Here is a 60,948-nt window from a genome sequence, read left to right as displayed (position 1 = left end):
TTATATCATAGTGAGACTAACTCTCCCCTCTCCCCTCTTCCTGCGGGGTTTTTTCTCATTCACAAAACTCAAGACTCGAGACTTTGCTTAAGAGAAACCAAACATGTGTCATTTGAACCAACCATACATTGGTTGTTGGCATGATTTTGCTAAGTCTTTTTTTGGTCAATTTTTTGCAAGGTCCTTTTGTTTTTGTCAATTTTTTGCTAGGTCTCTGTATTTACTTTCTTTGCTTTGGGCCTAAGTCCCTTTTACTTCCTATCAATATATTCGGCTTTTAAAAAAATTGCGTTAAACAACCATCAGTATACATGCTTTTATATTTCAAATAGACTTTCACCACTACCACCAACATCCATTAAAGTATATTTATATTATTGCTTAATCTTTTTAATTTGAAAGCAATAATATTGCTAAATATAAAATAATTGTAACTTTGAATTTTTTATTTTATTTTTTCAAATTATTCATCACAAAAACAATCATCATGATAATTTTTAAATTTTACTTTCATTTTTTTAATTAAATGATATTAGATAAATGTATAAATTTGGATAATAATTTAATCATCAGATATTATTGTATTTCAAAATAATAAAATATTAACTTCTATACAAATTTTCAATAATAACTATTTGAAATGAAAAAGTTATTTTCTTGAGTTTAAAGAAGAACCAGTCTTTCAAAAAAAAAAAGAACCAGAGAATTTTAATTTAAATAAATGGATGACTTAGATAGAGTACCATTTATCCTGTGATTACTGTTCTCCAATAGAAAAACTTCCATCAAATTTTACTTTTAATAATATTTTTTCTGGAAATTTTTTATGTGTTATGGCTGTAGTACAGCACTAACAGTATGGATAGCACAACACTTACGTTTTGACCATAAAATAATAAGAGTGAAAATGGGATAAACTCAAGCGCTAATTGAGTAGCATTTAACAAAAGATAAACTCATTCGGAAGATGCAAGAATCAATCTCAACCAATTATATCAATAGTTGAAATGTAAGAATTGTTTGTCAGAATACAAAGGAGTGGGTGGTTATTGATTATAGCAAAACATTGTTGAAAAAATTGTAATGAACTCCAGGCCTGGCCAAGCGGTAAAATTGCATTCTACATATGGTCATGAGCAAAGCAGAAGAGAAGGGAAACAAACCATAACACTAAATAAGAAAACTAATCTAAATTACAAGCTATGAAAATCTTGGAACGCAAAAATTGAAGCATATATTTTATGGAATTACAACTCAGCAATTTACAAGCATCGCTACAAAGCAATGTTGAAGCTGGAAATTAATTTAAATATGTATGAATGGCCAAACTAGAAAAAGAAAATTGATAAATAAAAGGAAAAATTGATAATGGTGGGGTCTGAATGCTTCACAGACCTTATAAATAGAGGAGAAGACAGAAAATGAAGAACGGCAACGTTTTATAATAATATTACATTACAGAGAAGTTCAAGCATACCTTTAAGTTTAAGGCATTCTTGTCATTTATCTCTGCAAATCCTCCTAAGTTAGTTCTCTTTTTCTGTCTTCATCTTTGCTTCCCCATTCTCAGTAACAACATTTTCAGGGATCATAGATGCTGAAGTTGTGGCCACGGGTGGAACAACAGCTTTAGGAACCCCATTGCTAGTGGCTCCCTGCTGATGCACTATCTCAGTACTGGTATTTCCAATGCCATTGCTGCTCGGGTCATTCTGATTTTCTAGTTCACTTCTAGCCAATGACGAACACTTTGTTTCTGAATTTGGGAAAAGAAATTAGCCAAATTAACAACTAGGTAGTGCAAAAATATGAGACATAATAATTCATACAAACACATTTTCTACAGGGGACTTATGGCACTTCAAATAACATATGCAGAGATTTGACACTTATGCAGAGATTAGACAATTCACCTACATGTGTGATTGTATGACTTTTGCTGGCACTTAAATAACATGATTTGAAATTCTGTTGGCACTTCAACTTTCAGCTTATGAACTTTGACAGTTAAATCCCTTAATTATTACAAAGTCTCAATAGCTAAGCTACTATGTTCATGTGAAATAGTTTTGGTGTACACTGTTAATGTTAAGCACGAATGCTTGGGAGAGGAATCAATTGAACACAAATAGATTGGCAGTTGAAAAATCCATGCCTTGGGATGGTAGCAAAGAATAAACTAATAGAAGCAGTTATTAAAAAAAAAATTCAAGGTTAAGGGGTTTAATTGCCAAAGAGGAAAGCTGACACCAAACCCCCAAGAATAGTAAGGATTTTATGAATGTTTCCAAAAGTAAAATTAAAATTAAAGGAGAGGAAGATTTTGACTTGCCATTTATTTCTCCCATGGTGATAACCCTATTGAGAAAATCTCTAAACCTTGTTAATACAATCCTTTCTTGCTCAGCATAGACCTCTGTCATTCCTTGTCCATAAGGAAACTGTGAAGATGTGTTGCAAGCATGGGTAGCTGGCCCAACGGGGGAGGAAGCTGTCATGAACATTGTATCTTGCTCATCACACATCAAGGCTAAAGTCCCAGGAGACATTGGTCTCCCTTTCGGGACATCAGCACCATCTGAACTGGAATTATCTGGACTGATTTTCTCTGTTTGGTTCGCACTCGAACAATCATCAGCCATGGCCTTCTGAACATCACCTTCCTTCTGACTAGGTAATTGCTCTTGAGTTGAAAAAGCAAGAGAAGTTTCCATCTGATCTTCTGTATGCTTTTCCATTGCATTTTTCTGGTCTGATCATATTCATAACAATATTTGATAAGAAAAAAGTAATCAACTAAAACCATTAACAAGGCTAATATGACTTGGGGTCTGATAAGAAGGATCAAGTGAACATAAAACATGTGATAAGAAGGTTGTAGACAAAAAAACTAAAGCAAAAATACAGACAGTCCCACGGTCCATGGCTATAGCAGTGTTTCACAAATTGTTCCTATTGATCATTATGCATAATGACAGAAATTTACATAAAAAAAATGTGACTTTTCAAGCAGTTTGGGTCCCCAACATCTTCAATTCGTGGATTTTGTATCCAAACTCATCTCACAGTTGTCCCAATGGACAAAATATAGTTTGTTTTATTTAGTTATTAAAGGGGATTAATCACATATATATATATATATATATATATATATATATAGAGAGAGAGAGAGAGAGAGAGAAGCTGGACAACCAGTAAAATATCAGGGTATGGATTTGTTATATTATGGTATTAGAATTTTTGGCTGAAATAATTATTCACTACAGAAAATAGTCACCCTGACCCCCAAACTATACAACGAGTCCTTATGCAATCTTCATCCTCTTTTTTAGGAAGGAATGTAACAGAAAAGTTTTGTACTCTTCTATTTGGTTACCCCTTTTAGTGGAACAAATGTGTACCTTAACCTCATATCTTGTTTTGTTCTATTTTTAAAATGCACAAAACGTATAATAGAACTTAATGTCCACTTGCTTCTCATTCCAATATGTCTGTCCTAAAATTACATGATCAAAGAAACCCCTTATATGTTTTCATCCCTAGAAGGGGCCAATCAGAGTAGATATGCTTTTTTAGAACACTGAATTTCAAGCTACGAAGTATGAACATCAAAATACAGATGCTGAGAAACTGAACAATATCCACAAAGTGATAAAAAAAATTAATACAACAGTTAGGGACCAAAATAATAGAAGGAAGGCTTAATTGCAACTTTGGTCCCTGACGTTTACAAAAGCCACAATTTTGGTCCCTCACCTAATTTAATTACATAAATCGTCCCTCACCTAACACTCCGTGAGCAACGTTAGTCATTTTGTCAATTTGCTAACGGAAGGAGGCTGAGGTGGATTAATAATCTGACGTGGACAACACTGGGGAGTGAGAGAGAGTCACATGGGGACCCTTGTACAATCCACAGCCATAAAACACCCTTCCATGACTGTATGGTGTCCCTGATGCTACAAGGAGAGCTTCAACTCCGCAATCACAAAGAATCTTCAGTGGCTTGGACTTGTGGAATCGCCTTCCAGATCCAGAACAGGCAGATGAACCTTCGCTAAATCCCCCCATAACCGTCGAACCCAAGGACCTGCAGCAGTTGGAGAAGCTTCTTCGTCTTTCACGCGAGTTGCAGTAGTTGGAGAAGGACCCTTACCCTTACACGCGAGCTGCATCTGTTTTATAGGAGAAAAAGGAAAGAAGGTGACCGTTGGAGGTCACGTGCTCCCCATGTGACTCTCTCTCACTCCCCAGTGTCGTCCACGTCAGATTATTAATCCACCTCAGCCTCCTTCCATTAGCAAATTGACAAAATGACTAACGTTGCTCACAGAGTGTTAGGTGAGGGACGATTTATGTAATTAAATTAGGTGAGGGACCAAAATCGTGGCTTTTGTAAACGTCAGGGACCAAAGTTGCAATTAAGCCTAGAAGGAAAGAGTGGTCTTAGTGTATACAAGTAAAAACAAAAAAAGATACTAACTTACTAAGTGAATGGGTTAGGACTTAGGAGTATACTGGCTAGAGAAATATAAATAGTCTGTCATTTTAGGAGTGTAGATTTTTTAGACATTTGTTTTTTAAATTCTGGGGGACCCCTCAGTTAGTTCAAAGGGGAGTTCCCTTTGTTAGAAGAAAGTTGAACCTTCTTGTGAATAATACAGAGAGAAATTATTCTCTGATTTAATGCCCCTGTTAGTTCTTTACTGTTCTCTTCACAAAGAAACTCAACAAGAACCTCTTAAAACTGTTATATATTTGAATTACCTTTTTTGTGTGTGTGTGTGCGGAGGGGAAGGGCTTGAAAAAATATCTTTACCAACAAGGCATAATACCGACATCTAATGGTTATTTAAACCAATTTACCCCAATATATTAGGAATAATAATCATTTCACGTGTTTGCACTGTTATCAAATATCCGCCATGGCGGTTTTTTGGCTTTCCACCGTTATTTGTCATGTATGGCGGGATTTTAGCTTTCCGCCATAACTCGCCATCCGCAATTAACAACACTGCATGTTTGTTTCTGGTTCATGGTGAGTAGTTTTGAGTTTTTTTATTTGGAATGGTCCCTTCTCTTTCTTGCAATGAACATATACTTTACGACTTTTCTTCTTAATTTTAATATTATTTATAATTTTATTTATATATCACACACACACACAGCCTTTATTAGAGAAGTTTTATCCCCATACCATATTATTTTGCATGTGATCCACATTTCCATATCTGCATAATAGATACTTGCTCGATTGAAATACCTCCTTAGGACAACATAGCAGGTAAGTGCAAAAAATATAATTTCTTTGAAAAGTATCTTGTTATTATCATTTAGCAATCTATTTAGGGATGTACAAAAAGCATTCTGATCCTTAGTATGAATATAAGCTCTATGGTTTTCATCTTTCTCATGCACTAGGGTCTAGAACTGCATTAAATAGAGTTTTATCTAATGCAGCTTTAAGAAATAATTTTAACACAGCTCAAATTGAAAGGCACGTGATTGGTTTATTTATAATTTACACTCTTTAAATAGAACTAGTGGGCCCGTTAAGGAAACAGGAAAAGTATGTGAAAGTGAAAGTAAGAAATAGAGGTAAAGACTCTCCAGGTTAATACCAGTTGCTCATACAAGGAACAATGGGGGAAAAAACATAGTGGACCTTCAGAGACCAATAGCACAATTGGTGATTGGTGGTGGATGATGTCAACATACCTGCAAGTGTTTTTGCAGCTTGTCCGGATACTAGCACCAGAACTGAACAAAGCTCCTTGAGGTGCTGTGGTTGTATAATGTCTGCTAAGAGAGACCTTCAAAAATAATCAAGTAAGCAACTAAGTGTAGTAAATTTACTTTCATTTCACATATATAACTAATATTACCTGTACGTAAATTTTGAAGGACCTAGTGCTGCAGTTCCCGCACGAGCACCTGGGGCAGGTGACAAGGATGGGGAGGGTGCTGGACCTTTGACATGGTTTACCTAATGAACATTCAAAATATATTTCATGATGAGTGTAAATGAGTAATAAAAGTTGCACATGAATCATAGTAGCGTTGACTATAAACTTCAGCTAGCTAATATGAATGACTTAAGTCACCATGGTATCAAATTAGAAGTTTTTGCTTCAGACTCATTCAATCATTTTTCCTTTGAATTTAAAATTAGAAAGTTGAAACAACTAGAGGGAGCCGAGTTCAATGTAGTGAAGACTTAATTCAAGTTTAAATGCATCTTCTAAACAGAATATTAGCTATGTCAACCCCTAACAAAAACATACTTCTGTGACTACAAATTGCCGTGCCGCGAGGACTAACTGTCCTCTACTTCTCTGATTCAATCAAATACTTAAGTTTGAATAAACAACAACTTGTGCTATGAGCAAGTTTTACCTGCTGCCCCAACTTTCCGATTGACGGATCCTTGACCGTAGGCCAAAAGAAGAGTTCCTGACCTTTTCTTTTCTTAGATACTGGTGGAGATGAAAAGCCAGAGGCACCAATAGCTCCAGTTATGGCAGCATTTGCCGCTTGCTGAATATATGTCACATTGTTATTTTGATCTCCATGAAATAAAGCCTGTCTCTCTTCACTTCCCTCAAAATTCTTGCAGTCCATGCATTTACAATTTTCAGAGCAAAGAACATTGGCTTGGAAGCATTCACAGTACTTCTTGAGGCACCCAGATTTTTTACAGTGGCACCCCTTGTTATGTTTTACTAATATTAAACCTTCCCCAGCTTCCTCCTACATTTATATTCAATATTTCAGATAATGAACAAATAAAGCAATGTTTTGTTAAGTATACAATACAAACAAAAGAATGTTCAGAACATTTTCCGATATATGGAATATTACCAGTCCAGAAACCTTTATTTATCATTTATGTAGAGAATATATGAAAGCACTTGACAGGTAGTTATATGATTATGATAAGCTTCTTCCATTTCAAAAATTATACTGTACGAATACTCCAACTTCTTGAAAAGATATAAATTGTTGTATAGGCATGTGATTGAAACGATATTACTTATCTGAGTTACTTCTAATTAGATTTTAGCATTATTTATCGACTCTTTAACCTTAAGTTGCTAAATAAAAGCAAATATAAATAAGGAAACTAGAAACAATATGAATTGGTTACATTTCATAAACAAGAAAATTATTTTAGGACATTAAAAAAAAGGAACAATTGACCAAAATAATGACCAAACAAAAATATAATCAACATATTGAAGGGAATGGGCCCACAGAACTCTCTGTAAGGATAGACAAAATCCACAAAACCTATTTCTAGAAAATTGTTTTCTTCCGTAGTAAGCAAAAGGCCTTTTTCCACGATTATAGAATGATGTGCCTAATTCAGGAAGTATTTCATGGGGAAAAACATTACATAGAGAAAGTGATCTCCAATCATATACAGAAAATATCCCTTTACTTTTGCATAATATCCCACAATGAACAGGAAATAAACAGATAATAGAACCTATGTCTTGCATCATCAGCACCGAATTCACGATGAAACCTTAAATGCTCCAACAAAAAGATAGTTAAAACTTCTTTTGAATAGTCGGCACATTGAGGAATATCCAGAAAGGCTTTTAGGGAATCGGAATCGCTCCGATTCTATGTCTCATCAATATAAGCACTATATTTAAACTGATTTCGTCATAGACAAAATAGAACATGATGCAAAATACTATCTGTTACAAAAAATTTAAACCAACCGCCACCTACCTTGCTATCACGTGTTCCATGAGGGCTGCTTGCAATTTTGGGCCTAAATGCATTTGGATTACGCTCCAAAGTAGCTTCAACAGCTTCCCGTCTAGCAGCTTCATTTTCAACATTGTTGAAACAATTTACACAGTTGCAACCCTCACAATATATTCCCGATGCAAAACATTCACAATATCTGCTCAAAACATTTTGAAAGTCAGCTTTAGATAGCTAGGTATAGCAGCCAATAAGTAACAATGGTGAAATGACCTCTGATGAAGTAAAATAGTCACTGAAAACAGTAAATTTTTTGTCCTCTTAAAGGAATATATAGTTATGCACCACAACAATTCAAATAGCCCAACTTTGGATATGGGAACCACAACCAATGACTCCAAAACTACCCATCCATATAATAATTAGGAAATTGATGGCGGTGAATTTGAAAAGAGTGCCATTCAATGTTCCCAACTATTTCCAATTTTCTTAAATCTTCAGGACTATTTAGTGTTATTGAATCAGAAAGTTAACCCCACCCCACCCCCCAAAAAAAGAACTTGGATGGTCCCAAAGCAGGACACTGAGTCCCACAGCTGACTGCTCAAATTCACTCAGGTAGTTTACCCTATTTGCTGAGTTGCTAGGTTTAAGCTTTATATCTGCTTTCAAACACACTAAACAGATTGCAACATCCTATACGCATTGAAATTTTATAAATCATCTATGAATTAAGAGAAACAATCAAAAGACAATGACAAAAGAAGAATGAAACAAACAACTTCACAAGAGGAGAGAAATAGTAAAATCGGCAAAGCCCAGGCATTAACTCTCAGTGTAGCCATAAACAAAGAAGAAGAGAATATATAAAGGATGAGTCATTAATGAAAATTCCTTTTTTATTAGTATGAAAAACAAAGAAAATTAATTATAACAATAGAAGCAAGTTACCAATGTACTTTCAAAGAGAAACAAAACTACATACTTGAAGAACAACTTTATATTTCAGAGTTGTGAATCTGAGAGCACGTGCACACACATTTCTCATGTTCATAGAAAAAATCCACGTAGAGAGAAAGAGAGATATTTTCTTACAGTTTTAAGCATTTAGAGTGTTTACAATTGCACTGCTTTTGCTTCTTTGGAGTAGCTTCTTTTATTTCAAAGTTAGGTCTTGGTTTTGATTTCGGAGATTCTGGTTTCCTGGAAAAGTAAAATGTTAGTTAGTAGAAGACCAAAACATGTAGCTTGAGCATTTACATGAAGACATTTGCAAAATGAAACAACCAAAGTGGATAACATCATATGAAACTACTCACAAATATACCCATCAGTTCAAGCTTGTAAGATTCTAAAGTTGACTAGTTTGACAACCATGAAGGCGTGAACACTCACCATACTCACACATCATAGGTAAGAATAAATTTAGAATACTTATATCTAATAATTGTATCCAACCATTGAAAGCTAAAATCTAAAGGAAATTACTATAAACAACTTAATAAATGATGTTTGCAATTCTAAAGTTCCTACCGAATGTAAGCAATCAAAACAGCCATCGTACTCTAACATGGAGGAGTTATTATAGCAGACCCGTACAAGTCAATCAGTAGAATATTAAACAGAGTGCAAGCAAAAAGGAAACAGAAAAAGGAATGAAGATGGGCATGGAAAATTCGTTAATAGAGCGCTATAGCGTAGCGCCCTTGGGGTTCACCGCTACTCTACTATTCACCGCTATTGTCCACTATTTGCTTCTATAGCGCCGCAATAGCGCTCAAAAAAGCGTTTTTTGGGCTTGCCGCTATACTATACTATCCGCCATTAACAACCGAAAAACCCCTACTCGCTAATTGCAAAACCAGAACATTGCAAATGCATTGGAAGCTCACACAGGGAAAGAACAATCATCCACACAAAACTATAAATTCCAATTAAAGAAACACCGCCCAGCTTTAAAAAGTGAACTTTATACATGAACATCCAATCCCTGAATTCAAGAAAACCCTTTTCTTCAAAGAAAAATTCAAAATTTTCCCATGAAACACAAGAACAAGATTTTTTTCCTTTTCACAACACACAAGGCACCAAGACAGGAAGCAGAGAAGTGAAATCAATTTCAAACAGAGGCACAGTTTCAACAACTCACCCAACTCTCACCGAAGCGAGAGGTGCCTGCGGCGGCGGAGGAGGAGGAGACGGCAACACAGTCACCGGCTGCGGCGCCACACTCTGCAGCTGCTGCACCACCTGCGGCTGCGATTGCGATTGCTCCGACAAGGCGGTGAAATCCAGCTGCCTCGCAAGCTTCTTCGCCGGAGCATCCAACGCCGCCACCACCCCTCCCGCCGCCGCCTCCTCCGATGACGACGGCACATTCGCCGGAGCGCAATCACCCCCCTCACCTTCCCCCATGAGAAACAACTCCAAAACCCGAAATTCCAAATTCCAAATTCCACCCCAAAACAACCACCAATTACAATCGTTCCCTCGAGAAAACAGAAATTCGCCAACAATTTCAGCCAACCAGCTCGAATTCACCGAGCCTGAGAGAGTTTTGACACCCTGCCGTGGATTTCCGCAGCTCGGAATGCAAACCACCAGTTTCCGAAATTCAAACGGGTCTTCTTCGAGTTCGATCCAAACGCGCCACGCAATGGGGTGAAGTTCTAGAGAGAGAAATCGATTTCAGGGTTTCTAGAGAGAGAAAGCGAAAGACGAAAACAGCGATTTGCAGAGGGAAGAGGGTCGAGGATGAAGGAGGAGGAAGAAGAAGAAGGCATCACACGCAGACACAACACACTCCCTCTCTCTTCGAAGCTTTTGAAAATTCAATTTTATGTTGTAAATAATCAACGGCCAGATCTTGTTACCTATTCCATCGGACGGTTAATGAGCACCCTATCTATCGGACGGTCTGAATTCATAGAAACGTCCCTCATCTTCCGTTGGATTGAAGATAACAATTTTCATTTAATTCCACTTTCGTCCCCTGGTTTTTAGTGCGGGGACAATTTTGATTCCTTTACTATTTTCTAAAAAAAATTAATCCTCCTATTTATTCATGGAATAAATAAGATCCCATCTTGTTTTCTAATCTTTTTTTATTTATTTTGGTTACAAAGCAAAATATCTTGTTTTCTAATCTAAATATCTAATTAATTAATAATAAAATTTGATGAGATATGGTGTTGAAATAATGATAAAAAGTTGAATTGTGTTTTGTGAACTTTTAGCAAGAACTTTATTACTTTTCACATTTATAAGAATAATGGAGTGCTCAAAATGAATATGCCTTAAAGAAAATTTTGAAAGAGAGTAAGCTTATGAGGTTCAACACCAATGTGTAACCCTTAGAATTTTAGCAGCGGATAAAAGTCTTAAGTTTAAAATCATGTGTTTAGTGATAAATTAGTATAATTAGAAACTCACACAAGATTTATATACTTATTATCCCAAACTTTGGGTTACCTCCTTTCCGCTTACTCCATAAGGGTATTTACACGATCTTTGCAAAGTTATAAATATTGACTTTGTCTCTTCAGGATAAACAACCGACTCTAGCCTCTCCGAGCTAATTCTTGAGTGACTCCAAATACAACTTCTACAAGTTATATACCAACTCAAACTTTCTACTCAAATAATGAGAATTCTTCTTAAAACTTTAATTTAATTATGAGTAAAGATTTCCTATACAGATATGAACCTAAGAGAAAAACGCAAATGAAATAACTGAGAGAGCTCTGAAAGACTATACAATGTATTTGCATAAATAATAAATTAGTTTCTTAACTCTTAAATCTTCATTCTTTTATTTAAAGTTTTGGTAAGTCTTCTAGAAGTTTGAATTTCCTTCTATTCATCTCAAAACATATTCGTTAGAGGAAAAACTATGTAGAATGAATAATTATATATTCACACCTAAAAAATGAAGTGTGGAGAGGTGGAGGAAGAGAGAGATAGGAAGAAAGAAGAGAGAAAGGGAAGATGTGATGGGTGATTTAATTGATAGAGAAAAGAGAAATAGATAAAAATAAAAGTGGAAAAGAAGTAGAGAGATGTATATATATCATAACTCATAGAAGAAGAAATTTGACTAAATAGTGTATGACATGACAGTTTTATGAAAGAGATTGTCATGAACTTACTTTCTTGTAATATGATTCTTCAATGAATGAAACACATCTTCTAATTAACCAGCATCATATTCTAAATCAGGCTTCAAACTGAAATTTTAAATAACTAATTACAAGTCCATTTTTTATTTTTTAGAAGTTCATGAACTGAAGTTATTATTTTTTATCAAAAAATGTATAATGGCCATTTATTACGAAATTTAATATAGAACATTCAATTAATAAAACATTTAATCTTTTTGGTTAATTAATGTTTTTTTTCAATTAAGCAAAAAAAAATTGAGTAAATTTTGAGAGTTGGAATTTATTCTGAAAAATAAAAACTTATACATAAATGCTATAGGAGTAATTTTATGAGCAAAAATAAAATCATCCATCTCAATTCAGATGTTCTTTTGAGTTTTGAGTGATTTTCAAACCCACTCACTCATTATTTAATAATTTACTACATTTTTGGTTGACTTCTTAAAATTTATTGAACATGAGATTTTGTTTGTACTTCTTTTTTCCTTAGCTTTTTATGTTTGTCTCTTTACTAGCTTTGTAGTTTTTGTTTTGAGCTTTGACCCCTTTTTTAAAATAATTAGAAAAACACAAACTTCAACATTGAAATTTATTCTCACTGTTCTCACTCCACAAATGGTGCAAATTTAAACCATTCATGACCAATTCCTAACCATCCGTCTGTTTAAATTTGTTGGTTTTACCGTTAAAATCTCGTTTACATACTCAAACCAAAAACGACCTTTATACTTTAGGAAGTTTGCAATACATCATGCAACACATAACATAATGCATATAGTTAGGTACATTCACTCTCTCTGATGTAAGTAGTAAGAGATAGCAAGCATATACAGAGTACTGTCTAATTCACAAGAAGCTAGAGAGACCATTTTTTCAACACCCCAATCAAATCTCTGAACAATGAAGGACTCCGTCGCCGCCGGGGAATACAATAGCTCCGCCAACGGCACCCACCATTATGTCCGGAGGGTCATGCTAATGATCATTGTTTTCCTTATTGGGTATGCTGTGTTGGTGATGTTTCTCTACAACTCTTCTTCTCCCCATGAATTCCCAACCAATATCTCACGCTACAGGGTGACTCTCTTTTCTTCTTCTCCTTCTCTCTATATAAATGTATCTTATAAAAATGATTATTTAATAATTTTACATGAGAATATAAAGATAAATCATAACCGTTAGATCTAATCATTAATGATAACAATTAAAGAGAATTGATTTTAATGTCATCTCTTTCATTTTCTCGTCACTCAATTTTGCCGCATTTCTAAGTGCGGAGATCAATTACATACCGCACTTATAAATGTGGTACATAAGTTTTACATTCAGCACATTAAACGTGCTCAAGGGGATGAGGGTGACATTAAAATCAAACCCCAACATTAAAATATTAATACATGTGATTTTTTCACATGATATTTTTAACTGGTTATGTGATTATTACATAGCTATTAAATTGTTTTGATCTTTCATGATTAAAAACAAACAGTGATCATTTCATTGCATGTTTATAAGTTTGTTTTATGTCCCCATTAGTACTTGGAAGTACTTTTTGCTCACTTTTAATTTTCCCTTTTTGGATGTTTTCTAACCACTAATTGTTCATCATACAACTCTAAAATTATTTGATATATTCCATTAACACTTGAGGTCTTTATCTATTTAAGCTAACACTTGATGTCTTTACAATACTCTAGAAAAGCTGACACTTGATGCAACTTTTGTGTTTTCCATGCCATGTCATTCCCTCATATGTTTGATGAATTTCTTGTTTGAAATTTGTGCTTAATGCTGACTCATCTTCAAGTATGAGAACTATACTGTAAAGAAAGAGACAAAGCTAGAGAAGGTTCTCAGAAAGGCATCCATGGAGCAGAAGACAGTGATAGTCACATCTTTAAATGATGCATGGGCACAGCCTGGTTCCATTTTTGATCTCTTTCTTGAGAGTTTTCACGTAGGAGGGAACCAGACATTGAAGTTTTTAAAGCACTTGGTGGTAATAACATGGGACCAAAATTCACATACTCGTTGCAAGTCTGTGCACAAACATTGTTATCAGATTGAAACTAACAATATCACCAGTGAAGCATTTTTCATGACACCACACTATCTACACATGGTGTGGAGAAAAATTGAGTTTCTTGGTGAGATCCTTCAAATGGGGTACAACTTTATTTTCACGGTAGGTATATCACTATTTAATTAAAAATGATTTATAGACATACGCATAATGCAGACATCGATCCAACATACACCTAAATTGTGAGAAATGAATAGAAGAGAGAAAAACAATTGATGTGACATATAATAGAAGAAAGAGATCTAGATAAATAAAAAAATGAGGTGTATATTGGATGTCTACATTATTTGTATGTTGTATGTCTGAGTACTATCACTGTAATCTTTTTACCTTGCGCACACACAACCAGAAATTGAGACAAATAATAAGGTTTGGATTCAAAATTAATAAACAAATTTAATCTTGTGTTTTGCAGGATAGTGATATAATGTGGCTTAGAGATCCCTTTAGATATTTTTATAAAGATGCAGATTTCCAAATTTCTTGTGATTCTTTCAATGGAAACTCCTCTGACATGGAGAACTTGCCAAATTCTGGTTTTAGCTATGTAAAATCTAATGAAAGAACTATTTGGTTCTACAATTTCTGGTACAACTCTAGTGAAGAAGGTTTGAAAACTCAAGATGTTCTCAACAAGATCAAACTGGATCCCCTTGTTTCAGAGAAGAAGTTGACGATTAGGTTCCTCAGCACACGTTTTTTTGGAGGGTTTTGTGAGCCTAGCAAGGATTTTAGGAAGGTCTCAACAATGCATGCCAATTGTTGTATTGGTTTACAAAACAAAGTCAATGATCTCAGGCTTTTGCTTGAGGATTGGAGGAAGTATATGGCATTACCTAAACATGAGAAAAAAATAGCACATCCTTCCTGGAGCGTACCACGAAGTTGCCTGCCATAGGTAATTAATGTAAATAACTTTTGTTAATATTGGATCTTAAAGATTTATTCATTCAATAAATACATTATTAAGAAGGTCTTAATAATCTCACAAATTTGATATGGTCAGGCCTTGACGATACATACAACAGATGCTATGAAGGAGTCACGCATATCTGGCATTCTGGCATCAGTAAGTGCTATAATTTAAATCTATAATTTATTGCCCATGAATGATTCAAATGGAAGCCATAGTTGTTACTGATACAAATAATTTGGGTGGCAGCTTAGTACATTGCAACATAGAAGGATGGACTTTGATGAGTTCTGTGCAGCTGCGCTTAGTGTTCATCAACTTGAAGTACTTGCTGCACACTGGGAGCAACGTTGCGCCATGGTTGTCTAGATTCTAGAAGAACAAATTTGAAACAAAACATTCAAAATTGAGTATTAGGTTCTTAGTTTTCATTTTTTTTAAAAGACGTATATTGTGTAGTTTATCCTAATTGATGAATAAAACGAATTTGACAAAATATAAAAATAATAATAGTGAATTGAGTTGAATCTTATTAACAACCCAATATTCAAACCAACAGGTATTGCTCTTATTCCTAAGTATCCTTCACATGAGGCAATTCTATACGAGCCGTGTACATCCACATTCTTGTGAGACTAGCTCTTCCAACAGAGTTTTTTCCATACTCAAGACTCAAACCCGAAATTTTCCTTAAGGGGAATCAATCATGTACTTGAACTAACCGCCCCTTCATCAAAGTATAGCATTTGATTATGTGCCTCATGATCTTTCAAAATAATCTATACAGGTTCAATAACAATCACTTTCGAAGAATAAAGTTATTTTGAAATCTTCTTCAAAGCTTAACTTAGCTAAAATCTACATAGTAACTGAAAAACCAATGATGCTTCCTTACTTGGATGTGAAACAAGGAGTCACGAGTGTACATCAAATGTCTTATTAGGATAAGTTTTATTAGTGCAAACTGCAAACCGCACACTCAAATTCTACAGATAAAGTTTTTTGGTTTTGGTCCCTACTTTTACAGATAACTTTGGTTTCGGTCCTCGTGTTATGATATCTCGTTGTCTAGGGGTGACTCAGCTAACAAATGGCCACGCCATCATTGCCACGTGTCCAAAGTAAACATGACATATTTTGCTTCCAAATCAAATCAGTGACTAGCTCTTGTTATAAAAAAGAAATTTTATTGATAGGGAGAAACCCCTAATTATAAAGGTTCACTGCCGCAGGAAGGGTAGCGGAGCAGCAGGGAATAATTGAGTCAGTTTCTGGTATGAGTTAGTTAAGTTGAGACAGTTACTTATGAGTAAGTTAATTTTATGGTTTAGCCAGTTATTTCTGTTAATGTAACTTGTGTTAGTTATGTTTTAGGAAACTAAATGTGGGCAGTTATAAATAGGATGTGTCAGATTGATTAATTATCAGGAAATCCTGAAGTAAATTGGTAGGGAGAGAACTGGCTCTCGAACATCCAGGATTTGAATGTGACTACTAAGAGGAAACTCTTCTGTTTCTATTTCAAGAATTTCCAATCTCTTCCTATACTTATTATTTACTCTATGAAGGGTGTCGTTACTCGATTTCTAATCTTTTTTTATTGGAAGTGCTAGCTATCAGATCTGACTTGGAAGCAACATATGTCATAAGATTACTCTAGGCTGTGTCAATGGTGATGTGGCCCTCTATTAGTCACATCATCAGTTAACAGTGAGATATTATAAAAAAAAAGGACTGAAACCAAAGTTATTTGTAAAAGTGGCGACCAAAATCATAAAAAATATGGTAGTGACCAATATTAAATTTAAGAGTAAAATGAAGGACTAAACTTATTTAATCCATAAGGATATAATTGAGGAACACCATTCCTCCATCTTAAATTAAATGGAAGGGAAATTCTCTATAGGATAACTGGGAACACATTGAAAGGAAAATGAGAATTACATACCAAGTCCTCACTGTACTCACAAAGCCTTGGCCAAAAACTCTCATAGAGAAAAATATCCTTATGATTATACTCAACACTACCTAGGAACATCTGGAACCCCATGATCCAACTCTTTGCCATATCCAGCAAATCTGTATGAGTGTTACAATTTCAAATCATATGTATTGTCCATTAACCAAATAAGCTGAATTAAGATATGATAAAAGAAACAGAAACCTTCTAATCACCTGATTTTGATTCTTCTTATTTTGAACATAAGCTTTAATGCATTTACAGCCAACAAGAGAAATTTCAAAGAAACCCCCCTTATAATCACTCATATGGCACTCTTTAAGTACCTGCATGAAAAATGGGAGGAGTAATCAAAACCAAGCTATTTTAGAATCTGAGAGTAGAAAATAAAGTTTATGAACAACAAATGGTGAATGGAGTCCATGAGATTAGGGGCTGTTTTAACAATCAGAGCATCAAAGGTTACATTCCATATAAGCCCAAAATCCAAAAGTGTCAAACTCAAATCTTTAATCAATCAATTGTTCCAATTGGTCATGAGGGAATAAAAATTACACCAAGAACAAACCTTAGTGTAAACCTGGGTTCCCTGTAGTGTGTTATAATGTTATATTTTCTCTTTGGTGGTAACAAAAATATATCCACCGACATTTAACCATTTGATCATCCTTTCAGTTGAATTCTCAACCTGAAGTGAATCTGTTAGGATCCAAAATCCCAACAAGAGTCAACACAGGTAAAAGAAACAGAATACAGAAATGAATTGCTTATTGATGATTGAAATAGGGACAATTACAGAGAAGGAATGACTTCCAATCCTGACCAGAGCACTGCTCCTAAGGAAGCTCAGAGCCTCCTTTCCATGACTCACACTTAGCTAAATGATTAGATAGTCTCTCAACCTCTCACCATTCCCTTTTGTAGATGGACGTTGCAATTCTCCTTACTCTCTCTCTATTCTGTTAGATGCCTTAACCTGGTATTCCCTTCCTGCCCCTCCTAGTGTAAACCTTCCACACTCTAGGCCCCTTGGGTCCATGATGGATTAGTGTATCCATTGGCCCATTTACAATATCAGTCCCAACAATGCCTCCCTCTAATACTTCATCCTTGTCCTCAAGGTGGAATTCTGGGAACTGGCTTTGAATTGTCAAGACATCTTCTCAGGTTGCCTCTTCAGCCTTGCCCTGCTTCCATTGAATGAGAACCTGTGGAAACTTCAAACCATGTCGAGAGATAGAACGTGTAGCTAACACCACTTCGGGTTGCACTACTGGTAAAGCCTCTTCTTCTAACTGTTCTGGCAATTCTGGCTCCACTTCATAGTCTCCAACAGCTTTCTTCAACATTGAGATATGAAACACAGGATGTACTCGTGAACTTGCTGGTAGCTTCAATCGATACGCTACTGCTCCAATTCTTGCTTCTATGGGGTAAGGTCCATAGTAGCGCGCAGCTAGCTTAGGTTGAGCTCGCGTGACCACCGAATTCTGCCAGCGAGCCCGGAGCTTGACAAACACCCATTCTCCGACAGCGAAAGACTTGTCCACTCGCTTGGTATCAGCTTGTGCCTTCATTCTTTCCTGAGCTCTTGTTAAATGAACCTTTAATTGACGCAATGCTTCATCCCTGTTTATCAGTTCTTGCTGTACCGCGTCCACACGCGTTTCCCCAAGTGCCCATCGAACCAGAACCGGAGGTTTCCGGCCATTAACTATCTCAAAAGGTGTTTGTTGAGTCGCGGAATGAAAGGTTGTATTGAACCAATATTCAGCCCAGTGGAGCCATGTGACCCAGGACTTGGGTTGTTCAGCTGAGAAACACCGCAAGTACGTTTCTAAGCAGCGGTTCACCACCTCCGTTTGTCCATCGGATTCAGGGTGGTACGATGAACTCATCTTCAATTGTGTTCCTTGCAGGCGAAAGATCTCTTTCCAGAAGTTACTCATAAATAGAGGATCGCGGTCACTGACAATTGACGCCGGGATCCCATGTAAACGCACTATTTCCTTAGCAAATAATTCAGCAATGCTTCTGGCAGAGTAGGGATGCTTCAGCGGAATGAAATGCGCATACTTAGAGAGACAGTCAACCACCACTAGGATTGCTGCGAAACCTTGTGAATTTGGAAGCCCTGTTATGAAATCCAGAGATATATCTTCCCACACATTCTCTGGGATTGGTAAAGGTTGCAGCAAACCGGCTGGGGATGTTGCCATATACTTGTGACGTTGGCACACATCGCACGCGCGTACAAATTCCTGCACATCATGCTTCATTCCCCGCCAATATAGATTCGCAGCCAAGCGGCGATAGGTGCGGAGAAAACCTGAATGCCCCCCTTGAGGTGTTGTGTGAAATTCTTGCAACATTTTGGGCACAAGTGTGGATTGCTTGGACAAGACCAGACGATCTTGGTAGAGCAAAATCCCTTGATGCAAGCGGTACCCAGGGTGATCTCCTGTTCCCAGGCGCAAATCTTGAATGATGCGGTTCAGCTTTGTGTCCTCTTCGATTTCTGCTGAGATTACTGCTTGATCTTCCCATTGTGGGTAAGTGGTAATGGCTCGCATTTCCCCTTGTTCTTCCTCTACCCTTGACAACGCATCTGCCCCACGATTCAGCTTGCCCGGTTTATACACGATGTCGAAATTATACCCTAAAAGCTTGGCTGCCCAATTCAGCCCACAAGTAACCACGGTCTGATGCAGCAATTCCTTCAGACTTTTCTGATCAGTGAAAACCGTGAACTTTCTGCCCAACAAATACGGCCTCCAGTGTTGGATTGCCAGAACCACCGCCATTAACTCTTTCTCATATGCTGATTTTGTCAAATTGCGAGGACTCAGAGCTTTGCTGTAATACGCTATTGGATGTTTATCTTGGAGCAAAATTGCCCCAATGCCTAGGCCTGATGCATCACATTCCACATTGAATTCTTGACTGAAATCAGGTAAAGCTAGAACAGGGGCTTGAGTGAGCTTCCCCTTCAGTATTTCAAACGCCTCTTGAGCTTCGGGTCCCCAACTGAAAGCATCCTTCTTTGTGAGTTAAGTAAGTGGTTTAGCAATTTTCCCATAATCCCGGATGAACTTGTGGTAATACTCTGTCAATCCAAGGAAACCACGCACCCCCTTAACATTCTTAGGAACCGGCCATTGCTGCACACTAGAGACTTTATTAGGATCCACAGCCACCCCTGCTTCCGAAATAAGGTGACCCAAATATTCTACTGATGTTTGGCCAAAATTGCACTTCTTCAAATTAGCAGTGAGACTCTGTTGCTCTAATTGTTGCAAAACCTGCTTCAGTTGTACCACGTGAGAATCCCAATCCTTGCTGTAAACGAGAATGTCATCGAAGAAGACTAACACCCCCTTGCGTAGCATAGGACGAAAAACATCATTCATAAGACTTTGGAAGGTAGAGGGCGCATTCATCAACCCGAATGGCATTACTAGGTACTCGTAATGCCCTTCGTGTGTTCTGAAAGCGGTCTTATGAATATCCTCAACCTTCATTCGCACTTGATGATACCCGGATTTGAGGTCAAGCTTGGAGAAGTATCTTGCCCCATGCAATTCATCCAATAACTCTTCAATTACTGGGATAGGAAATTTGTCAGGAATCGTTACCTTATTGAGGGCGCGGTAATCCACACACATCCGCCATGTTTGATCCTTCTTCTTGACCAAGATTACTGGGCTTGAGTAAGCACTAGTACTGGGTCGTATGATCCCTGAATCAAGCATCTCGCGCACCTGTTTCTCAATTTCAGCTTTCTGCATATGGGGGTATCGATAAGGTCTTACATTTACCGGTCCTTGGCCCTGCATAATAGGAATTTGATGCTCTCTGCCTCTTCCCGGAGGTAAACCCAGTTTCTCCTGAAAAACTTGAGCTGAATCCCGCAGCAATTGATTCAGTTCACGTTGCTGCTCATTTGTCAGATTCCCCATCTTGTCTACTGGACTTTTGTGCTTGTCCCCTCCTCTCAGTTCCCCCTGATTCTTTTCCCAAGGAGACTTAAGAAGTCCCTGCAAGGCTCCGCACGTTTCGTTCTCTGCTCTGAAACCGTGAAGCTTCACCCATTTATGGTCGCACCAGAAACTCATGTGCTGTGTCTGCCAATTGACAATGGTGTCTCCAAGTGTTTTCAACCATTCAATGCCTAACACAATGTCTGGACCTCCAAGATCAAACAAATGGGGGCTGCAAATGAATTTGTACCCTGCTTCTGCGATACATACTTCAATTCGTGGGCAACAACCTTGAATTTGTGTCCGGTATCCATCACCCATTTTCACCGTCATTGTAGGCGTTTGCGCAATTTCCCATCCCATTCTTCGAGCTAATTGAGCATCAATGAAGTTATGCGACGCTCCGCTATCAACTAAGATTATTACCGGAACTCCATTCACCATGGCTAAAAGCTTCATCGTACGGGGCTGTTCCTTTTCCCCTCCGCCGACAAGATTCTTCAGGCACATGAGGCTCAGCTCACCTTCTAACTCATCATCCCCTTCCCCTACTTCCAGAGCTAGAATGTTACCTTCTTCGAGCTCCCCATCGTCGTCTTCTAGTATCAGCACTCTCAGGTTCTTATCTGGGCAATGATGCATTGGGTGAAACGGGCCCCCACACTTAAACACAAACCTTTTTGTTTTCTTTCCATCGATTGGGGATAAGTGAGATTATGGAAACCTCGATCTCTTGGCCCATGTCGCTGCGGCCCTCCGTTTTTTGGCTGTTCATTTCTTGGGCCAGTTGTATTGGGCTTGGAGACTTGGGTACCCGAGTCCTTATTTCCACGGACCCACACCCAATCGGTTCCGCTCCGACCCGATCCACTGCCAAAACCGCTCCCTCCGGTTTTCCCCGCACCTCCACCATACCGGTTTCCCCTAGCAAAACCCGACCCGGAATCGCCTTTCACTTCCTTCTCGACGGCTCGAGCCACCACCAACAGCTTAGATCTGCTCACACCTCCCATCGCCGCCAGACTCCTCACTATCCCTCGAATCTCCTCCTTCAAGCCGTGAACAAAATAGCCCTGAAATTGCTTATCAGGAAGCTTAGGGATTTGTGCCGTGAGGTATTCGAATTCAGTTATGTACTCCTCGACATAACCCGTTTGGCGGAGCTCCGTTAACTGCTTGTAAACGTCACCATCTCCATGGCCACCGTAACGCTCCAGAAGTGCGTCACGCAATTTCTCCCACGTCAGATCCTCCTCAGCTTCCAGTAACGAATTGTAAAAATGAATCGTGGTTCCCTCCATGCTCAATTGTGCCAAGCTCACCTTGACTTCTGGAGAGGTTTCTTGGACCCTGAAGTAAACCTCGGCTCTCGAGATCCACCCCGCCGGATCCTTCCCATCAAAGATCGGTAGCTCCACCTTCTTGACGGAGTGTCGGAACTCATTCAGTGCATCACCCTGCAGTGTGGGTTGCCGCGACGGCCCTCCTTTGTCTCCGGTCACCTCCGGAGTCCTGCCTCTGAATGGATCTTCTGAGTTTCGGTTTCCACTTTCCCCTTCATCAGGGATCTTCTTACCCATGGATTTCTCCATCATGAAGGCTAACGATGAAGGAAGATCCTTCACCGCGAGCGTCACCACCATTAACGACGTTCGCATTTCTGCGAGCTCGTTCTCCAAGGCGTCGATCTTCGCTTCCATCTGAGCGACTGCTTGCTTTGTCTTCTTAGGTGGCATTCACCGGTTCCGGCGAAAGAGGATCCGGTAGGTCGGACCAATTTGTTAGGATCCAAAATCCCAACAAGAGTCAACACAGGTAAAAGAAACAGAATACAGAAATGAATTGCTTATTGATGATTGAAATAGGGACAATTACAGAGAAGGAATGACTTCCAATCCTGACCAGAGCACTGCTCCTAAGGAAGCTCAGAGCCTCCTTTCCATGACTCACACTTAGCTAAATGATTAGATAGTCTCTCAACCTCTCACCATTCCCTTTTGTAGATGGACGTTGCAATTCTCCTTACTCTCTCTCTATTCTGTTAGATGCCTTAACCTGGTATTCCCTTCCTGCCCCTCCTAGTGTAAACCTTCCACACTCTAGGCCCCTTGGGTCCATGATGGATTAGTGTATCCATTGGTCCATTTACAATATCAGTCCCAAAAAAGTAAAACAAAAGAGTAGTAACAAGGAAGCAAACAAACAGTGATTGCTTTAACAGAATTCTTCACGATATTAACCATGTATATTAGCAAAAAATTTAAAATAATCCATGTTTAGTTCCTTTCAAGCTATTGACATGAATTTCAAGTAATTCAAATTGACCAAAAGGCAATAGATAGAAACATGATTGTCATTGATTGCAAAAGGAAAAGGCCAGAGACTGAAACCAAGACCTAAAGAAACCATAATACACAATCTAAGTTTAATTCACAACTCCAAATTTAACGTCAAAGTTCTACGTGGTTGTTATCACTTGAAGCCATAATGTATTACTTCATATTCTGTATTTGGAAAACGGGTAGATTTTCACGTTCAGGAAAAAAGTGATTATGGGAGAAGCTGCTAGGAGTAGCTTTTCTGGGCTAGAACGTTTAAACATGGAACTAAACATGATGAAACATTATATTAACTTCAACATATCTAAACTGAAAATAAAACCTTGAAAATTCTATGCTTTTTTTATTTTTCTAAAAAGTAAACAAAAAATAACCTCTTGATCTGAAAGATACATAAGTAACCAATTTGAGAATATGCAAGTTTGGAGATGTGACATCAGCACACATGAACTTGACATTCTTGTGGGTGCCCATTAATGGTTTTATCCTGCAGAAAGATTGTGTGAGATGTGAGATATAGGTAATCACTTCACAACAGTAGAACCAAATTCTATTTTTTTATTTGACAAAATCAACCATCAATGTTCAGTGTGGCGAGAGATTGCAATTACCTTTCAATTCTCAGTGAAGTCAACAGCAAGAAGTTTCTATGTTAAATCTTCCAAGCCCTATAACTGATTTCCCTTCAATTGCAGGTAGAAGGGAGAATACCTATGTCTATGGTGGCCTATTTATCAAAGGAACATCAAATTGCAGGAGTCCCTACATCAAATTAAATGCTTCCATTTCTACATCATGTCGAATTATGGCTTTTAGATTTGGCCATTTTTATGGCTTTTAAGGATTTATAATTTCTATGAATTTTTTTATTACTAGCTAAATTGGATTGGATCCAGGCAAAATTGGGATGTGTACATATATCATAGGACAGCTTTTTATGCTAAATACAACACCATTTAAATTTTAAAAGTAAAGAATATCTATCAATTTGGCCAACTTACCAATGGTATAGAGAAAAAAACCAGCAACTTCAACTGGAGTCTTACCCAAAGCAATTCCTCAAGAAACTGTGTTATGACTTATGACTGATCAACTATATGTGTTGTCCCTGTAATCCTTGATTCAACTTTGCATATACTCTAGGTTCCATAATTCCTTCATAAAAAGTACTAAAACATGCTGCTGGAACATTTGATGATTTCAGTATTTCACAGCTATGGAAGTTGAGTCATATTGAGTGCTGAACACAGAATGCACTTGAACCCTTTGAACATCACAGATGGAAATCTTTCCAACAGTAATTAAGTGAGAATACTGTTTGAGAAAGATCTTCGGACTAAAACTCTTTTGCTGTGAAAGGAGTCAAAGGGCTAATCCTTAACTGATGCTATAGAATGGATTATATAGGACAAAACACACAAAAGATTAATTTTTTCCAAATTTAATTAGTAAATACTGACAAGTAAATCATGTTACATGTGTCTAATCACATCTCTTCATCTTACTTTTTTAGCTATTTTTAATTTTAATTTAGTATAATGTGGCAATGAGTTTTGAAACTTGAAACCTAATTAAATATCTATTTAAAACTTAATTGCACTTACAATGTATAATTATCTAACATTTTCTTTAATATCTTTGTCCCAACTAAAATGTAGGTGGATGACATCCTAAGGAAATGGCCCCAATCAAAGTTCAGTCAACCTTGTTCCTCCAAAGAATCCTAAGACTAGCTCCATAATTTAACTTCATATGGCACCAAAATAAGAAGTACAAAAAAAAAACAGAGACACAAACACATTCCATTCCCATCTAGCAGCAACTTATATATATAGTCTATAGACACATAAAATAAAAGTCATAATGAATTGGAAAAATTGCCAGTACCACAACTTGGGTAAAAGGTATACAGGTAAATCACCCAATACTTGTTCAATCTCCTCATCATTCTGATGCTACAAGGAATTACTGACTCCATAATCCACAACTTGAGCATCCACTTCCATCTGCATGAATATTATGTAATAGAGCATAGTTGTAGAAGTGGAGCACACAACAAAAACTCAATCTGCATTCCTCATGAAACCGCCATCCCCCACTCTACCAGGTTGCCTGAGAGGCTCTGTCAGCAAGAAGCTTGTTTGTTACAGTCAAACATGCAAATAAGTTAACTCTTAAAGAGCCTCTAGGAAGCTTCATTGTAAATCCTTGATAAGGTAATTTGAATATGCTGCTCAGTTCTGCGAATTCTACACCCTATCATTAATGATGTCCCCATGGATCTTCTACATCCATTAGCCTACAAACCTAGCACCTCTCTGATATGAAATTTGTGCCAATTTGGAGGTGGAAGGTGAACTTTGTTTGGTAAGAAGCAGAGTGTGGGCGCCCGAAGTCACAGCTTGGATATACTTCCATTTTGACATGTCCTTTTCGGTTGACTTGAAACAAGCACTGGAAACCACCAAAATGTTCTTGCAATCATGATTGTGTTGTCACTATTGTGTTATATGAATGAGCTATGACCTCCCCCAAGTGGTATTTTTGGCTTAAATTCCACATGGATCATCAAGCAGGGGCAATGCCTGAAATTGACACTCTGAAACAATGAAGAATACATAGTCAGGTCCCAAAAGCCAAGTGCTAACTAACAAGGCAAAAATTACAAACAGAAAGAGAGGTCAACTTACAGGAATGCTAAGTAATTGTCCTTGTTGATTGATCAGAACAGGAAGGCTTCTCCTCGCAGCAACCGGGATAGATTTTAACATGAAAAGAGCTTTTTTTGCCGATACACTGGCGTAGTGCAAACATGGAGCTGTTTTCTCCATCATCTGTTTGGTTCCATTTTCAGATGTAACCACATATCGTGGGACGTTTTCTGGAAGTGGGTATTTTGATAAATCAGCAAGATACAACCAATCAGATTCAATCATGGGTCGCACTTCAGGAAATTTATCATGATCAACTACACAAGACGTGCAACAAAAGCTCCCACCCTTCCTACTTAAATTCATGTCATAATCAGAAAGTGCATCTCTATTGATGTTATCATTTAACTTCCATGTCAGAATGAATCGATCCATGAAGTAACAGCACTTCCCTGGCTGAAGTGATTTGCCAGAAGTAGAAACACTTTCAACCCCATGCTTTGATGCAGATTCAGAAATGACATCTGCTTTAGACCTGAAGCGATCGGTTTCATGATTCTGCAATGCAAGAATACTACAATAGGTTGATTCACTGATCATGTTTAGTCTTTTGGCTTCATTCAAAATTGACTCAGGATTCACATACAAAAAGTGAACATCTGATGCATCTGGAACAAAGTGATTCGCATATGATTTTCCATCCTCTATAATTTTTCCCAAGTCTTTGGCTACACAATACTCCTGTTGTCTGTAAGAGCATGACTCAAAAAATTCCTTCTTTAAAGGCAAAGCATGGTCAACAGAACAACAAACCAAGACTCTGAACCCTTTAGAACCAGGATCGGGACATAGGTAACAACCTGCTGCCGTAATAGAGTTCTACAGGATAATTGGAAACAAAAATGAACAGTCAAAAAATTTCAAAGTAATATTTAAAGCCATAATACTGATGTGACCGCTAGCAAGAAAGGAAAAGATCAGGATAGTCTGAGATGATTTCTTTCAGACTTGAATGTTGTTAAGACAATATTTGCTAGACTAGTATTATGTTGTTAGGAACAAAGGACCATGATATAAGCAGATTTACCTTGCATGGAAACGTGCGAATGTAGTCCATTAGCAATTTCAAAGCACTGCCTCTGATTTGTCTCTGCCTTTGTGAAATGAACTGAAACAAGAATTGTGAACATTATTAGAACTTAGAAGAGTATTCACAAACAAATAAATTTCAAAAGAATAGGCATTTATAAGATCAGAAGTACCTGCAAGACCAAGGAAAGAAACTTCATCAGGAATATGTCCTCAACTTTTAAAGTACAAAGAATCTGTAAATCAATAACAGCATATCCATGCTGCAAAAAGAAACCAACCCACAATCCCAACAGAAATATAAGAGGAAATAGAATAATATAACTCAAGCAACAAAGGACATAAATACACTATTTTCAGCTTCATAAAAAAAGTTGATTACCTATGCCTCAACATCAAGTATTAATAAAATTGGCAACGAATGCGTACAGTAGCTAAATGATACTCACATCCATGATAACCACAGCACGACTTATCAAGCTATCGCAAATTTGATCAACATATTGACGGGTTATTCGACATGAAGAAATCACTTTTTGAAGTTCAGACTTGAATGTAGCTGGAAATGTAAGAAACCAGTCATTTAAACAAATCAGAGCCTTTAATAGTCCATATATAAGTTATGACTATAAGACCTGATCTTCAACAAAATATGGCTCTGTTTGGAAGAGTTTATTTGAGCTTATCTTATAGTATAAGCATTTGTGCAAGTGTTTGGGAGAACTTATATGAATAGGCTATGGCCTACCTATAAGTTGTTTTGAGCTTATTTCATAATCTCCTTAGATTAGCTTATGGATAAGTGTGTATACCTATAGCCTATTTTGAGCTTATTTCAATAAGTTTCTCAAATTTGAAGTGCTTATTGCCATAAGCATAACATTGTACAAGAACCATGTTTAAACAAGTTCAGGATGAACAAAGAGTGTGAGCTAGAAGAACTTAACCAGTATTTAGGATTTGTCCCTTAAAGTTGCATTTCAGAAAATACAGTGTGGGGGTTATTTGACTGAGAAATCAATGGTTGAGATTTTCAAAGCATCATAATTTGTGATATCTCAATCATTGACTTTTCAATCAATGATCTGCCCTATAAAGTGTAAGCTTCATTTTAAAGGATCCAAATCCTTTAAAATACTATAAAGAAATCATAATGCTAATCATCACAACTTACAAGAAGGCAAATTGTTCAGTGCCATCCGTATCCTATTACGTGTGAATAGTGGGCTTTGATTTGTTGGGTCTTCTACCCAATCCTCATCAACCCCTTGGCATATCTGTGAAGATAAAAACAAATGATTAAAATTGTCAAGTAAACATTCAGATTGGAGGAGAAGGGAAAAATGAAGGATGCATAAACAAACAAATATTTTGGACAAACCTTGTACATATCTTCCTTTGAAAATTCCAGAAGAGGCCGCACGAGAATGATGCCATGGTTCTCGGGAACTTCACAGTAGTGATGCGTATGTGTAGGGAAAATGTGTGAGGTGAAAGGCGTGCCTGCAAGTCCAAGCACACCACTGTTTCGAGAAAGCCTTAAAACGAATAACTCGGCCTGTATCATTTCTCAGCAATCACTAAACGTTTAAATCTTGGACAAGCCTTCAAGCTTGCAATCAACTTAAAGGATAATAAAATACCACATTTAGCATTTGCCCACTTAAAAATGCAAGTATTTCTTCAAAATATTGATTTAAATACTTAACCATATGCGTCTATGACCAGAAATTACTAAATCACTTATAAATTATGATGACAAGGGCCTGAACTACTTCAAGATCTCCTACACATAACATATGCTATTTATCAAAATAATCTAGAAGGATAAAAAATAGAGAATATAGGTGCACATAAAGTGTTGCCAATTAAACCTGGTCATCAGCATGATGTGCAATAAGCAATACCCCAATCTTGTTTCGGGCACAAACATCGTGAAACGTTTGGTACCTGAAGTTCAAAAAATAAGATATGCAATTAGTATACTTTACAAAAGTTCCTAGTTCAGACATCTGATGTTTTCTAAATACAATGTTTATATACAATAACCTCATTTCACGAGCAGCTTCTTGCAACTGACCCTGTTTCGGCTTGCCACTTGGCCAATCGCAGCTGGCAATCTCGCATCTGATCCCTGCATGAAGTGTCAATGTCAGCCGAATTCATAGTTGGATAAGAACTCCACTCACACCAAACTACACAATCACAAATAAAGGAGCCAAATTTGGACCAACCCATTTCAGAAACACGGCGAGAAACAATGTCTGCCTCCTCTTTGCTCTCAGCACGAAGTCCATGATCAACAATTATTGCCAACAGGCCATCTATGAAACCACCACTCTCAGTGCTCAGAGCATTAACACCAGCAGCTTTCCATCCAGCAGTCAACACACAAAGTGCCATACTATCAGGGCCACCGGAGACTCCCAAAGCTAATGGGAAAAAAGGGATTGAAAAACATCAAATAATCAATCAACAATGCTACTTGCAAAAAGTTTCATTTTTTCCCCCTACCCACTTCGTGTAAACTAATTTGATGAAACGATTCATCATCATATTACTACTAAGCTTAAATTCTGACAAGAACTACAAATATAACCAAAAGGGCACCCTCCAAATTGCACAAATAGCAGAAATTTTCAAAAATCATCATATTACTAGTAAGCTTAAATTCTAACACAAACTACAAATATAACCAAAAGGGTACCCTCCAAGTTACACAAATAGCAGAAATTTTAAAAAATATTGAATTTTTCAGCCTGTTACCATGAACCCAGAAGAGAGTGAGGCAGAGAGAAGCTTACCAATTCGGTGGTGGGGTTTGAGACCAGCCATGGCCATTCGTCTGGAAAATGCTTCTCTGTATTTGGAGATGTTGATTAGGCATTGTTGAGCTGGGGAAGAAGAAGACACGGTGATGCAGCATGACAGTGGAAGAAGAGAACGATGGTGGTGCAGAAGGTGGGAAGATAGTGAAAGGTGGAAAGTTTTGGGTTGGGTTTTGGAGAATGAAGATAGTAGAGAAGTTGCAGTGAGAGTTGGTGGCGATAGGAATAGCCCTCGCGCCATAACCTCGTTCTGTCACACACTTGCAGAAAAGCCGTCACTCTTCGCCGGCGAAGGAAGAGACGCCGCCAGAGAGAGGGAGGGGCGCGCGAGCGGAGAGGTGGGAAGGAGGAGGCGCCGCCGGAGCAGAGGAAGGAGGTGTCACGGCCCGAGACAGTCACACACGTATAAGCTTGCAGAAGCTGTTACTATCAGCTTATTAAAATAAGCTAAGAGGGGTGTTTGGAATTTGGATTCACGTTTGTGGAATCAAGAATCACGTTTCATTCATTAAACGTTTGTGGAAGGGTTTGCAACTACCATAAATCTCGAGAGCTAGATTTGGCACCCCACTCATTAGAAATGTCATCTCACTTTCGGAAACTTAGTTTCCGAAATATTTCAAAAATAAGGTTTCTGAAGTATTTTTTAATTCAAAAGTGGGATGTTACATGTATTTTGCACTACAAATCATGAATTAATTTAGAAATATAAGATTCCGAAATAATTCGGAACCCGAAAATCCGAAAATTGGAGGTGTGAAATATAAGGGTTGGAGTGCCAAATCCAGCTCTCTCTCTCACGCTCACCCCCACTGTTTGTGCTACTGCTCGGTGTTGAATTAGCTTATAATTAATTTCGTGAACTTAAATTATAAATTAAAATTCATACTAATATTAAAGTTAAAAAAATGATGCAAGTCCTGTATAATCATTAAAATATTCATATCCATTTTGGTCATTACATAATTAAAATCAATTATAACCAAAGTTATTCAAATGAAATTATGTTACGAAAATCAATTATTGAGAAAGGTATCCAAACATAAATCACGTCACTTAAATCCACGTTTATCATATCTAAGTCTGGCTAGATCCGATTCTACTAACGTTACTCCAAACACACACTAAAAAGAAGTTATTGAGAGTTTATAAGCTATTTTGATAAACTCTTCCCAACGCGTGCATACAAGCTTATTTTATAACATAAGCTCAAATAAGCTGTTGAAAAGCTCTTCCAAACGGGTCGTAAGTGTTATGACAATTTTTTGAGGTGTGGAAGACAATGATGTAAATGAAGATAAAATTAATATGAAAATAATGGGTGTTAAATTATGAACATATGAAAAATTATATTTTATGGGGAGAGATATGAATCTAAACACCTCTGAATTGCTATACACTAAACTCAAGAGATTCAAACCCTCAACCTATAAAACTGTATTAGACATGATAGTATAAGCTTATACAATACATTATGGACTTATCCATTGTTTAGTGCTAACATTATATTGTATAAGCTTATACATCAATTTCTTCTTATACATTAAAATTATGGATTATTTAATTTACCATATAGATAATTGATAAAACATGATAAAAGTGTGATGTATAAGCCACAACCACAACCAGATGGTCTCACTACAATTCCTCTTTTCAAATGTTTTCCTATTGGTGTTTTTCTTAATAGTACCTTTAAAACCATAAATATAGGATACCATGACTTGAAATGGTTGGTATGACATCCACTGGTTTCACTTACACTATTGGCTATGCTTACATGTTTGGTGAAAGTACACATGACGTTCTATGAGCATTGAGTAAAATGAAGTGGATGACGGTTAAAGAAGAAAACTTACCCTGAAGGTTATTGTTACGGGCAAAAATCGAGCATTTATGACTGTTGTAGGAGGAGATTTTTCCAACATCAACACAACTGTTGTGTAAATTTCATATTGCTAAGAATGAGAAGGTCAAATGCAAGTTACATGTTCTTTCGAATGAGTTTTGAGACATTGTGATATGGACGCATGGACATATGTTATGAAATCTCCAACCGAACATATTAGTAGGGGTCAAAACTGCAACGGTTAGAAACCTGCCAGATGAATATGCTACTAGTCTACAATCACTGAAACGCACGTGTGTAAAATTTCATTTGTCGTTTCATATCGAAGATGATCCTGTGCTGAAGTTGAATTTAAAGTTAAAGTGAGAAGCTTTGTCATATAAATTTGAAGAAGCATACGTGGCAGATAAGACGACAATAGAAGAGAAACTTCGGTAGACCGCATTCCGACTTCACTTCCACGTGTCCTCCTCCGATAAGATACAAACATAAGGTAAGAAAAAAAGGCTCCACCAAAGGACAAGCTAAATGTTCCATCAAGCATTTAATAATACCACACTTTGTATCCGTGGAGTGAAAGAGTATTTTCAGAATCAAGATACAAGATAAGTGGAAAGAAAATCAAATCCCTATTTTGTATACTTGATCTATTAATGTAAAAGTTTTAATTCATTGATTTCATTTTCAAAATTCACATTATAAGAAAAGTTATCAAGTGTAGTAAGTTGATCCCAACTCATTTTCTATATATCCTAATGTTACTCTATCTTTACCAAATGAGCCCTAGTATACACCTAGGAAAAAGTAGAACTTTCTGAAAAAAACAAGAAGAAACAAACCATGACTCTTTACTGATGATTCAGACAACTGAAAGGAACTGAACATAGAAACACAAGAAACCACAATCCCCTTTCTCCATTGTTGTTGCAGAGTCCAATGTAGGAGCTGAACCTGAACTCTGTACATTCCCACCAACTCAACCAATCTCCATGGCCATCATCGACCATCATCGCTCCCTCTTCTCCCTCCTCATTCTCTTCATCACCCTCTTCCGAACCCTAACCCCAAATCCTTCACCACCACTTTCCAACTACATCGTCGGCTTCACGGAATACAAGAGCGCCGAGCACCACCGCGCGTATTTGGAATCGAGTCTATGCTCCAAAGGGTGGCGGTGGATCGAGCGGCGGAACCCGGCGGCGAAGTATCCGACTGATTTTGGTGTTGTTTCGATCGGGGAATTGGGGGTGGTTGAGGAGATTCAGAAATTGGGGTTGGTGAAGTATGTGAGCTTGGATATGAGCTATACGAGGGGTTTGATGAAGCTTGATAGAGGTGAGGTTGGTGGTTCCTTTGTTGATGGGAACAAGCGCCCTGGGAAGATCTTCACCAAGATGTCGTTTTGTGAGGCAGAAGAAGAAGATGAAGATTTCAGCAATCGCAACAATTCTATTAACTTGGGGCGACAATTGTTGATGCAGGTGAATTTTTGTTTTGTTGTTTTCTCCTGTTGGATATCTGTGGGAAGAAGAAGAAAACGATGGCAACTTTGATTTGGTACTTTGATTGTTATGATTATTGGTAGGATTAGGATGAGTTTCTTTTTACAAATTGTACTGTTCTATATGATTGGTTGAGGGAATGAAAATGGGGTATGTAGTTGTTTTAAGAATAGTTTTCACCTTGATCCCACCATAGATTGTAATTGATTCGCACTATTCACATACGCGTAGATAACAATTTCATTGTGCTGAATAGCATTACTGATATTGTTATTAGTATTATTTTGTCTTTGTTGGGTTAGATTTGGTCTGGTTGAATTTGTTGATTACTGGAAATGTGCATATTTTGAGTTGTTTCTCGTGGTAGCAGAGATCACAAGTTACTTCCATGTTTGGAGCAGAAGATCTTTGGAAGAAAGGGTATACTGGTGTGAAGGTCAAGATGGCCATATTTGATACTGGTATTCGAGCTGATCACCCACATTTTCGTAACATTAAGGTAATGCTTGTTTGCTTGATTTGAAAGTTGTTTTTTTCCCTTCTTTTTCTTTTTTTGGTTGGTTGATAGTTGATGAATTGAGTGATTACTACAGGAGCGGACAAATTGGACCAATGAGGATACGTTGAATGATAATCTTGGACATGGGACTTTTGTTGCTGGTGTCGTTGCTGGTGTGGATACGGAGTGCCTTGGTTTTGCACCAGATACAGAGATTTATGCATTTCGTGTGTTCACTGATGCTCAGGTAATGACTTATAACATATTTGGAAAACATGTTCGGCTACGTTTTGTAGATTCAATGTGAAAACATGAAAGCTCCTGCGTGGTTGGATTGGCGTTAACGTACTTTTACGCTGTGGTGAAAGTTTATTCAAACAAACTATTATTATTGAACTCTCTTCTTTCATTGGAATGGGGAGGGGGCTGAATTAAACTCCTTTAACTGCACGGAAATGGCATTTCAGTTCATCGAGACTCTAAAATATCTACATTTCATTACGTCATCTATCTGAAAAATGCATAAGTTTACTAACCAAGTAATAGCAATCATTAACAAGCTCTAAACAGGAGAACATGCATCTTGAGTCTTGACTAGGTTATAAATACATATTAAATTGTCCTTTTCTCCAATTCTGCTGCTTTTGATATTTTTATTTTATAATAACTGGCAAGATTTTGAGAAGATTTCATTCAGCTTATTGCAGGTATCATATACATCATGGTTCCTTGATGCCTTCAACTATGCTATTGCAACCGATATGGATGTGCTTAATTTGAGCATAGGTGGACCTGATTACTTGGATCTCCCATTTGTGGAAAAGGTAAATTTCTTGTACCTAGCTGTTCTAGTACAGTTAAGTATTGTATTATTTTGAGCATATGAAGTGGAAGCCTAAAAAATGTAGTACTTATGAAGATAGCGATGGTTCTGTTTTTTGAAAAATAATAACAGAACATGTTATTTTCTCAACTGTAGTCTGTAACCTTGACATTGAAGAAGTCATTCTCAGTTTTTGGTGTTCGTATATAGTAATTATTTCTCGCATTGGTTATAGAAGTGTCGTTTTATAAAGCTTTGTGATGATGACTTGTTGGCCAGATATGGGAGATAACAGCAAATAACATAATCATGGTTTCTGCTATTGGAAATGATGGACCACTTTATGGAACTTTGAACAATCCAGCTGATCAAAGTGATGTCATTGGTGTCGGTGGTATTGACTATAGTGACCATATAGCCTCCTTTTCCTCACGTGGCATGAGTACCTGGGAAATTCCTCATGGGTAATACTTGCTTGTTTATTTCTATAGCTTATGTTTCATTGGTCCTTCTTCAATTGGCATGTATCAAATGTCTCATGAGGATTTCGGGTATTTTTGTCCAGCATGATATTCTTAAACATCATGTTGTGTGGTAAAATGCTTTTATAGACTGAAGAATGACAAGTTGAGTTCATACAACTTATTCCTCATGTAGTTTGATATAACTCATTGCCTCCACTTCTATTCTTGGAGCAATCCTAGCAGAAGAAGTGACGAGTCTTTATGATCCTTCTATAAATATACACATGCATATTGGATAGTTAGCTTGAGATTTGAGTTGTTTCAGCAACATTTTATCATTATCATATACTTGAAAGAACTGAATGTGATCGACAATTTTGTTCCCAGATGGTATACAAATTACAAGCTTTAAGAATGTACATGAATCCTAATAAGTCATAGTCAAAATAAAATCTGCCCTAATAATGACACAGTAGGAAGAAAAATAAGTAAAGAGAAAATATTCTATCCTAAAATAGGTTATTTAGTACGACACTTTCCCTCAAGCTCGAGAATGGATACTATCATTTCTAGCTTGCTAATAAGATCCCGCCTTGCTGCCTTTGTCAACATATTTGCCAATTAATGACTGGAGGAAACATAAGTCGTATTGATCAAACCATTGTCTAGTTTCTCTTTGATGAAGTGCTAATCTATCTATGTGCTTTGTCATGTCATGTTAGACTGGATATGAATGATGTCCATGGCTGATCTGCTACCACATAGTATCAGCCTTATACTGAATCTTTAAGATATCTAACACAATCTTCAACTATAGTCGTTCACATATTCCATGTGCCATGCGCTCTTATACCAACTTGAAAGAACTGGATGTGATGAAAAAAATTCTTCATAGATAATATACAAATTACAAGTACATGTTTGTATTTTGATTTATCTTAATCAAGGTCTCGGGTTCGAGTGTTGTGTATGCAAACCCCCCCTGTTAGGAGAGTTAGCCCCACCTGGATGTCGATATTCTCGACTCAAATAGGATTACCTCCTGTCATAGTAGTCAATCGCGGCAAATCGCGCCGCTATAGCGCCGTCGCGTCGCGGCCCCTCCCCGCGATTCTGAAACAATCGCGTCGCAGATCACCGTTGCGGCTGGAGTGGCGCGATTCGCAGCCCAAATCGCGGCCAATCGCACCAGATCGCGGCGCGACAGGGAGAAGAGAAGGGGAACTCGAGGAAAAACCTAAATTGCCCTTGAAATTTTACAATTAGATTAAACTTTGAGGGTACTTTTGGGATTTTGTTCTGAATAAATGAAACGCGCGTTTCACTTTCATCACTATTCATCTTCTTCTTTCTTCTGCGAATCTGGTCATGGTGCGACCTCCTTCAGCCACCGTCGATCAGCACCCATGACCACAGCACGACCTCCGAAAGCACCGTCCACCTCCGATCAGCCTATCTCCGGCGACCACTGGCCCTGTTTGGCTGTTTCCCTTTGGGCTCTGTTCTGCTCTGTTTTTTTTTGTCTTTTTATTCCTCTATTTTTCTTTCCTTTCTTTTCCTCTTTAATTTTCTATTCTCAATCATTTCATTTTGCTACCCTTTGTTTCTCTCCTCTTCCAGCAGGGCATCTCTTCTCTATCATTTCATCATGTTATGAATTTTAAGTTATATTTATCATTTTTTAGTAATTATATGTATATGCTATTAAACTATAAATTATATAAAATTATATATGAAAAATCAGAATAGCGGCCATTCCGCTATGCGCTATCCCGCTATCCCACTTTTGGGGTCGGCCGCTCCGCGCCGCTATCCAGGATTGACTACTATGCCTCCTGTGGAGGATACCTGTCTTCGACAAATAAAAATATACTTACATTCCTAATAAATGATAATCAGAAAATAATCATCATAATAAGTAGACAATATGTATTGGAAGAAAAATAAGGAAAGAAAAAATCTTCCATCTTAAAATAGGTTATTTACAACACATTTTTTAGTTTTAATTGGTTTTGTCATTGCCATTTTTTATCGACTTTTGTATTTATGTTATTTTTCCATGCTTCCTATGGGAAGAGTTTTTATTTGATACGTGAGTTTTATGAGCCTGCCATAGTGATTAGTGACAGTTTTATAGCACCATCTTGCCGTTTTTGAGTTATTCTTGTCATTGCCATTTTTCTTTTGACTTGTATATTTATGTCCTTATTCCGTGCTTCCTTTGAAAAGATTTTTCATTTGATACACTCGTTTATGACCCTGTCAGAGTGAGAGATTTATAGCACCTTATTGCCCTTCCATGAGTTATTTTTACATTTATTATTTCTGTAATTCGTTTATTGTACATTCGAACTGGTTTTTTAGTCACTGATTTTTTTTAAAAATTTATATTGACATATGTTCTTTTCAGTTACGGCCGTGTGAAGCCAGATATTGTTGCTTATGGACGGGACATTATGGGATCAAAGATTAGTTCGGGTTGTAAAAGTTTATCAGGAACCAGTGTTGCTAGTCCTGTAGTTGCTGGTGTTGTATGTTTGCTTGTGAGCGTCATTCCTGAACCCGATCGAAAAAATATTTTAAACCCAGCAAGCATGAAACAAGCATTGGTTGAGGGTGCTGCAAAGCTGGCTGGGCCTAACATGTATGAGCAGGGTGCTGGCAGAGTCGATCTGTAAGTTCTCCAAGACATTTATCCACATGGTTCTGGTATAAAGATATATCTTGTAAGATGTGCAGTTTAACATGGCAATAGTTGCTGACTTGCCATTACTATACATTGTCTTTGATTATATTCTTAAACTAATCTTGAGGTCCCTGTATATTTTTAACATGTTTTAAATAGGTCCTTACAGTTTAGACTTTAAAAGATTCAAATGGCTGCCTAAACTTTTCAACCATTTTTAATGGCCTTCATGTAGGGATCTAAGTAACCTTAGGCTTGATTCAAGGCCCTGATTAAACAAAGATTTGAAACTACTGAGACTCATTTGTAAATTTTAACAGTAGGGATTTATTTAAAAGTTCCCAAAAAGTACAAGGACTTGCAGATTCTTTAACCATTGTATTTTCTTTATTTTTTAATGTGATTTTCAGGTTAAAATCATATGAGATTCTCAAGAGCTATAAACCTAGGGCGAGCATCTTTCCCAGTATTCTTGATTATACAGATTGTCCTTACTCATGGCCCTTTTGTCGTCAGCCACTATATGCTGGTGCTATGCCTGTCATCTTCAATGCTACCATTTTGAATGGAATGGGTGTTATTGGCTATGTTGAAGGTCCACCAACATGGCATCCTTCAGAAGAAGATGGGAATCTTCTTAGCATTCATTTTACATATTCTCAGATTGTCTGGCCTTGGACTGGTTATTTGGCCCTTCACATGCAAATCAAGGAAGAAGGTGCGCAGTTCTCTGGAACGATTGAAGGTAATGTGACTCTCAAGGTTTCTAGTCCTCCAGGTCAAGGGGAGAAGGGCCCACGGACTAGCATCTGTGTGCTTCAATTAAAGTTAAAAGTTGTGCCAACACCGCCACGATCAAAACGAGTTTTGTGGGATCAGTTTCACAATATCAAATATCCTCCAGGTTATATTCCCAGAGATTCCTTGGATGTTCGTAGTGACATTCTTGACTGGCATGGAGATCATCTGCATACAAATTTTCACATCATGTTCAACATGTTAAGAGATGCTGGTTACTTTGTTGAAACCCTTGGTTCTCCTCTTACATGTTTTAATGCTCGACAGTATGGAACACTTCTGTTGGTGGATCTTGAGGATGAGTACTTTGCTGAGGAGATTGAAAAGCTGAGAGATGATGTTGTTAATACTGGATTGGGATTAGCTGTGTTTGCGGAGTGGTACAATGTAGATACCATGGTAAAGATGAGATTCTTTGATGACAATACCCGGAGCTGGTGGACCCCAGTCACTGGAGGTGCTAATATTCCTGCACTTAATGATCTTTTGGCTCCATTTCGAATTGCTTTTGGAGATAAGATTCTGAATGGTGATTTTCCACTATTGGGTGAGCAGAATCGATACGCATCTGGAACAGATATAGTGAGGTTTCCTAGTGGTGGTTATGTACATAGCTTTCCTTTCTTGGATAGTTCAGAAAGTGGGGCCACTCAGAATGTGTTGCAGACATCTGGCACTACCAAGGTGTGAGAGTGCTTCTTCTTTTAATTAGTTACTAGTAATATTAAAACCAAGATTATGAAAAGTAACCTCTTTAGGGGGGAAAATAACAATCTTTAAAATCTGTTTTTCAGAAAAAGGAAAGAGAAAAACAGTGTGTTTTTCAAAGCTGAAAAACTGTGATTTGAAAAATAAAAAACAGAAACAAACCATCTTTGAGATGTTTTAAAAACTGAAAATAAGAACTGTTTTTAATAACATTTTTTTGTTTTTATTTTTCTATTTTTAGAAACTGGAAACTGTTTTACAACACAATAATCAAACAGGCCCTAAGTTTGTTTATCGAGTCGTTGTTAGGTTATCAACCCGCCAAAAGTTACATATACCTAAGTTTGGCATGAAGACGTAATTTGCATGGTGGTAAACAGCTGCGACAATGATAAATCATATCTGATGACATTAAAAAGAGACTGAATTTTATTTCTATAGAATGTTATTTTGAACCAAACTATCTTTTCAGCATTCAGGTTTTTTTAATTTTTTTAAAATTATGGCCTCTTTTGGTGAAACAGGCCGATTCTCCAATTCTTGGTCTCACAGCAATGGGTGAAGGTCGTATAGCTGTATATGGGGACTCCAACTGTTTGGACAGCAGCCATATGGTTACGAACTGTTTTAGACTTCTGAAGAAAATACTAGATTTTACTAGCGAGGGTGTTAGAGATCCAGTGCTTTTCTCTGATTCAAACAAAAAAGATACTCCCTTATATGAAGATGAAAACCAGTTACCATCCCGCAGAACTGATGTGAATTTCTCTGCATATTCAGCTGTCGTGGGGAAGGAATTGATCTGCAGGACTGACACAAGGTTTGAGATCTGGGGAACCAAGGGCTACAGTTTGCAAGTCAGAGGACGAAACAGAAAATTGCCCGGTTACCCTGTCATTGATTTGGGGAATGGTTTCAATTCATCCTCTGATAATTCTAACAACATTAGGCGTCCGGAGTTAACTGTGAGAAATAAGGATGGCCCTCCGGGGAACCGGTATCTGGGCCTGTTCTATGGAGATGAGGTAAGAAACAAAAACACCTATTGGTTTGGTTTCTTAGTGTGTTTCGATACTAGTCTAGTGTAACGTAAACGGTCTTTGATCCCAATCTATCGAAATGAGTGCTAACATTCCTTTGCAGTGCACTACAAATATCCAACCACATTGTTAGAAATGGAGCTCCCTCTGTCCTTTTGTTCTGTTTGTTTGTTATCAGATGCTGCACATTGCTTATATTCTGAATTCTCTGATCTTTCTTGCAGCTTGATGCACCTATGCTGGTTGGTAGTCACTGGCTTTATCCTGCTGTTTTTGCAGCAACCGGTTAGTGAACACTGACTTTGCTATCCAATTTCAGACTAGTATATCAGTCATTTATGTTTCATTTTTTCCCCCTTCTGATAGGTATTTTGTTGTTGAGTTTTTGGCGTATTCGCCAAAGGAGACGTCGACGAAGGAAAGGAGCAAGCTCTTCTGGTAGATTAGCAGCCAATTTATTATAGTCCAGCATTAACATGAATTGTAAAAGTAGCCCCCAAAGAAATTCCCATGTAGTATTAGCATAGTAACAAGTTCACGTGTTTTTCCATCAGCATCAATGTAGGAAGAAAGCCAATTAACTTTGCTTTTTACCTTCATATGGAGTTGTAATATTTTTCTGTTTGGATGCTTTTCAAAAGCACAAGTTTTCTGATTACTAGGTTACGGCCTAATTATTAGAATGTCATTCAAGCTATACTATACTATGGCCTCATTTTTTACTCAAGTTCTTAAAGTGTTAGTTAGTTAAACAGGGGACTAATTGCTGAAGTTAGTGATTGAGCCCATTTGGAGAAGTTGAATTGTTAAAGTTTGAATTGTTAAAGTTATTAACAAATGTAGATAATTATTATTTAAAAAATTCATAATCACTGCATTGTTATTTCAACTTCTCTTCTCCTATATACTTTATTTTGGGTCAACTATATACAAATACATGTTAGGGAAGTTTATCTGAACTGGCTCATCATGTTTTAAGTTTTGCTGCATCCATTGTCAAACCCGGGCTAAATTCGCAGCAATTGACTTTGGGGAGAAATAATTGAAAGTCAAATGATTACAATTGAATTTGTCAAATAATGGTATCCTAAAACTGTTATATATTCACACTCATCAAATTTGAATTCACCCAATTTACTTTCTTGTAACTTTTTCTTCTAGTATCCAAACAAATCACCTTTTGAACTGTTGTATTATTTCTTCATCTTGATTAATTTAAATTCTACTCCCTCTGTCCCTTATTGAGGGAGTACTTCTTTTCTACAATTAAATGTATAATTTGTCAGAAACGGTGATATGAGTGAGCACTTGTATTTGTGCTCTTAAATCTTAATTTTGTGGTCCCATGTGTCTTTTTATATGTTCATATCCAATAAGGGCGTCTCTTTACAGATTTACAGATTCATATCCTTAAAAGGAAATATTTAATACCGTAGACAAATAGGAACAAAGTCTCTATCATGACCCATAATGATTGTATCTTTTGTGAGGAAAATTTAAGAGTAAGGATGGTGCCACTTCAAGACAGATTTCTAAGGCACTTGAAAAGGACTTACATCAAACATGTGATTGCAACTTGAATTGAGCAACCATGTCTTTAATTGAACAACTCTTTTGAGATTAAAATGGCTATTATGAATAAAACAATATTTGAGCAACAGCAAATATATTATTTAGGCTCACTTTGGTCCATAACTACATGTTTGTTATGTGTATGAAAAATATGAAAAATCATATTCAAACTAAACTAGATTTCCACCTTCGAAGTGGAACACACGATGCTCTGTCCATGTGCACCACCTTTTTTCTTTTTCCTTTTTTATTCTTATTGTTTTCAATGTGAATGAGCACGCTGACTCATAGAAACCGTGTGGGGTTTAGAGAGAGAGAGAGAGAAATGGGCAAGGGCAATCTTTTGCTGAACCAAAATTTATGGAAGGGAATTGAATTGAAGGTGTCTGTTTTTAATGATTCAACGCATGTGACAAATATCCTTTGTGACAACAAAAAGGTACAGCTTTTTCATTAGCTGGAATTCACAAAAGAATCTTCCAACAAAACAAACCCCACTTGGAAGAACAATCACCAAACTAATAGCATCTCTCTAAACAATTGGACCAGACATATTCCCACTAGCTTTAGATATTTCAATGGAAAAACTTATCAAACCAATCAAAATTAACTAGTTTGATTCATTCTTTAATCAAATCCAAGCCCAATTAATCTCATAAAAGCAGATTAATGATTATTTGATTTTGAGTTCAGAATCTCATTCATAATCAAATCAAAATCATGATTTTGATTTCTAACTCACTCTTATTTATTAAAACACATAATTCCTACTAATTAAAGAGTAATTGTAAGAACCATTATGAATGACAAAACTCTTCATATGTTAAACCCACAACTCAAACAACTACTAGTCAAGCTAGCTAATCCACAATGTCAATAGTCTATTGTATCTTGTCATGTAAAAAGTCTTTAATTTTATCCATATAAAATGTGTTCATACATGAACTATTCATCTTTATTTGGCTTTACATGTTGGTCCGGCTGGTCCAAATCAATGAACATCTCCATCTAAGACCCTCCCTTTGAGTATGAAGGAAGTTGCTTTCCTTTCACTTAAAAGCTGATATATTCCCATGTATGCAACTCAACGTCTTCTTTAGCAAATCAAGAAGGTAAAAAATCACATTGTTTTTTAGATTCAGAGACAATATCAAGTAAAAAATCAATTAGAAAGGGTTTGATATCAACACATTAACAAAACCAACCAACCTATTTCAACCTACCATCAAATTGACACATGAGCAACAATGAAAAACAAAGTTCAATGCCATTCCATTTTCAACAATGCATTGGGCAGAATAAGAAGGGGGAAAAAATGAAAGAATCAAATTGTGTCATTATGTTGTATACCCTGATAAATACAATTCAAAAGATGTGAGGAAAAAAATTGCCAATAAAATTGGTAAGCCACTCCAACATGTCAGTTAAGCAAAATCAACTGTGACATAAGTGATAAATCAAAGACAGATTTTATACAAGAAAAAAAAAAGCAAACAATTTGGTCAGGGATCAAGAGCTTCCACTGAAACCTTGACTGTTCTTCAACTTTCTCATTTCCATTTCCCGTGTGTGCTGGAGGCTCTGGGCTTCGCTGCTTGAGCCGGATGGGTTTAAACCGTACTCGCTCGTAGCCGCACTGTACTCACTGCTGGCACCATAATCCTGAGTTCCCAATGCCATTTTTCTGAACTTCTTCATGTCTTCCTTGTATTGTGAAGTATCATAATCTGAGCTTTCATGAGAACTGTAGACAGTGCTGTGTCCAGGTCTTATTCCTTCATTAAGATCTGATAGAGACACATCTCCTTCCAGAGCACGAACGACCTGCAGTGTAATGTATCGTTATTAGATAAGATTCAGCAAGTTTTGATACCAGTAGTGTAATGTTAACAGATAAGAAGGGTTTCATTCACTTCTAGTCGTGAAGTGTGTGTTAACGTCCGATTGAACTAGGCCTAACAGATACCCAACCATAGCTTCAATCGCACAAACAGGTCCAAAAATCTAAATGTGGGAACTGAAATCCAACTAAATCCTTTTAGTCTGAGTCATCATAGTGTTAAGATTTTTTGTCACAAATTCATCATTGTACTTTACCTGGCTCATCCTTGGTCGACGCTTAGCTGAATGACGTGTGCAAGATGCAGCACATGCTACCATACGAAGCATCTCATTAGGATCATATTCATTCTGGATCCTCGGGTCAATAAGAGAATCAAAATCATCCTCTTCCAAAGCACGTGTGAGCAAAGGCCTAGCCTGTGATGATGAAGATGGATAGAGTTAAGAGCTGTTCTATGAATATGAAAACGTCTATGAAATTTTAGTTGTAAATTATGTTTCAGCAAGAAACAAGGAGCACTGTAATACTCTACTCACCCATTCTACCAAACTATCGTCCTGGTAAGTTTGATTTTTATCAACTGGTCGCCGTCCAGTTATTAACTCAAGGAGCATGACTCCATAGGAGAAAACATCCGATTTGTCTGTAAGTTTTCCACTGGCAGCATATTCTGGAGCCAGATACCTGTATGCAGCAAATGATGATTCATGAGCATTGCATACATAAAATGCCAAACAGCATATCATAATCTAGCTTTGCTTATCAACTTTTGTTGACAACAAAAACGCCATATACTTTCTATGTGCATATCGTTGAAGAATAGCACAATTACACTCAAACACTCATGTCCAGAACCTCCATATGGAAGATTTCATATATCGTTGAAGAATAGCACAATTACACTCAAACACTCATGTCCAGAACCTCCATATGGAAGATTTCATGAACAAACTACTACTTTTCCTGTTGATATCCAAAGTTTTTGAAAAGATAGAAGGAAGTTAATTCCTACCCAAAAGTTCCCATCACTCGCGTAGAAACATGAGTGTTGAGGTCAGAAGAAAACTTCGCTAGACCAAAATCTGCAACCTGCCAAAAGAAAACAATTCATACTAAATTAATCTAAGATTCACACTTTACACTAACAATTCTATCAATCACACAATCTTTTATAACATTTTAAGGGGGCATCAACACTACCACAGACACCTTTTGAAGGATTGCAAGTTTAAAACAGATTATTCACATCAAACAAATTTTTTTGCAAGGGCCAATAACTATGACTGCTAGGAAGACACATAACAGAACATACCTTTGCTTCAAACTTGAAATCCAGAAGGATGTTAGCAGCTTTAATATCGCGATGGATGATCTTAGGGTGACCTGAATGTACAGCAAATTACAATGAACATTAAGGTTGGCTTAAATCAATTATAGCTGAAGTAATCACAATCAAATGGACAGGACATACAATCTTCATGAAGATATGCAAGCCCTTTTGCAGATCCCAAAGCAATTCGTAGTCTCGTGGGCCAATCCATGGTAGGCCGCCCTTTTCCTGAAGTTCAAAAAACACATCAGACTGCTTCTATCAGAAGTATTATGCAACAAAACATACATCAATAGTTGGTGCCAACTTTCAATTAGATTGAATTTTAAGAAACATTATTTTGAAAGAAAAGCTAAAACCAGATGTACCGTGTAAATGGAATTCCATTGTATTGTTGGGGACAAATTCATAAACAAGGAGCCTCTGGGCCCCAGTGCTGCAGTATCCAACCAAAGAGACAAGATGTTTGTGATGAACACGGCTAATAATCTCGACTTCAGCTTGAAATTCACGCTCCCCTTGCCCACTTCCAGCCTTCAGCTGCTTCACAGCAACCTCCTTGCCATTGGGGAGGATTCCTCTGTGCACGTATCCAAATCCACCTGATCCAAGGAGGTTGGCATCGGTGAAGCCATCCGTTGCCCGAGCCAACTCCTCGTATGTAAATGCGCTCTTCGAGAATCCCAATGACATGCCTGGAGAAGGAGGTGGAAGTGGTTCACCACCAGAATAGTTTGATCCAGACCCTCCACTGCTGTTCATGAAAGGAGGAGGCGGTGGCGGTTGTGCAGAGTAAAGTGACGAAGATGAATTGGATGGCGGTCGTGAAGCAACAGGGGGAGGAACTGGAGGTGATGGCTTCGGAGGCATCATTGAGACTACATGATCTGAAGGAGGGGGAGCATTGTGTTGCCAGTTACGTGGAGGGCCACCATACGGTTCATCTGCCAATTGTGAAGAAATCAGCATCAATATGAGCAATTAATCAAATTATCATTAGACTCCAATACCAATCAATACACTTGAACATCACCAAAAACACAAAGTAATAGGCCACATTCTCTATAAACTAGAACAAAACTCAATAGCTAAGAATGAACTAAAACAAATAGCTACACAGATGAAAACAAGTGCAGTAATCTACATTAGAGGTAACAAGATTCACACCAAGGTTCTATATTTGTCCCCAAAATCAAGTGCGGTGCAAGGATATTTCAAAGATGAAAGTACCATAATCTGAAATTCTGAATCCACCAAAGAACATAATATCAAATTTGTGGTGTATGATCAGATCCAGCAAGAGGAAAATCAAAACATAAGATCTATTTTCAATCAAAATAAAACAAAATTCAAATTTTACAAATTAAACAAACCCCATCTAAACAATATGGTAAAAAAATAACCTTCAAAAGTGAAAAACACAAGATTTCATTTAGAATGAGATTTAAAGCTGAGAAACAGTAGCAGGTAAAGCTCTCACTTTTGGGTCCCCATGGTTGTTGTTGCTGCGGCGGCGGAGGAACATAGTACTCCTCATCACGTCTTCTCTTCTTCTTCCTAAAGCATATGCAGAGAAGGCTCAACACCAAGAGAATCGCCACTGCCCCAACGGCGATCCCGACGACGACACCGGTCGAAATGCTCGACGACGACGAAGGAGGTGAAGGAGAAGGAGAAGACCTGGACGCCGGCGGAGGCGGCGATGATGGCGTTTTACCAGTACTCGTCGGAGGAGGAGGGGAGGGAGAGCTACGAGACGGTGGACTCGGAGTAGTGCCGCCGCCCGGCGTAGATGTCGACGGTGGAGAAGCCTCCGGCGTAGTAGGAGCCGGAGGAGAAGGCGAAGGTGGAGACAACGAGGGAGTAGCCGGCGGCGGCGATGATGAGGGTGTAGCCGGCGGCGGCGCAGAGGGGGTTGCCGGCGGCGGAGCAGAGGGAGTGGCCGGCGGAGGCGATGAAGGTGTAGCAGGAGGGGGCGCGGAGGGTGTTGTAGGTGGTGGTGCGGCCGGGGTTGACGGCGGCGAAGATGGTGCTGGTGCGGCGGACATTGCAGAAAAATGAGAAAAACAAAATCAAAGAGAAGAACCCAGTTGAAGGATTATGAGTATGTGAATGTGTGTGTCTCTCTCTGATTGAAGATTTGAGAGAGAGAGAGAGAGAGAGAGAGAGAGAGAGAGAGAAAATGGGGAATGAAGAAAGCAAGTTGGAGAGAGAGCGTTTTTATGTGAATCTGTGGATTTTCTCTTTTTTTGATTTTGAAGCTGTTTCTGTGTGTGTGTACATGTGTTACTGTGTTGTGTTGTGTGGGTTACTCTGTTTCTGTTCTTTTTATTTTTTATTAATTTTTTTTTAATCTTCTTGTTAATTTGAGCCAACCAGAGAGGACAAACTTGGAAATGGGTCCCACACGATTGGGCCACGGCTTAGAATTAATTAATTAGTACAGTAATTAATATTATGTTAATTACTAATCAATATTATTGCATTACTTTGTTTTGTTTTGGATTATTCTATTTGTTGTTTATTTATTCTTTTAATGTTTTTGCTGCCCTGGCCGTTTGGTCATTGGTCCATTGCGACGGTTGCTTGCTTTCTTCTTTATTTTTTCCATCTTCCTTTTCTTGTTCTCTATTGGTGTGCTTAGTTGTGCTCTGTTACTGCACTTGCTTTTACCACTGTGCTTAGTGTTGGTAAGTATTGCAGTCAAATTCTGAGGGATTAACATTGAGTGTTGTACTAACATGGTGAAATGTATCTGATAGATTGTTTCTTCAGCATGTAGTTCAAGGTTTGATCTATAGATGGTGCACATGGAAAAACATTTATTAGGAGAGACTAAACCATTTAAGTAATGTATGATAAAAATATGAAAATACTATAGTACTTCGTTAATATTTTCAGCCTATTTATAGTTTTATACTCCATTATTTAACATGTTTGTGGTGCTCGAGGCACGTTGTTCTCAGGTAGCAACGGTACTCATAGAAGAATAATGTAAAAGAAATTGGATTTATTATATTCAAAAGTTATAAAATAATATTGAAGGAAGAGAAAAAGAAATAATGGAGTAAAACTATTTCTATAAATGGTATTTTATTTTGAAACCTCTATTTATGGTAACATATGTGGGATTTTGATTTTTGAATTTTCTACGCGTTAATTGATTATGCTAATTGATGGGCTCAATTTGAGGCAAAAAGAAAGCGTGGGTTAAGTCCTACTAAATTGGTATTCCAACTCCTACAATCCCACGTAAAGAGTAAAACAAACCGGCCTGCATTACATATCACAATGGTAGACACGGCTAGTGCTAACATCATACCAGTAAACTTTATTAAACATTAAACAACTGTAATAAAAAAAACATTATAAACAATAATCCCACTTTTTATGAAGAAAATGAACAGTCAATGCCGCACTTGACGGTGTTCTATTTCATCATGTTTCTCGGAAGAGAAATGTCACACTAAATTATATGGACATTATATATAAGAGGGGTAGTTTAGTTGACAACGCAAGCAGAGTGTGTGGGAAGAACTCTTGGGTTTGATCCCCATACAATACACTCTGGGGGATGAAGAGTCTCAAAACTCAAATCTGGCGATATCCATAGGGTGATCGGTATCGGATGTTTATACTAAAAAAAATTATATAGACATTACTTCTAATTTAGCAAGATTTATGTGGATTTTAATCAATATAATTAAGAAAAAAAAATTGCTAGCACTCCTCTCATGTGAAATATAAGCTTGGTCATGATCAAAATCATTCTTTCATTTACAATAAATTCACATCCCAATTTCATGGATAACAAGAGAGATAAAAAGTGAGAGAAATAAAAGATATTAGTGTGAAAATATTTCTTGTGCATGTGTCTGTATGATATTCATCCAACATATAAAAAATGTGGCAGTTTTTAACCACTACAATCTGCAGAGCATTTAAACAAAATTATGGTGATTAGGAAACGCTACGGTAATCATCATAAAATTTGTGTTTTTTTTTTGTGAATGTTGAAACCGTCGCAAAATAAGTATGTCGATTAGATGTCGTGTACCATGAAGTCTATGTGTATAAGGATGTATTGTGATATTAAAAGTGATGATCAGAGAGAAAGTTGGTGAAAATGAAATGGAAAATGAAGTTATGTGTGAAATCAAAAACTTTTCCTCCCTCCCTTGAAAGCTTAGGACTTGTGGTGGGGAGGATAAAGAGACAATATAAGATAATGTAATCAATCATATGCTATTGTAATCTTGTTGCGCAAACCAGAGAAGATAATACAATCATATTTCTTATCATATCTTGCCATATGTGAATGTTATATGAGATAGGCTAGGTTAAAACTCAACATGATATGTTAACAATATTTATGCTCTCACCCCAAATTAAAATCATTTCAATATTTGTATTTTTATAATTTATCATATACTATATGTTATGGCAACTCCAACAAGTGTCACCCCCTCGGCTCATTCTATGTCTTTCTTCATAAGTTTTCTCTATACTATAGTAATAATATAATTAGTAAGTAGATTATGTCATATTTATATTTTCTGATTTTTACTAATTCCAATATTAAATAATTCTATATTTTTGAAAATAATTAATGTATTTATGTTGCATTTAATGGTTATTAATGACATTAGAATAACTAACAAAAATCAATTGTGACTTTTTTCAAAAATAATTACTATATTAATTTCACATTTAATGATTTTAAATGGCGTTAAAATAATTAATAAAAATAAATTGTGACTTTTCTACTATTAAGATGCATAGTGACAAAGTCTTTTTTTAATGATTATTATGGTTATTTTTTATATAACAAAATACAAAAAAAATTGAATGTAATATCTTACGTTTAAAATGATATCAAATATGTCATAAGAGTTGATATCAAATAATTTTAAATGATTGATTTGAAAGTTAACTCAAAAAATTATATTTTATGTTTTCGTATATACATCTGGAAGATTAAAATAATTTTGGTATTGAAAATTAGAATCAATATCAATATATATTAGAAAAGAAGAACTTCTATCAGGCTGATTTAGTGACGTGTCATTCCCACGTTAATTCTTAGTGACGTGTCATTCTCATAAAAAAAATTCCACGTGTCATTCTCAGGTTAGTTCTCATAAAAAAAATAGATTATTAAATTTTATATTTGATTAGGATTTAGGTTGTTTATTTCTTGATTTTATCTTAATTTATCTTATTATTTTTTCTTATTTTAACTTATAAATTTGAACTTGATATCCAATTAACTAAAAAAGATTCCAAGCATTACATATAATCCATATTTCGTATTTTCTATGTTTTTGTTGTATATTATAAAAAAGACATCACATATAATACATATTTCGTATTTTATATGTTTTGTTGTATATTAAAAAAATTTCAATATCTATTTGATTTTGAAAATAAAAACATGATTTTAAAATACTGAAATTTCTATATCTTTTTCGAAATTTCTATTATGTATTTTTTTGAATTTTTTTATATTGTTATAAAAATTATAGGGAATATTAATTTTAAAATTTTAATTATTTTTGAATTAAAATTTGAATTACTTAAAATATATACAAAATTAAAAAGAAATTTTGAAAAATTAAAAATTAAAAATACTGATGTTGTAAATTAAAAAAAATCAATATATATATTTGATTTAGAAAATAAAAAAATGATTTTGAAAAAATCAAAATAAAACTACTAATGATGGTTTAAATAACAAATCAATATTTATTTAATTTGTAATTATTTATTTGCGTATCATACCCATTTCAAAACCAATCTAATACAATATTTATTAATTTTTAATGGATTATAATCTCAGCACTACATATTTTATTTTTATATTGTAGATCATGAGAATATATATTATTATTTGAAATTCAGGATGATTTGAATATATTGTAGATGCTATAAAAAAAAATTATAGTATCTATTGAAATAGAGATAATATCTATTTAAATAGAGATATGTTTAGATAGATTTAGTTTCTTTTTATCTCTTTGTTAGATTAATAATAAACTAAATCTTAACAGATATCTCTTTGACTTCTCTACATTTTTTGGACTTTTGGGTTAAATAACATTTGTGATTTTTTCTCATTGATTTGTAGGTTGAAGAAAGTATTCGTAATGACGTGGTTAATCTCATGGCAGTGCGGTGTGATTACCTTTGAGACTCACGATATTGCTCAGGTTGGTGCTATGATCTATGAGGAAAAAACTTATGTATGAATTCTCATATTTCTGAATTAATTAATATGATATCTATTGAGTTTCTTTTTTATATCAGATGATGTGCCATGTCCTTTTAATTGCTTAAGGGGTGGTTTTTCTCTTTTCAACATATTACTCTCTATCCTTTTTTGTCACCATTGGTTTTGGTTTCCAATTTCACTCATACCTTATTAATGCTTGCAAATAGCTTCCCACACATAGTTTGTTGCTTCTAAAATTGAAATAGAACAATGAATGTTGTGAGAAAGGAGATTCCATGACATTAAAGTGGTTCCATTCTTTGAAAGATGCAACTTTTGATTTGTGTCGTGCGTTAATAATTTTGAGGTAACTAAAGTAATCTTCAAAGATTTTGCTATAATCTGATCTTTAGGGGTCGGAATTGGAGGTGGAAAGCGGGCTAGAATTGGTACAAATCAGATCTTGGAATTGGATAACAACTAGAGTGCAGGAATTTCATTCATCATTTTTTGAGTGGGTTTTGAAATCCTATTCAATGTCTGAAGTCTCCTTAATTGGTGAGTTGGGATTGGGGCAATGGATCTTTTTAACTGTGAGGGTCTTCGTGTGGCCTGAATGGGTCAGTTTAATTCGTTTTGGGTCTTATAAAGGTTCGGTACTGCAATGCAATCCTTTCTTTGGTGCTTGATAACCCACTCAAATTTCCCTTTCTTTGTTTCTATCTATGACATGATATATAATTCCTACTGCATTATTACCTTTATATTCAGTTTTGAACCGTGCAAAATTTGGGTTAGCACCCCTTATATGCTACTCTAAATGCAATGAATTGCTTATAAAAAAAACACTTATCTATTTTTTTTGTGAATTTAATTCAAGAATTCACCATACATTCACACATTACAGTCTTAGCTGTTAATTGATATTCTACAACTTCTAATTCTATATATTGATAATTGAGTTTATTGAAATTGCGAGAATTTATGGATAAATTTACCCTCACTGATGTGCTATATACAAAGGTAACACTATTTTACTCAATGTAATCTTTTGCTAATATAATATGAGGGGCCCATTTGAGTGGTTGATAAATGGAGAGAGTGACTACTTGTGTTTAGTTTGTGCTTTTCACTTTAGAATTCATATATTTAATTTTTGTTCAAAGAGTTGTTATTTTGTTTATATTGATAGCATATGTTCCGGGAATTCATAATCTTGAAGTGGAGACACACGCATTTGATGTAGTTTGGGGAATTCATCGTCTAAATAAATAATACTCGATCTGACTTGGGACTCATTGCTGCAGAATGTATTGATTTATGACATTTAAAATTTATTTTTTTGGGACACATTGGAGTAAACTAATATACAAACATATCTACTAATCCAATTTGATTCTCTGTTTTGATGTTTTGTTTCTTAAGCTCTCGACCTTTAAACCTTGAATTCTATCTGATTCTCATCTTTTGTTTGTACGATACACAAGGATGACTATCTGATTTTTAGCCGCTCCTTAAAAAAAAATTAGAACAAAATTTGTTGTGGTGATGCTGAAAACTTAAATTGTTTGCCAATACTATCCAGCATAATTGCATTTGCTTCTCCAATTTATCTCAAATTTCATTTTTTTTACCATGAAAAGATAACTACTGCAGTAGCGAAATTAATGTTCACAACTTGGGGTCCGGGCAAGAATATTTCTATTCTTTGTTGCTTCGAATATCTCTTCTTTTGAACCAAAAAAGAAGAATGTCTCTTCTTTTTGTAAATTTAAATCCATAATTAATATATTTTGGTCCACTTTTATTAGCATTTCAGACTCTTTTATTTCATATGTTGTTTAATATATTTTTAATAATAAAGATATTGATAGACGTATCAAATACGAAATACATATTCCTCGTGCAAAGCGCGGGTAAAAAAACACTAGTGTAAATAGAATTAGAAAAAAAAACTTAAAGATATATATATATATATATATATATATATATATATGTTTTCGTATATCTACAATCACTTATTTAAGGGACAAGCTATTAAAAAAGTACGCTAACCCAATTAATTATTTTAATCAATTATATTTGGTAGTTAGTACTTACCAATATTAGTAAAAGATCAAGAGAACCAAAATACTTCCAATTGCCCCAATAATTCTGTTGATACTTCAATGCAAATATTAAAGCATCAACGTGCCACTTCCTCTTATAGCATTTCACTCAAGTGTAAAACCAGAAGCACAAGGTTCTGAAAACGAAGCCAGTTCTCTAATACACTCCCTTTTTTAAGAAGGTTTGGTTAATTCACTTAATTGTGAATCAGAGATTAGGTGACCCGTTTTGTGTACATTTGCATAAAGACTAAATTTTTCTTTACTTATTTTAATACGGTAGCTGTTACTCTAAGCTAAGTAATTAAGAACAGCTGGAAACCAATTGCTAACTACACAACAAGACGTAGAAGTCCATCCTTATGATATAAAAAGGAATAAAATCCCAAATTAAGTATAATTTACAATTTAGTACCAACATTTATTATTATCCATTGTTTGAGGGATATATTTTGTAGTAAATTAAAGCACCTAAAATTCGTGATCATGTATAAATTAGAGTGAAAACACCTCCAGAATCTAGACGGTAGAGACTCAATTGAGATTTTGCAGGAGGGTTTGAACTCTTAACTTTTATGAGAATGTGTCGATGTGAGAGTTGAACCTAAAATTTATGATCAATTGTGTCAACCGGTTGATCTATATTTTTTTTATACATATATAAAAATAAACTTGTTTCAGTACGTACATGTTTACTGAGTAAAAGTGTAAAACCAATACTTTCAAAAAAAAAGTGTAAAACCAATAAAAGATAATTAAACGAAATGAGTATAAATATAAACGAAAATTGAGAATATGTAACTATATAATGCTAATAACAACAATAATAAAAGTCTGATTGTGTTTGGTCACGCAGGTTTAAGAAACGCTTTCACTCAGAAAAATGACAATGTAGCATTTCCAGTTTCTACACTAATTATGTGAAATTGAAATAATTACACGTCTCTAGCAGACAAATGTGGTGAATTTTTTGCTTATTAAGTGACGGTGCTTAGTGGATACGTGCTAGCAGCTAGCAAAGTAGCAATACATACAGCAAGTGATTACCAATTAATTAAGAAAAATATATAAAATACAAGTCAAGAGAGTGTAAACACTCATGGAAGTTTCCAAGCATTTTGTCAAATATGTATAACAAGTTAAATAATCAATGGAGTGAATGATGGTAAAAGGATACAAATTAAGTTGACCCTAATGGGTTGGTGACGATTGCCAAAGTTGTGGACAAAACTTCTGGAATGTAGATCACATCCTAACATTAATATAGAATATGTAGAAAAATAGCCTTCTGTCTATGAGTAGTTTGAGACTGGAAGAGACATATTCAAATCAATTTTTTTTGGCAACTGCAGGCTTGTGAGGAATTGTGATTTGAGAATACGCACGTTTGACTTGGAAATTTCCCTTTTGTTCTGTTTCTGAGACAGAAACATTGACACATGGAACAAATTAATACACTTTCTAGAAATTGAGCAAGAGTTAGGGAAGTTTCAACTCAGGGTGTTCGATAGGTTATGAAGAAAAATATTGCATGGAATTTTGGCAAGCAAAACACAGAAAGAATCATAATATGTATGATATTAATTGTCATGTTTGCTTCTTTAAGATAAACAAAATTTCTCTTGAGAAAGTAAATCATTTTTGAAAGGAATTAAAGTAACATTTTTCATCTAGGCCATCATTACAAGAATAAGGCTTATTAGCGTAGGTATGTGAGGTAAAAGTTGGGTTTATTATCATCGGAATGTGAGGTAAAAAGCGACACTGCAATCAATTTAATGTAGGCGCCAAATTAGCTCATGATAATTTGTTTGAAACTAGAACCGTGTCCAACAATTTGCAGAAGTCTACACTAACTACTGCTGTACACTTGATAAAATGACAGACATTGTAGTTATTTATAAGATGAATGGTTTAATGATTGCAAAATCGTACGTAAGATGAATGGTTTAATGATTGCTTAGTTACTTATATAGAGAAATGCATTTGATAGTATTGAGAATGATAAAATTCTGTATTGTTTTCATAATTTGTGAAGAACAACTCTGATGTATTTTCAAACTTTTAATAGTGATTAGTTATTTTTTTAAGAAAAAAATTTTATATATATATATATTAGCCACACAACATAAATTTTTTGGACCTGTCACTACTGACATGCTCATGGAGGGTACCCAAAAACTAAGTGACTCAACCAAATCATGATTTAAACATCGGCTATGTTTGGCATGCCATTTCAGCTAGCTTATAGCTTATTTGACTAGCTTAAAGCTTATTTGACTAGCTTAAAAGCTCTTTAAAAGTGTTTGGTGAAGGAGCTTATTTCAGTAGCTTAAAGCTTTAAGCTATAAGCTATCTCAGGTAGCTTATGGCTATGTTTGGCATGTTTAGCTGATAAGCTAGCTGAAAGCTGAAAAGCTAGCTGAAAGCTTATAAGCTAGCTGATAGCTGAAAGCTGATAAGCTAGCTGAAAGCTGATAGCTGAAAGCTGAAAAGCTACGTGATTGAAACAAAAGTGTTTGATAGAACTAGCTGTTAAACAAGCTGAAATCGTAAAATGACATAAAAGGACATACTTGTATAATTATTTTTATATTACATTACTTTATTTTCACATTAATACTAATATGATATTAATATTAAAATTATTATCACTTTAAATATTTTTATTAGCTACAGTTATATATCATCTTAAAAATATAATACTTATTTTTATTTATTTTTATTAATATAATATTTATAATACTTGTGGTGCGCAGCGGTGTGGCGGGAATGGTGGCGGAAACTACATACGTAAGTGGGGGAAGGAAAAATAAGTTTAGTGTTTTTATAAATATATAAGGGTAATGGTAGAATTTTAATAAAATAATAAGGATAAAAATGAGAATAAATTTAATAAGCTATAAGCTTTAAGCTATAAGCTACCTGAGATAGCTTATAGCTTAAAGCTTTAAGCTACTAAAATAAGCTCATTCACCAAACACTTTTGAAGAGCTTTTAAGCTAGTCAAATAAGCTTTAAGCTAGTCAAATAAGCTATAAGCTAGCTGAAATGGCATGCCAAACATAGCCTATAGCTTAAAGCTTATAGCTTATTAAATTTATTCTCATTTTTATCCTTATTAATTTATTAAAATTCTACCATTACCCTTATATATTTATAAAAACACTAAACCTATTTTTCATCACACTTACGTATGCAGTTCCCGCCACACCGCTGCGCACCACAAGTATTAAAAATATTATATTAAGATGATAAATAACTTGAGTTAATAAAAATATTTAAAGTGATATTAATTTTAATATTAATATCATATAGATATTAATGTGAAAATAAAGTAATGCTAAATATAAAAATAATTATACAAGTATGTCCTTTTATGTCATTTTACAATTTCAGCTTGTTTAACAGCTAGTTTTTCCAAATACTTTTGTTTTAATCATGTAGCTTTTCAGCTTTCAGCTATCAGCTTTCAGCTAGCTTATCAGCTTTCAGCTATCAGCTAGCTTATAAGCTTTCAACTAGCTTTTCAGCTTTCAGCTAGCTTATCAGCTAAACATGCCAAACATATCATCTAAATTGCATCGTGAAGTATGACAATTATCTATGAATAGTTGAAATTATGTGGGGAGAGCATGCCTCCTGATCGGGGAGCCGATCAAGACTACCCAGAAAGGGGTAGGGTGTGAGGGATATGGTGAAGACACTGGGAGGATGGAGAGGACACTCTGGTGTGAGATGAGCGATCGCCTTGAGGAAACTTGGGAGGGGGGTCCTGCAGAGACTCTGAAGCTTAAGTTAGTTCTAACTCTTTGGAAAATATCTTTAAGTGTAGTAGTTAGAAAAACCTACCTTGACTCCAACTGAAGGAGCCTTTTATACCTGACCATCCAGAGTCAGGTTATGAGTGCCTAGGTTCTAGGGGGCTCCCTGGTGTTAGATCTCTTTGTGTCTTCTGCTGTCCGCAGAGATCCAAGGGCCAGGGACTCCTAGTAACCAGGGACTATCCCTCGAGCCTTGCCCCTATCTACCTGTGTCGAGGCTCAGTGTCAGTGAGGTGACACCTGACGTGACTCTCCGCATACCCTTTGTTGCTTGGCCGCAACTAATGTCATTATCGAACTACTGGGGCGCGACTCAGTCTGACCGTCCACACTTGACATGATCTGTCCCACTAGGGTGAAGGGTGTGTTCGTCCCTCGGGTCCAACCGATAGTTGACCGTCCATGTAGGGGCCGACCATTCTTCTTATTCCCCAGAACAGTAGTCCCCTAGCTTTGGTCCACAAGGATTGTAGAGCTTAAACTAAGAAAGCCTGGTCCGGCAGTCCAACTGGTCGGGTGAAGGTGTGGTCATCCCCCGGGTCCAATCGATGGTTGACCGTCCATGTAGGGGCCGACCATTCTCCCTATTCCTCAGAGCAGTAGTCCCCTAGCTCTGGTCCACAAGGGTTGTGGAGCTTGAGCTAAGAGAACCTGATCTGACAATCCCACCGATCGGGTGAAGGGTGTGGTCGTCTCCCAGGTCAAACCGATGGTTGACTGTCCACGTAGGGGCCGACCATTTTTCCTATTCCCCAAAACACCTCCCAATTATGGGTATCTAACAGATAGGAGCCTTCCTCATCTACTTGGTTAATTTGTTAAACTGTAAATAAGTGCAGTCTGAGAACACAAATGGACGACTAAATTAAATAAGGTATATAGACAATTATTTTATCGTATTTTCATTTGTTTTGTCATTTTTTGCTTGCTGTGTTGTTTAAATCCAACAACAATCTATGGTGGGTGTGGGAGTCAGATTCACATGGTCATCGTCACATGGGACATCAAACTGTCAATTGTTATATTTGTTTCATAATTTATGCCGTGACATTCGCTTGTGTTGACTATCTCGACCAAAATATATGAGAATGCTAACACAAATATCTCAGGTAATGATGCATGCTGAGTATTCTTTTTGCGGCAATTGCATTTTTTTTTCCTCCATCTACGTGAAATATGTGATTTGTCTCTATAATCTTCAAAACAAGTCGTTTTAGTCTCAAATTTGTACTAAGTTATGACAATAAAATGCTCCGACAGACGTTCGAGCACCAGGGCTGGCCCAAGGGTATAGTCACCCAAACCTACAAATTTTTTTTTACTAAGAAAAAAAGACCTCCAAAAATATTTCTTTACTAAGTAAAAAATGCCTTAAAAAACCAAGCATTAATACTAAGTCAAAAAGACCCAAAAAAATGGCCTCATTTTAAAGTTAACTTTAGGCCTCATTTAGTGTTGAGTCGGTCCTGTACATTTGTATTTTCGTTAAACAAAGTTGGATCTTATGTTAAAATATGGGAGTTGTCTAAATGACTCATGTTGAAATTTGGGTTAAATAACCCATTGTCTAGGTGTACCAATCACATTTAAGATAATTGATTGAGTTTTTATATTTTATTTAGGATTAAATATGTTTTTGGTCCCTAATTTATACAAATGAATCTATAATGCTACCTGAAAAATAAAACACAAGTTTTAGTCCTTAAAATTATTTTTCACATCTATTTCAGTCCCTCCAAAATTTCTTCCACTAAATTTAGTCCTCTCCCCTCATAATTATTTCAAAACCTAGAATTTTATATATCCCAAAACTCAAAGAACGTAGTCATGGGATTCTCAGATCACTTGGTTTCATGTTGTTGTGTTCTTCAAATTTAAATATATAGAATAATGAATTTGGCAAATCTATTTGTTTTGTTTTGCGTTATCTTGCTATGTATTTCTTCGTTACTGTAGGTGAGCCTTGGGCCACCGTTTGATGTTTTCTGTTCTATATTTGAATAATATTTGTCTTTCAACAAAAATGAATTCATATAACCTGCGTAGGACCAAAAAATGGCTTCCTATACCATATGCAAAAATGGAAACGTGGAGTTATTCCTGTACAATATGAAATAATTTGATGGGAGAAATTTTAAGGGACCAAAATTGTCACGTATGTTTTATGATATCATAAGGATCATTTTAGATTAAATGTAATTTTTCAAGGACTAAAACTTTTGTGGTTTTTTCCAGGTATCATTTTATATTTATGTGTATGAGTGAGGGACTAAAAACATATTTAACTCTAAATATATTATAAATAAAATATAAAAAATTCAACTAATTTATCTTAAATGTGATTGGTCCACCTAGATAATGGGTTATTTAACCCAAATTTCACCATGTGTCATTTAGACAACCCCTAAAATATGTTTCTTTGATTCACATTAAACTCAAGGCGTAACTATTCCGTTGGTATGTTGAGATATGTGAAATCATTAGCTCGGCTCTAATGCCAAAATAAACTTACATAAAGGTCAGTTAGTATGAGATTGACACATCACTTTAAATTTCTCGTCCTCCTCTTCGATTAATCTCGAACCACCCACTCAAAACAACCACATGCAATCTCAAATATAGTAGCCACCATACGTGAACACCAATTCCCCTTCCCTTACAAAAACCCACTGTGAATTCCACCAGCACTACCATCGACAAAGGAAACGAGAATGACATTGATCATAAAGGTTGGGATGCATGCTTGACGGTGAAGAGGTTGATGGAACCATACAGGTGTTCCAAGCATAGAACAATATAAAGCATAAGAATGAACAAAACGATGTCGGGTTGAAGTGGAAGAATGAAAAATATCATGTGCAAGTCACATGACCAATCCTACACATTAAAAAATTCTTACATATATGCCACACCACTCACATGTGTAACCATCTTAGCAATTTACTATATACTTAAGGGTGCACAAGACCCATCCAAAGTCTATTCAAATCGCACCTCATCAGGTTACTTCGAGTTTATGGACGGATTTGGGTTTAAAAAATTGACTCGCTCAATATTTAGAGTCGGATGAAAGACAAGCACACCCGTCTCACGAATACTCCCACTAAAATTACATCTCATTGGCATTTCATTGTAAAGTTAGATTGGAATATTGTACCTAGTACAAACAATCTACATATGTGTAACTTATTTTAGAAATCATAATAGGATTGAAAATTAACATTTTTACATAATGAGAAATATTTATAAATTTTTTTGTGAGATTTTAACTTGTCATTCAACTTGTCTTTCGAGTTAATCCAAACTCGTCATTTTGTCATTTTGTGTCCAATCTTTCGGAAACCTGCATCTCTATCAGTTTTTTCAGGTCTAGAGACAAGTTCAGGTTTAGAAAGCTAAATTGCACATCGGGGTAGATGAGAGACCAAAGTGCAATTAAACTGTTTTTTTTTAATTTGCAATTGAGAAGATACATTTCCCCTATTTTGAGGGAATAAATTCCTAATATAAAAGGGTAGCTATATTATATGAACCATACACTATTTCTCGAATTAGCACATTAAATAATGTTCCATACATATATTTAACATAAACTTCACTTGTTTTTTACATAATTAAAACTATTTATACATTTATGCTCTGCAGAATTTCACGTGCAGTTGTATGCCCTTCAAAGTTCAGAGTTAATCCCTAATAAACATACATTTAAATAAATACAACATTGAACATAAAACATGAAATTTCACTACAGACTACAATTTTAATGAAGGCTATACATAGTACATATTATGACTATAAGCATCTCAATGGAGAAGCTTGATTGCTAGGAGCCTATAATGGAACTCCTACAACACATGAGGAACCAAATCTTTGAGCTAAAAAGTTACATACAGCTAGGAGGGTTAAGAAACAATTGAGTTCAGGTGAACATGCTGAGAAAAAAACATCCACCTTGTTTATGGTTTGATTTCA

General features: G+C 36.2%; 7 protein-coding genes across 9 annotated transcripts in view; 2 read left to right on the top strand and 5 right to left on the bottom strand.

Annotated features, from left to right (window-relative positions):
* Window positions 1-1,171: 1,171 nt before the first annotated feature.
* On the bottom strand, window positions 1,172-10,524 carry LOC130738972 (protein tesmin/TSO1-like CXC 5). The gene is made up of 8 exons (XM_057591157.1): window positions 9,869-10,524; window positions 8,815-8,922; window positions 7,741-7,918; window positions 6,397-6,750; window positions 5,886-5,986; window positions 5,719-5,813; window positions 2,333-2,752; window positions 1,172-1,756 (listed from the first exon to the last, which is right to left on the bottom strand). The coding sequence occupies exons 1-8, from the start codon at window positions 10,132-10,134 to the stop codon at window positions 1,527-1,529; spliced, it is 1,752 nt and encodes a 583-aa protein (XP_057447140.1). The 5' UTR covers window positions 10,135-10,524; the 3' UTR covers window positions 1,172-1,526.
* A 2,143-nt stretch (window positions 10,525-12,667) lies between these two features.
* Window positions 12,668-15,244, top strand: LOC130736901 (uncharacterized protein At4g15970-like). The gene is made up of 5 exons (XM_057588672.1): window positions 12,668-12,956; window positions 13,687-14,064; window positions 14,378-14,836; window positions 14,969-15,031; window positions 15,125-15,244. Exons 1-5 carry the CDS (start codon window positions 12,780-12,782, stop codon window positions 15,242-15,244), a joined length of 1,197 nt encoding a protein of 398 aa, XP_057444655.1. The 5' UTR covers window positions 12,668-12,779.
* A 1,449-nt stretch (window positions 15,245-16,693) lies between these two features.
* Window positions 16,694-30,214, bottom strand: LOC130738970 (uncharacterized). Of its 2 annotated transcripts, XM_057591155.1 has the most exons (13): window positions 29,699-30,214; window positions 29,129-29,326; window positions 28,944-29,028; window positions 28,769-28,844; window positions 28,276-28,452; window positions 28,069-28,171; window positions 27,344-27,453; window positions 27,068-27,157; window positions 26,893-26,973; window positions 25,845-26,684; window positions 23,529-25,753; window positions 17,051-17,161; window positions 16,694-16,954 (listed from the first exon to the last, which is right to left on the bottom strand). In XM_057591155.1, exons 1-11 carry the CDS (start codon window positions 29,961-29,963, stop codon window positions 25,661-25,663), a joined length of 2,118 nt encoding a protein of 705 aa, XP_057447138.1. In that variant the 5' UTR covers window positions 29,964-30,214; the 3' UTR covers window positions 16,694-16,954; window positions 17,051-17,161; window positions 23,529-25,660. The 2 variants fall into 2 exon arrangements, with proteins under 2 accessions (XP_057447138.1, XP_057447139.1); XM_057591156.1 differs by lacking the exons at window positions 16,694-16,954; window positions 17,051-17,161 and having other exon boundaries at window positions 24,155-24,504; window positions 25,042-25,753.
* Window positions 19,874-22,551, bottom strand: LOC130736899 (uncharacterized). Its single transcript, XM_057588671.1, has 2 exons — window positions 21,622-22,551; window positions 19,874-21,502 (listed from the first exon to the last, which is right to left on the bottom strand). Exons 1-2 carry the CDS (start codon window positions 22,549-22,551, stop codon window positions 19,886-19,888), a joined length of 2,547 nt encoding a protein of 848 aa, XP_057444654.1. The 3' UTR covers window positions 19,874-19,885.
* A 2,124-nt stretch (window positions 30,215-32,338) lies between the features above and the next one.
* Window positions 32,339-40,787, top strand: LOC130738969 (subtilisin-like protease SBT6.1). Its single transcript, XM_057591154.1, has 10 exons — window positions 32,339-33,049; window positions 33,441-33,569; window positions 33,664-33,816; window positions 34,277-34,393; window positions 34,672-34,856; window positions 37,267-37,530; window positions 37,953-39,024; window positions 39,573-40,073; window positions 40,313-40,373; window positions 40,455-40,787. Exons 1-10 carry the CDS (start codon window positions 32,558-32,560, stop codon window positions 40,550-40,552), a joined length of 3,072 nt encoding a protein of 1,023 aa, XP_057447137.1. The 5' UTR covers window positions 32,339-32,557; the 3' UTR covers window positions 40,553-40,787.
* Window positions 40,788-42,976: 2,189 nt separating this feature from the next.
* Window positions 42,977-47,094, bottom strand: LOC130738968 (proline-rich receptor-like protein kinase PERK1). The gene is made up of 8 exons (XM_057591153.1): window positions 46,314-47,094; window positions 45,202-45,777; window positions 44,975-45,061; window positions 44,816-44,886; window positions 44,516-44,592; window positions 44,040-44,187; window positions 43,758-43,919; window positions 42,977-43,484 (listed from the first exon to the last, which is right to left on the bottom strand). Exons 1-8 carry the CDS (start codon window positions 46,879-46,881, stop codon window positions 43,170-43,172), a joined length of 2,004 nt encoding a protein of 667 aa, XP_057447136.1. The 5' UTR covers window positions 46,882-47,094; the 3' UTR covers window positions 42,977-43,169.
* A 13,603-nt stretch (window positions 47,095-60,697) lies between these two features.
* The window catches only part of LOC130738967 (probable chlorophyll(ide) b reductase NYC1, chloroplastic), a 5,196-nt gene continuing 4,945 nt past the window's right edge, over window positions 60,698-60,948 (bottom strand). For both annotated transcript variants that reach the window (XM_057591151.1, XM_057591152.1), the window contains one exon: window positions 60,698-60,948. This exon is cut by the window's right edge and continues 260 nt beyond it. The gene's annotated coding sequence lies outside the window, so the exon portion shown is untranslated.

The sequence above is a fragment of the Lotus japonicus genome, chromosome 2, assembly GCF_012489685.1.
Source record: "Lotus japonicus ecotype B-129 chromosome 2, LjGifu_v1.2".
In the NCBI taxonomy this organism is placed as follows: domain Eukaryota; kingdom Viridiplantae; phylum Streptophyta; class Magnoliopsida; order Fabales; family Fabaceae; genus Lotus; species Lotus japonicus.
Note: the sequence above shows the minus strand (reverse complement) of the source record. Positions and strands in the feature narration are given on the sequence as shown.

Excerpts from the sequence above, each read along its gene's own strand:
- LOC130736901 (XM_057588672.1), top strand. The coding sequence starts at position 12,780 with ATGAAGGACTCCGTCGCCGCCGGGGAATACAATAGCTCCGCCAACGGC. Across the intron at positions 14,065-14,377 it reads GGTACAACTTTATTTTCACG|GATAGTGATATAATGTGGCT; the intron begins GTAGGTATATCA and ends TGTGTTTTGCAG. Across the intron at positions 14,837-14,968 it reads TAGCACATCCTTCCTGGAGC|GCCTTGACGATACATACAAC; the intron begins GTACCACGAAGT and ends TGATATGGTCAG.
- LOC130738969 (XM_057591154.1), top strand. The coding sequence starts at position 32,558 with ATGGCCATCATCGACCATCATCGCTCCCTCTTCTCCCTCCTCATTCTC. Across the intron at positions 34,857-37,266 it reads ACCTGGGAAATTCCTCATGG|TTACGGCCGTGTGAAGCCAG; the intron begins GTAATACTTGCT and ends TGTTCTTTTCAG. Across the intron at positions 37,531-37,952 it reads GGTGCTGGCAGAGTCGATCT|GTTAAAATCATATGAGATTC; the intron begins GTAAGTTCTCCA and ends TGTGATTTTCAG.
- LOC130738970 (XM_057591155.1), bottom strand. The coding sequence starts at position 29,963 with ATGGCGCGAGGGCTATTCCTATCGCCACCAACTCTCACTGCAACTTCT. Across the intron at positions 28,845-28,943 it reads GAAGCTGCTCGTGAAATGAG|GTACCAAACGTTTCACGATG; the intron begins GTTATTGTATAT and ends TTTGAACTTCAG. Across the intron at positions 28,172-28,275 it reads CAAAGGAAGATATGTACAAG|ATATGCCAAGGGGTTGATGA; the intron begins GTTTGTCCAAAA and ends TTATCTTCACAG.
- LOC130738972 (XM_057591157.1), bottom strand. The coding sequence starts at position 10,134 with ATGGGGGAAGGTGAGGGGGGTGATTGCGCTCCGGCGAATGTGCCGTCG. Across the intron at positions 7,919-8,814 it reads CACTCTAAATGCTTAAAACT|ATATTGTGAATGTTTTGCAT; the intron begins GTAAGAAAATAT and ends TGTTTTGAGCAG. Across the intron at positions 6,751-7,740 it reads ATGGAACACGTGATAGCAAG|GAGGAAGCTGGGGAAGGTTT; the intron begins GTAGGTGGCGGT and ends ATATAAATGTAG.
- LOC130736899 (XM_057588671.1), bottom strand. The coding sequence starts at position 22,551 with ATGCCACCTAAGAAGACAAAGCAAGCAGTCGCTCAGATGGAAGCGAAG. Across the intron at positions 21,503-21,621 it reads ATAAGGACTCGGGTACCCAA|AAAACAAAAAGGTTTGTGTT; the intron begins GTCTCCAAGCCC and ends ATCGATGGAAAG.
- LOC130738968 (XM_057591153.1), bottom strand. The coding sequence starts at position 46,881 with ATGTCCGCCGCACCAGCACCATCTTCGCCGCCGTCAACCCCGGCCGCA. Across the intron at positions 44,593-44,815 it reads ATTTCAAGTTTGAAGCAAAG|GTTGCAGATTTTGGTCTAGC; the intron begins GTATGTTCTGTT and ends TTCTTTTGGCAG. Across the intron at positions 44,188-44,515 it reads CGAGTGATGGGAACTTTTGG|GTATCTGGCTCCAGAATATG; the intron begins GTAGGAATTAAC and ends TGCTGCATACAG.